Source organism: Prosopis cineraria, unplaced genomic scaffold (assembly GCF_029017545.1).
Source record: "Prosopis cineraria cultivar Desert tree isolate PC_DT_omini unplaced genomic scaffold, ASM2901754v1 PC5, whole genome shotgun sequence".
In the NCBI taxonomy this organism is placed as follows: domain Eukaryota; kingdom Viridiplantae; phylum Streptophyta; class Magnoliopsida; order Fabales; family Fabaceae; genus Prosopis; species Prosopis cineraria.
In genome coordinates this window covers 36,940,054-37,012,142 of record NW_026555336.1, presented here as the reverse complement: position 1 = coordinate 37,012,142, position 72,089 = coordinate 36,940,054, and the positions used below count along the sequence as shown (strand labels likewise).

The window sequence follows — 72,089 nt, the reverse complement described above, 5'->3', positions numbered from 1 at the left end:
TTAATATGTTGGGCTCTGCTCTCCTTTCCTTTTCACATACAGGACCCCAGAAGGAGGACCCGATGGAAGATTCGAGCCAACTTCTTAACATAAATATTCTCATTCAATCTGAGTTTTCCAGATCATGGATGCTATTTGAGAAGGATAAAAGAGCAAATTATATGATAAATCATAGGTTCACAAATATTTAAAATTCTAAACCCATTTTCAGTAAACTTTTTTTTCTTCAACTTTCTAAAAATTACAGTAAAGGAGTCAAAAAGTTTAAAATGGAAAGTTGAATGAAAAATTTACATAAAAAATCAGTTCAAAATTCAAACACTTTTAAATATGTAGTTTAAAAGTCAATTTGTTATTTAAGACGTTTCAAAACATTTTTTCTTTTAAAAGAGATGACATAGAAAGTTTTACACAAAATAAGACTCGCCTCGAAAAATTTACGAATAAAAATATTTTATATCAAGGAGCAACGAAAATAGTTAAAATATTTAATAAATCATCGCACATAAGCAATGTGCTTTTGTCATTTTATGATTGGACGTATTTTCCGCTGACTTGAGTAAAAGGAGGACTATTTTTTTCCACACGGAGAAGTAATATTTTAAAAGCTGGACCACGTATTGAATAAAAAAATCAACAATTTTCAGTTTTTATGATTTAACTAATCAGACTAGCAGTTGGTCTGATACTATAATAATTAAATAAAAATAATATTAAATATATATATAAAATTAATATAAAAAAAATTTATAATATTTTAATAAAATGATATAACTTGACTGTAAATTAATAATATTATAAATTATAATTTTATGATTTGTCAAATATAGGTAAACATTAGTTAAATTAGATATGATCAAACTCAAAAATATCTGCATTTATATTTATAACTGTCAACATCTTTATAAAAAAATAGTTTTAAATTATATTTTATGCATGTAAATTATTCAAAAATAATGTTTTCAGTAGGATTTAATTTTTGAACCTTTTTAGTTTTTTTTTTAATTTTTAAGTTTTTTAATATTATGTTTAAAATTATTTAGTTTTCTAAAAACAACTCTAGTCCTCAGTTCAACTTTAGTTTTCAACTTAGTAATGGCTCAACTCCAATCTAATTTGACTTAATCATGAAAATAATTTTTTAATCTAAACTAAGCCGTTACTGGTTCTAATTGATGGTCCAATTGTTTGGTTTAGTCTGGTTTTTAAGCCATTGCGAGGAAGGCATTGATTTCTTAATAACGTAAATAATGTGTTAAGATAAAGATTTTTATTTTCTCCATCTCATTATTGGAACTGGAATACTAGATGAAGATAAAATACTCCCAGTGAAATATTTATTATAAAATGAAAATATTTAAACATATGTGCGTGCATGTAAATCAGCCATTTAAACTAAGATCAGTGAATTTTACAGGCAACTATTTGATTTGGTCAAATTTGAATATTGTCAAATTCAGTTGGGATAGCTCTTCCTTTTCTGGAGACGTTTTCTGTATTCCAATGACTTGAATACATGGTGCCCAAGGGATCATAATCCATCTACTAGCCTGCTGGTTAAGAATAACGGATTGAATTGAATTATAGCATAACAAAATTGGGTTAAGACAGAGAGATGGGAGGAAAATTCAAGGCCCACTTGGGGAAGAAGGGGTGGGTCCCAGATTAGGTCGGTGCTCAATTTTGAGGTGGAGCTTTCATACATGCCATTGGAAGCCACTCCCCTCCTCGCAATACCCTTTTCGTCACTTCCTATACCTAAACCTGCTTTGTTTTATAAATAAGTGCTTTTTTATTTAGGAAAAAAAAAAAAAACTCTGCCTTGCTCTTCATCCCCAACCCTTTTCTTTTTTTAAAAAAAAACCAGTTATTTTTTGTCAATTTTTGTATAATACAAGAATGTCATGAAGAGCCATGTGTTCATAAGATTTTAAAGCAAAACTTTATTTTTTAAATGAAAAAATTTATAGTGGGAAAAGGATAAATTATTTTTGAACGACAAACTAAATTCATTCACGATTACATTGAAACATAAAGTATATACTTAAGAGACTATGCTAATTTTCCACTGAGATACACTCTCTCCATCTCTCTCTCTCTCTCTCTCTCTATATATATATATATGGTATTTTTAATTGAATTCAAGCATACCAATAAAAGTTTGTTACTTAATTGAAATTATATAAAATTGTAATAATTTTTTCAGTTTTATCCCTAATTAATATCATGGTAGTAATGGGTAAAACACATAATTCATATCTCATCCATTTATCAAGGCAATGACAAAATTGTCTAATTGTTAAAAAAAATCATGACACATCTTATATTAATTTTGAAACAAAATAAGTTTATAGAAAACACTTCACATATAAAGATGGAGGGAGTATAGCTTGAGAGTACAAGATTAAAGGTAAATCAGGTTACATATTTAGTCTGTGTGCTCTTTTTGTCAAATAAGTTGGCCGCTGATGTAATTTTGGTTACTGTCAAACAAACGCTCACCGCTTGGCTGGAGGCTACTTCCTTCCAAAACCATGCATACAAATCAAGCAATCACATGCATGAAGCTGAAATATAGCGGTCACATTGCAAATTATATTTTATTTTTTTAAATAGATCCTTAAGCTTATGCATTCACACACACACTGAAAGAATGACATAAAAAAATTTTGTGATTTTAAAATTAATAGAAAATTTGAAAACTAAAAGCGTGTCCATTTTACGTACGATCCTTCAATAGTTGTTCCTTACAGTTTTATGCTACCAAAAACAAAAGGACTATTATACTCTGTTTGGATGTGAATAAAATATGGGAGGAAATAAAATAAGAAAAAAAAAATAAGTTTTCCCTACACTAGTGCAAAATAGCAATTTAACGACATTTTTTTTACCACAATTGGCCAGTTTGGATGATGAAAGAAAAGTGGAGGACAAAATGAGGTATGGGACTCATTATATATATATTTTTTAAATTTTCTCTCCACAAATAAAGAGATTTTGAGAGTAAGATTTTTGTTCCATCCTCTGCCCCCCTTGTCTTCCTCTCTTATCCATCATTTTTGCCTCTCTATTGGAGACTCATCATCTTTGAACTAGGCAATGGTATCATATTCCGCCTAGGATTGTTCTTTCTCATCCCAAGCAGTTTCAATGGCATCATCATACACTCTTCTTCCTCAATTCTAATTTTTCTTTTTAAATTTCATGGTAACAATTGAGAAGAGCAACGTCAATAATTGATGCCATTTCCTTTTATAAGTCATTTTGCTATTGAATTTCACTTCAGTGAAATGGTTTACAATTCTTTTATTTTAATTTTAATAAATTATTCATGTTTAATTTTTTAAATAGAAAAATAATATGTTTTTAGTAAATTATTTGGTTTTTCAATGTGATAACATGAAAATATATTTTTATAAATAATTTGATTTTAAATTATTTTGGTGAAATTAATTTTAATACAATTTTTCCTTCAGTTTATTTGTGTAAAGAATTATTTTAAATATAATATATTTTGATATAAGGGCATTATAGTCTTTGTAATATTTGTTCATTTTCTTTCCTCCTTATTTTCTTCTATCTGTGCAAACACAGTGAGAGGTAATATTTTTTTTTAAATTTTCTCTTCTCTTCATTTTCTTTCCTTTCGATTTTTTCTTTTTATCCAAATGGAGGGTTAATGGTGACAAAAAGTTACCATCAAAAGTCCAAAAGTCATTGCTAAATGTTTTTGCAATGACTTTTAACTATTAAAGGTTTTTAGTAGTGACTTTTTGCTGTCATAACTTTCATTTCAAATGGTTTTTTGTTTGTTGCCACTAAAAGTTTATTTTTAGCCACAACTTTTTTTAAATAAATAATTTAAAAGCTTTTAGCCGCAGCACTTCACTTCTCCCTGTGTGCATCATGTGATGCCACCTGCCACATTACTCCACTATCTCATGCTACATCGCCCGCCACTTGTGTGCCTCTCAAGCTACATTTTTGTTAAAATATGTTAAAGTCAAAGTTTAAACTCTTGACCTCTTATCTCCAAGTTTTTAAGTCTTTATTTTTTGTCAATTAAACTGAAATGTACCTATAGTTATTATATGTAAAATTAAATATATGTTATTTAACTACATACACATGTGTCAAACAATATATTATTAAAAATATATACATATATTATATTTCATTTTCAAATATTAATATGACAAAATAATTTATATAGATATTTAAATTATATTTTTAATAAAATATTATTTTTTATCGGTAAATATTATTTTTGTTAGGAAAATGATGAAATAAGTAAATTTTAAATATTAAATAATTTTCTTATAAACATTGCAGCCAAAATTTTATTTTAGTTTTATTTTTAAATTTAAATTATTAAGTATACAATTTATTTATAAATATGTATTATGTTAGTTTAAGTTAAATATCTTTTTCTTTTTTTCTTCTCCATATGTTTCTCAAAATTTAATAAATTAAATGATTATATTTTTATCTTCTCTCAAAATGGTCAAATGTTTCCTCCTCTTTTATTAAAAATATATTTTGTCTATAATTTTTCAATATCTTAAAAAATAATTTTAATAATTTAACCACATAAATTTTGTGAATGATCATTTTAAATAATTTTGAATTTTAATAAATACTAATAACTTTTACAATACAAGATAATTACAAAGATCTCATATGTGATCAATCTAGCTAACCTCTAATTATTCTCTATCTCATGGTAAGGTGAATTTAAATAATTTTTCATATTCTTCTTGGTAATAATTCATTATAAAAATCTTATTAGTAACTTCTTTTTTTATATAACAATAGAAACCTAAAAAAAAATAGTTAAAATCATATGAATCCTTGTCCAAAATCTATTAGAGCTTAGCAAAAAAAGGTAGACACCATGTGTATACCAAATTAAGTATCAAGTGTGCAATATGCTAAATAATATATAATATTATTTATATCTTGCAACATTTATACAACTTTAACATTCCAATTCTATTTATGTATTTATATGTAAGTAATAATTTATATATAACTTACTTTGATTATAATTGAAAGTAATAACCTATCAAGATTTTAATTTATCATATTAAAGTACCATTTTAATAATATAATTCTTAAAAAAATATGAGCTATATATGTCTACAAAAAGATTATGAATAACACAAAATTAAAAAATGATTTAATAATTAAACTTAACACATCTTCATTATTATTCTTTTTGTTTCATGATCTTATATATAATTTATTTCTAATTATGTATATAAAATAAAAAATTTAATTTCAAAAATATCTTTTTGAATGATTTTATTTAATTTTATTTTTTAAAAATAATTCATAAGAAATTTTTTAATAATTTAAATGATAATTTTATAAATTATTTCATGTAATTTTAAAATTATATTTAATTTTTTAAAAATACCTTTAGTAAAGACAAATGTTATCACAAAAATAATTATACAAATTATTTTTAATTTTTAAATTATTTTTTATAAGTTGCTAAATGTTCACTTTTGATAGCAACTATCAATAGTCACCATCAAAATAAAGTTTTGGTGTTGATTTTTGGGGGCAACATTTAATTATCATTGTTAAAAGTCATTATTAGAAGTATTTTTTTTAGTACAAGATAAGTTTACTTTTAAGATTGGTCTAGCAATATCATACGGAACAGGTATTTGATAATTTGCAGAGCTGATGTGATCGGTACTCCAAAAATAATATAAGTATAGGAGGAAAACATACAAAAGAAAGTTACTATGTGATGCGTGTTCTTGTATGGTCGGCCCATCATCATGTAATTCCTTCAAGAATCAATTTTGAATTCTACATCATTCAAGCATATAAAACTCCTTTTAATCTCATATTATAATGTATCTGAACATGAGAGTTATATATTTTGGATAGGGAGGTGCAGCGAAAGGTAAAAAATTTTAAATCTCGATCTTAATGTGGACGGAATGAACTCATTTACGTCAAGATTGATAGAAGAATTATGTTTTAACTTCGAGCTCCTCATGTGTTGTTTGCAAGTAATTGAATCTCAGGAGTTGACAATGTATATCTTCTCCCTCTACCGATATTTACACGAATAACTCTCTAACTCGAACAGTGTGCTAGTGCTCTCAACGTTCATTCATATTTGAATGTTGATTTTCTTTTCTTTAGAATGTTTCGTGGCTCTTAAAGTGTTTGCCTTTCAAAACTTTTCTAAGTCTAAAAAATTTTCACATAGCACATCCCTATTTTATATCATATATAGATTAGGGTTTTTTTCTTCCTTTAATGAGCTAATAAAATATTAGATTAAATTTATTTCATAAATAAAATATAATATATCATATCTAATTTAAATTTATCTTATAAATTTAAACTATAGAACTGATATAATATTCTCTCATATCATGTTAGTTATTAAATTTAATTTATCATATGAAATTATATTTGAAACTAACACAATATAATGTAATATAATATATATCGGATATATACATACATACATACATACATACATACATACATACATACATACATATATATTTATATTATATTATATCATATTATATTTTAAATTTTATATATCATATCTGCGCACGCACACATATACGAATATACATATATATTTTAAAATATATATAATTATATTTTATATTTTATATTTCATATAAATATATATAAATATTTATCAAATAAATATTCATATATACATATAAAATCCGTTCACCCTATATTACAGTCATTGAATCTATACATATTTCAGATTTAAAGAACTTGAACATTATAACTTGAGTTAGACTATTCTTGTATGTGACCCTATAGGCCCATATAGAGTTGGCAGTAGGCTAATTACGCTATTAGCCCACAAGTCACAAGTAGCCTATAGTAAAACATCATAATTACCTAATTCATATGAGGATTGATGATTTGATATAATCTATCATATAACTGTATCACATCTCTTTTGTCACACGATATTTCAATCAAGTGTGAGACATGTAATTGTCATTCTGCTTTACCTGACCATTACTTTCTCGATCTTTGAATAGACTAACTATAATAATGGAAAACCCTTTTTCATTGTAGTCTGGCCACACATTTTTTCAATTTTACTTATTGAGGGGCCTAGGAATATCTCTCAAGTAACATGGTGGACGAATTCCATCATGAGCACTCTTATTCCTCTACATGAATATTACTAAACTCAATCATAGCCTTTATGATTACTCGGTCAAAGGTTACTTTCAACTAGGTTAAAGTTTAGTGATCATCATATAAGAATTCATAATGATTTCAAGTCAAAGGGCTTAATGATCTTATTATATATGAGATAAGCTTATGACTTGTATTACGTAGCTTTCTCATAGCAGGTCAGTCTAACACCTTGTATTCTTTTAAATGTCTACAACTTTAATTTATATCTCTATAATTAATCAAATTCATATTAGTCTTGTTTTATCTATGATCCCTCATAGATGATTGACCAAGAATATTTAGGATAATTACTATAATTTGTTCAAGAATACAGTTATCATAGTGAACATGTAATTGATATGATAACAAAAGAGAAATTCATTAAATAACAATGTGCATGGTACAATGGTTGGCCCAAAGTATAATTTCCAACAATATATATAAACATATATATGTTTCCTTTGGAGCTAGAAGTCTACGGATTATAACCACCAGTTGACTTGCTAAAATATAGTCATAATAAAATTTTCCCTTTGGACGTAGAGCCAAGAAATTCACAATCAATTAGACAAAATGGATGGGGTTCATATATATATATATATATATATATGCACATAGGATCGGACCACGGAAAAGTAATGAAAAAGATCCCGTATATGGGATTGGAGGAAGTAATTATTAATGTATATCCAGATCGCTATATATGATAATAAGACTAAATACTCTGAGCATGCCATCACAATAAAGTGCCCAGTAACTGAATCATAAGCTTTGAAGACGAAAGGAGTGCACATCTATAACTGATATGCGAGCGTGTGTGTGTGTATTCAAGTTTACATGTGGTGCACTGTATATTACAAGTTGAAGCTCAAAATTATCACTCTATGATTGGTGCAATTCCACCGTTGGTAGGATATGGAAAATTATAATTATATTTGCTACTAAAAGCACATTAGAATTTTGTTACATAATCAAGCTGATGATCGACCAAAATATTAATCATATACAACGAGCAGTATATTATATATACTATATCATGTGCTGGGTTAGTGGAATAATCTGAAACGGACAGCACATTCAACAGTTTCTTTTTTCTTTCCCGGCTCACCATTAAGTTCTATAGCACTCCTTTTGTTTGTATTATTGTCATCTATATTTTATCCTCCAACTACCTTAATTCGTTCCAAACAATTTGGCTTTCTCATTGCTACTTAATTATCAGGCTCATTCACGCGATCTATAACAAATATCTGTCCCTAATTTCGACATAGCTAGATAATAATACAAGTGAAGAAACATCAAGAAGGAAAAAACTTGAGAGATATAGATGCATCAAACCCAAAGTGGCCTTAAAGGATATATAGAGCAGAAATCAAGAGAGGCCAAGTGTGAACGGCCTCAATTGCTTTATCTGAGAGAGAGCAAATATATATGAAGCAGCTCTTCCGTAAACATGACGAGAAATAAGATCAAATCAAATCAACAATTGGGCGACAGCAAAAGATCACTAACTATAGTGCGTCGGTGTCCGCCGTAGACGCATGTACTTGTAGTGAAGATGTACTGTTCTAGGCCACTAATAGAGGATGTACGTACGCACGTATGGAACAAATATTTTGGGAGTTAGAGGGGAAATGGACAAGATTAGCTGGAGGACTCATATATTAATTCAAAATCTTAAAACTTAAATTCATAAGTTATTCCTCTTTATTTTAGATTAATTATTAAAATTAGATTTATAATTTTTCACTTCAATTGAAGTCTACAAAAGATTATAAAATTTTTATTAGAAAAATATATACTTGAAGTCTCCACCTAATCAATTATTTACCTCCAGCCCAGTGCGAATGAGAACGTAGTTTTAATTTTCTGTATGTCCTGTGGGATCGTCACATTTTTCCGCACAGTGCACGCTTCCCCGTTCCCTATATATACCCACCACTTCTTTGCTAAGACCATGGTTGTGGGAATTCAACATTTTCCTATGGCAACTTCTAAGCTTATCAGTGTTGCTTTCTTTTTGTTATTGGGTTTAGGCATTTGTGTTGCTGCCAGATCACTCCTTCATCTCGAGGGAGGTCCACACTTCGGTGATGATGTTGCGCATCATGGCAGTCTGTTAGTCGGAGGTTATGGTGGTGGCGGTGGAGGTTCTGGTGGAGGTGGGGGATATGGAGGCGTTGAAGTGCACGGTGCAGGTGGCTATGGAGGAGGAGCTGGAGGAGGTGAAGGTGGTGGTGCAGGATATGGACCTGGAGGAGGAGGTGGCGGTAGTGGAGGAGGAGGTGGAGGAGGAGGAGGTGGCGGTGCTGGAGCTGGTGGATATGGAGGAGGTTCTGGTAAAGGAGGCGGTGAAGGCTATGGAGGAGGAGGAGCTCCAGGGGGAGGGTATGGAGGAGGCGGTGGCGGCGGCAGTGGTGGAGGAGGTGGCGGCGGTGCTGCCGGTGGTGCTGGTGGCGGTTATGGAGGCGGGGAAGGACGTGGAGCTGGTGGGGGATATGGAGGAGAACATGGAGGAGGATATGGAGGAGGGGGAGGAAGTGGAGGTGGCGGAGGAGGTGGTGAGGCTGGTGGAGCTCATGGAGGTGGGTATGGCAGTGGAGGAGGATCGGGTGGAGGATATGGCGGAGGAGCTGCTGGGGGCGGTGGAGGCGGATCTGGAGGAGGAGGCGGCGGCGGCTATGGTGGTGGAGGTGCTCATGGAGGCGGATATGGAGCAGGTGGCGGAAGTGGCGAAGGAAGTGGCCACGGTGGATATCATCCCTGAGGTTGGATTACAGCAGCTCCTCTTACTCACATAATAAGAAAAGTTACTTTGTACCGTGAAAATTTATAATAAGAAAAATTATGCGTATGAGGATGCTTATAAAGTAATGAGTGTTGTTGTGTATGCTTCGCTTTCGTGTAATATGTATGTCAAAAACAGGCTGCCCAAATATTAACTGATGGCTACGTGCATCACCAGTTTCAGTAATTGTACTCTGGAACAAAGACAAATGACAGAATAATGGAATTTCACTTCTGGGGATGCAGCGGACAAATGTTGAACATTGGCGTTAGAATAAATGGATAAGAGGGGATTGTTACATTTATATATATTTTGAGACAAAATCATGAGACGTCCGGCATATCAGGAAATTCTTTTTGGAGGGCGTATCGGAAATATTAATTAATGTGATCGAATTTAAAGTTGAAACCTACAGCCCAACTAATTAGTCAGTTTAATTTACGGTACATGCAAGAAGATCAGCAAAAGTTAACACTTCAGCCATCTCACTCTAATCCTTACACCAAAACTATTCTCATCCTTGATTAAATGACGCTAGGCACGTCACCCTCCAATTATAACAAGTAAGGCTACCCTCACTTAATCACAATTAACACTAAGATCAAGGCAATCATGGGCTAAGCCATTTACATTACTAAGTTTGTAATTTAGAAAAATGAAATCCCAAATTTTCACATAATTCACGATACTTAAATAACATTTAAGAAATCTTATATTAAGTAAAATTTTGTTTTGAAAACATGAGATACTTTTTGGAAGTTAAAAAGACTTGAAATCAATTTGCAAAAACAAGGGAACATATTGTGACATGTGTACATGCACCGCGACTGTTTGTCTTTGTGCCATGCTCTGCAGTGCAAGCATGTTGCACATATTAAACAACACTTTGTTGTCAAATGATAGTAACTCGGGTAACTTTTCATGTGCCCCATTTCTCCATTTGACATCTGAATGGAGTAATCTAGATGTCTACAGAAAGTTTTTTTTCCTAAACTAGCTAGTAGCACAGGTTTTACTTTCCATTTATGTCACACAAGGAAGATAGACAGCCAAATATATTTTCAAACCTTTTCACCATTTTCGCAACTCAAGGGTGTCCAAAGCCTCATATATGTGCCAAAAGCTATTCTTAACACTTAGAACACTCTTAATGAACTTAGGACTATTTATACAACGCACCATACGCATGTAATTTCAATCATACCAAACTTTAACTCTTCAACTCCTTTAATACCAAAACAACAGGGGGAGGTTTTATTATTGCATAAATCAATTTCATTTTCAATTCCAACAATATGACAATACTTTCTACACTTGCATCGGTATTTTGACCCTATCAATACTTAATAATCTCATAAACAATATTTCAGAGACTAAAATACATTCTAAAATTATAAACAACAACATGGTCTAAGTGTATTCAAATACTTCTTAATTAGCAATATACTAACATTACACAAAATAAATGAAGATAAGAGGCTTTATAGTAGGAATCTAGATTCATAAGCCTTTGGAGCCTTTACCCTTTCCACTCTAGAGCTAGAGCCTGTAAAATATTGAAAGAAAGAGGTGAGTACAACCATTCAGTAACTAAAGTATATATATCCTATACAGTTGCATATCGATTGACAAAAACACATGATTGAGAGTTGAATACTCAAAGATATGTGATTATACATAACACAAGTACTCTCATAATTAAACTTTTTTTTTCATATTTTACATTTCAAATCATAAGGTATATTGTTACAGTACAAACAAATACGTGACAATGACTCAATTTATAAACTTAATGCACATTGCCACAATACATATAACCATGTGATAATGGCATAATAACTATCACAACTTGTCACAAATTTATCAACCATGTGACACATTAAATACACATATGCATGATTACTGCCTCCTCATACCATCCTTATTTTTGCTAACTGAAATCTCGGGCTATATTATTTATCAGAGCTCCATTTGTATGATTAGATTATTCAAACTCACTAATTGTGAGAAGTGACTTAGCCAACAATCATTGTACTTATTTTCGAACCACAGCTTCCCCCGCTCCTAAATCTCTGGGGTGTCTTATACTCTAGGCTAGTCTCCTCGAAAAATAGGTAGAGATAGCTAAGTTCTAGTCCTTTGATAATTTATAGGATAGGCTCTCGACAAACAGTGAGATAAGGCTAGCCTTCATGCATCAAAAGGCTACCATAAATATCATATGAATTTATCTACTCTTCTTCCTAGGCAAACTTTTGCCAAATGATCATACAATGTAGTATGCTTACTCATTTCATAATTTGACAAATAAATGACTCATGGGTTTCAATCACAATCAAACCCATGTGAGCATCTATAATACTTTCATAATTATTGTTTTTTTCAAAACTCACATGCATAATCTACATGTCATGCATCGATCTGATCAACTTATAGTACACATTTTTTACACAATAAAATAATCACATCAACTCACCAACTTTTCATTCCAATACAAAATCACAATGTGAAAACTTTTTAAGTTCACTTTCATTATTATAGCCAAATTAGGTTTAATAAAGCCTCATAGGGTTTTTGGCATAATCACAACTACAATATTCAACTATTCAAATCAATTCATCCATTTTTAACAACATAAATCAATTAACATATAACTATACAAGATAGGTTTCCCTATCATCGTACACCTTTTACCCCTCAATAACTTGCTTTTGAGCTTGCTTTCCAAGTTGGATATAGTGTCTGGATGATTAATCTATAATTAATTAAGTTCAAACTCATCAATATTACTAAATATACACTTCTAACTCTCATTTTTTACTTTTAAAATACCCAAAGCCCTTATTTCTTACATTTAGGCTTACCAATTAAGTGTACTAACTGTATTTAGCTCCATTAGCTTCATTAATGGGTCATTAATGTCTCAACGATCTTTATAAATTTGAATTGAATGCCCATTTTTAGATATTAATGGTCCAAACTGTCATTAATGTCTAAACCCATAATTTCTTAGTTTAAATACTCAATAGAACTCTTGTTAACTCCATTTGAATTCATGGGTTCAAACTTATTATTTATATGGACCGAAATTAATCTCCCATTATCAAACCTTAACTAAAAACTTAAGAAAATTAGGTGGGAAGGAAGAATAAGAGGCTAAAAAACTTACCCTTAAGGTTTAGTAGCTTAGTAACACCTTTAATGTTTTGTAAATTGAAACCCTAGCAGAGCTTTCTTCATCCTCTTTGGTTTCTATTTCTTTTTCTCTATTTTTCAAATTTGATTCACGACTTCTTTTTACAGAACTGTGTGCCGTGGCGCTTGACATGTGGTACAAAGAAGCTTTCCTCGCTTTAGGGTGGCTCATGCACCGTGGCATACCATGTATACACCTCAGCATGTGATATAGAGCTATTTCTCTTTGTTTTTCCTCCCTTTTGACATTCTGGTGGCCCGCCTTTACTCTGGATTCAATTTTAAGGCTGAAGTCAAAACCTAAAATATCTATTAGCTTTTTGTAACCACACATCACAGTAATATACTTAATTAACCTCACTTAATTCAGCTAATTAAGGTTAAATTTTTTAGGATGTTACACCACCAAAAAAATGACACCCCAAAAAATGAACTCAATGAAAACAGAAGGGAAAATGTAGTTCTTCAAATGTTGAATTACATACAATTTTCTTATTCAAATTTAAAATTAAAAACTAGATTTATGTGCTTCCATAGTTTAAAAAAAAGTACGTTCATCTAGAGTGTTGGCGCCTCTTTTGGAAATAAATAATTTTTATAAGTTTATAGTGGGTTCGAATCCCACCATTGAAAGTAAATGAAAATTTTTCGTGCCATATATCATACAACAAGATTTAATATATATGTGTGTGTGTGTGTGTGTGTGTGTGTGTGTGTGTGTGTGTGTGTGTGTGTGTGTGTGTGTGTGTGTGTGTGTGACGTTTGATATTCAATTTGATATGATTAAAAATTAAATAATTTTTTGCCATCTAATATTAATTCAGATAGTTGGCGTGGTTTACAAGAGACTTTGAGTAATGCGCATGTGTAGGAGTATGATTCATCAGACAACCCTCCTAATGTTAAAAAAATAAATTGTTTTTATCCTCCTTTTGGTTTCTGCTTACGATCGAACTTGCAATTCAAGACTTAAAGGCCAAATAAGATGTTTCTTATTTTGAAGTTTAAGTGACTTGCTTGATTGTTACAAAATACTTAATTAATAATGATATGTTATAAATGATACAAATACAGTGAAGAATTTTCATATTTTTCCCTAAAATTAGGCCCAACTTGTTGGAATTGGAGGTATAGCGGAAAAATAAAAATTTTAAAATTTTCAATTTTAATTGCAGATCGGACAACATTGTTTAGCTAGAGTAGATAAAACTTTACCTTTACACTTGCAATTTTAAGGATCTTTTTGTTTGGATCTAAGGAACTAAATCTCCATGACTAGCTCCCTCTATACCATATCCAGACGAACAACTTTCCTATTCACATGGCGTGCTAGTACTTCAAACTTCTAATGTCCATTTGTCCATCATCGAGATTGAAAAAGTCATGATTTCTTTCTTTTCTCATACAACGTCTCTCTCTTTTCTCTTAGGGTAAAGGTAGCAGATCTCTCTACTTTTCAATTAGCATATATTGAAAAATCCTAGCCTCAATCTTATATAAATGTTGGTTATCTAATTTCTAAAGAAATATTTGAATTGAATAAGGATTAATTTTGAATAGTTGATTTCTTCATTAATCCTTATCAATTTTAAAAGTAAATTAAATAAGTTAGTTTAAATTTAGATCTATTCAATAGATTAATTTAAACTATTTTATTTAATCCATTTAAGAGCTAACCAAAAACAATTTAATTTATTTCAATGAACTAAATTTAAGATATCATATCTTATAAAAAATTTTTGACTTGACTTTATCTCATAAATTCAAATTTCAAAACTTTTATGAAATATTTCTATATCTTATTAGTTAGTAAATTTATCCTATCTTATAAAAATAAATTTAATGCTAGTATAATATATTATAATATTATAATATACACATATATGCATGCACATATTTCAAATATATGTACATATATATTATATAATATTAAATTTCAATTTATATATATATATATATATAAATATTTATCACATAAAGACATGCACACACAAATATAAAAATCTATTCACCCAAAATTAAAATGTTGTATTTATTGAATCTAGATACAAATTAGATTAAATGAATCTAAACATTATAGCTCAAGTTTAGTCATTCTTATGTGTACCTTGTAGACTCATATTAAGTTACCAGTGGGCCAAAGTCAATAGTCCACAAGTTATAAGCAATTTCTAGTAAAACATTGCAACTATCCAAATTATATAAAGATCAATGATTTAATATAACATGTAACACAACTATATCACATTCCTTTTGTCATGTGATATTTTAGTTAAGTATGAAGTATGAAAATATCATCCTCCTTTACATGATGATTACTTTCTCAATCCTTGAGTAAATAGATAATAGAAATGAAAACTCATTTTCATCATAGCATGGCCGTGCATTTATTAGTCTCTCAAGGGGCTCAATAATATCTCTCTACAATATGAGGGATAAATTTCATCTCAACCATTCACATTTCTTTATATGGAATCCATGTTGATCATAACCTTTACGATCACTTGATTAAATGTGACTTTTGACTAAGTCAAAGCTAAAAAATCTTCATGTAGGAAATCCATGATAATTTCAGGTCAAAAGGCTTGGTGACATAATTATATATGAAATAAGCTTATAACTTGACCCATGCAACTTTCTCGTGGCAAGTCAATCTAGTATCTTGTACTGTTATAAGTGTATGATTTTGATTCGTATTTTCATACATTAATCAAAATCATACTGGTCTTACTTCATTTTTGTTTTCACAAAGATGATCAATTAGGAACATCTAGGACAATCATTTGCTTTATCCTAAAATACAATTACCATATTGAACATGTAAATAATATAATAATAAAAAAAATTCATTATAAATTGTAATGTTTATAATAAAATGATTGGCCTAGGATATAATTTTCAACACAACTTTGCCTTCAAATAGTTATCACGATACCCCAATTGTCCTAGTAATGCTTATAAAGATAATAAAGTGGTAATATTTTTTATGCATTTCCCTAGCAATTTTTCAAATAAAAAATGATTAAAATGCACTCTAGCTAGTTCATTAAATTTATTGGATTTTTTTATTTAACTATATGTTTTTAATTTTTGTTTAATCTTAACACAATTTCTTTATCTTAATATTTCACTTTAATTTCTTAAGTTCATATTTGATTTTACTTTATTCCTTACTTTCTCACTTTAATTTAATTTGATTTTACTCTAGCCCGTTAAATTTAATTTCTATTCCGATTTTATTGATTAATTTTATTTTTTTCCAATTAGACTATCATAATTTTCAATAAGAATAGGGCAACATTGAGAAATTATTCAAATCGAATGACGTAAAAAAATAAATATTAAAATTTAGATTGAAACTAAAAAAAATTATTATCCTCTTTAAGCTAAGATTAAGATAAATTAACACTACATTTACAGTTTGCCCTGACTTGTGTGATTGGCTTATTTTATTTTATTTTTTTAAATTCTCTCCGGGACTATAATTGATGAAAGAAGTCAGCGTAAAGCGAAAAATATTAGACAAAAAAAATTTGGTCTTGTAATACAAATGATATGCCAAACTCAAGAAAGGAGACGGATCAACAAGACACATGGTTAATTCAATAATTACTATTTAATAAGATAAAATATAAGCACAGTGAGAAAAATGGTGGAAGAGAGAGCACACAATGCACTCTCTCTCTCTCTCTCTCTCTCTCTCTCTCTCTCTATATATATATATATATATATAACGACAACTACATAACGTTAAATCTTTGAGATAAATTCAGGCCAAGAAAAAAAAAATTTCTATGACATAATAATGTAAATCATTGGGAGGTGGGGGGCGATAAATCCACAAATTATATAACAGCAGCATATTTTTGTTCACGTTAATAAGACGAAACAATATTAAATAAAAAAATAATAACAAAATTTTTTAAATTATATAAATAATAATTTAATCTTTTAAAATGTCATAATTTTATTAAAGTTTTAAAATTTTATCATTAATGAATTTATATAAATAATCAAAGTGCTCTCATAGCAATATCAAAAATTTGACATGTAAAGCTGTGATTTGTTGTTGCATTCTTGCAAATATAAAAAAAAAGTTATGATTATTTAAACAAAAATCATGACCATTTTATTTTCAATAAAAATAATTAATTATTTATAAAAATTTATTAATGACATAAAAGTTTTTAAAAATTTCAGTAAAATTATAACATTTTAAGAAATTAAATTCTTATTTATATAATTTAAACAGATTTAATTATCATTTTTCCTGTTAAATAGCACAGTTTTATTATGCAAAATAATTAAACTAATGAAGAATTGATGGAAGACTGCCCACGCTATGTGAAGTAGACACTAGAGAGCCGGTAGCAGGTAATGGGGAGGTAGCTAGAAATAGAATGATAGATGGAAAGGGAATAAGTTTGGGGTTCGTAGTCGTCGCTTTATTAAGAGTGCCGGGAAATGTCATCGAGTTTCATGCCATATTATCTTCAAAATACATAACATATATTATCTTCAATATATATATATATATATATGTAGTGCGCAATAACTATATCATAATTAAGCTGTGAAAAATGCAGAGTGCACAGTAGACACACAAATATGAAATATGCGTTTTCTTAGAGTGGTACACTACTACATACCGAAGCTCAAAAGCGCTCTGCTATCATTGGTGCAATTCATTCGAAGTTGGACGGCTGGTGCATTGTACTTGTACATCCACTGCAATATAAAGAAAGTGTGTAAGATATATTCCTCTATTAAAAAATATAACATATTTTTAAAAAGTTAAATATTTAAAAATAATATTTTTAAATATTTTGAGATGTAATTATTATCTTTTTTAAAAAAAATAGTACTATTGATAATAATTTTATATTTATCATAAGATATTTAATAGAAGTAAATATAAAAAAAAGTTAATTTAAAAATAAGTAACTACTTTATTGAGAGTAAAATTTAATTAAAATGTCTTATATTTTTAAATGAAAAAAGTATATATATATATATATATATATAAAATCAAATCATGTTCTGTAAACTGGACACCATATTATACTTAATCATGTGTGCTTGGTTAGTGGGTATGGTATATATAGGGTCCATCTCCAGTGACAGTCCTCATTAATGTGATGAAATTTGGATCATCTTAATTTTGATTTGAATGCATGGTTTAAATTTAAAGTATTATTTTATATTTATTAAAATAAAAATTATAATTAAATTTTAATAACTTTTTTACTATTAATATGGTTTACATTTAATTTGGAGTGTCCAATTTAATATTAATTTTTTTATAATTTTTATATATTGACTATCTAGATATATTCTGCACAATCCTAATTTAAAATTTTTAACTTGTATTCTTTTCAAAAAATATTTTTTAAAAAATATAGTTTTATATATTTTAATTTTAAATATTATATTTATCAAAATAAAAAATTATAAAAAATTTAATATTAAATATGAACTGCACAAGGTATAACTGGATAGTCAATATATACAAATTATAAAATTTTTAATATTAAATAGGACCATCAAATTAAATCTAGACTATGTTCATAATAAAAAAGTTTATTAAAATATTTATAAATTTTTATTTAATAAATATAAAACAATATTTTAAATATTGACCATCCAGATCCATCTATATCAAAATTTGAAAGATCCAAATCTCATTATACTAATGAGCGGTGGAGATTTTTCGGTATATATATCAGCAGTTTTCCTTTTCTTTTCTGGCTCAACACTACGTCAATTAAATTTTATATCACCTCCATTTGTTTTTGATATATATGCTGTATATATAGTATATATTATTACACTCGTTGGTCTCAAACGATTGTCCTTTCTCATGCCTACTTATCGATCGGGCTCATTCACACAATCTATAATAAAATCATGTTCATCATTCACTAACTTCAATAAGCATGCCAGTCAAGAAATTTATACGCAGTATTAGCAAAAGGAAAGGGCCTTGATATATATATATATATATATATATAGCTAAGTGGACCAAATGGACATATTACATACATATATACAGCCCAAATCGAGAGGGGCTCATAATGATAATGCAATTGGGTACTTCTCTACTAACTTTCACAACACCGGCACAAGTGGCGGTGCTAAGTGGAAACAGCTGAGATAAATTGACTGATAGATAGATATAAGCATTATGAGAAATAAGAGCAGATCAACTAAAACTAAACAAATGGGCGACAGCAAAAGCTTACTACTGTCCACCAACCCCCGTCCCACAACCAAAAAAAAGTGCTCAACATGAATAGGGTCCAACTGTGGATGATGTATTTGTACACATCGATGTGGATTGTGCAAAATCTTTAATTAGACTAGGTGATTCGGACTAAACACAATAGGCCAATTCAAATAAATTTTAAAAAAATTTAGGTCAAATTTGAGAGCCAAAAGATTTTTTACTTTAGGCCAAGGCTAAACTTGAATATCCAAATTCTTTTTTCATTATTAATAAAATAATATAAAATTAAAAAAAATAGAAAATATTAATTTTTTAAGATAAAAATTGAAATTAGATAAAGATTAAAAATAAAATAAAATAATATTTAATAATTCGAGTATTCAAGCCTATTTAAAAGTCGAAGGGGTTAAGGCCGGGCTTGCCTATATGAGGTAAACTTTTGACCTCTCAAAGATTTGAGATAACCAGTGAAACTTTACTTTGGGTAGTTATTTATTAATTATATTCTAATGAAAAAATGAGTTTATTTGCATCCATGATTGAACGTGTAGATGTGGAAGCATGCTATGAACCTTATGTTAAGTGTATAAATTTTGTTCTCGCATAAATGTGAAGTTGATTTCAAAAATAAATTTCCAAAACTATTAATATGCTTTGAACTGAGAAATTATGATGTGTGATATGTGATGTGATGATAATGTGGTTGTATTATTGTATGGATATGACATGTGGGCTAAATGCAAAATTAAACTAAGTATGAAATTGACCATAAAAGTGAATAATGTTATGAAAATCATATTTTTGCTCACTTGCATAGCATTATTGTAAGCCTACTATGTTGATATTGAAATAATGAAATTGTAAAATGAGTGAGTATCGTACATTATATGATCAGTTGGTGAGAGTTCACCTATGGAGAGAAATAGTTAAAATTCATATGGTATTTTTGATTATCTTTCGGTGCACGAGGATATAGCCTTATCTCACAGTTTGTCAAGAGACTATCCCATAGCTTGTGAAGGGACAAGAACCTAGCTATTTCCACCAATCTATTAAGGAGGTTAGTTTAGGGTATACGATACTCTAGAGATTTGAGAGTGGAGGAAACCATGGTTTGAGATTGAGTTTGTGATCTTTGACCGGGTCACACCTCAAGATTGATGAGTTTAGATGGTCTAGTTATACGAAAGGAGCCCTATTTTGATATCACAGCCCACAGTTTCAGTCAAAAAATACAAGGTAGTTTGATCATGTATATGTGTTTATCTGAAGTGTCACGTGGTTGTTTAAGTTGATGGCAAGCCATGATATTAAATTGGGCTGCTATCACATGTCTGTGTGTCTTAGGGTAATGTGCCGTCTGATTTGAGATGATTACTAAGAAGATGAATTTAATCAAGAAATGACAACTTGTGTTGCTTGCAATTATGCATTTTGAGTAATTAACTTCATTTATGTGTATTTATTTCAATTGATATGCAACCGTATAGGGTAGGAGTACCTTATTATTGAGTGATTAGACTCACCCCTTCATTTCACCATTTTATAAGATCTAGCTCCAATGTAAGACAAAAAAGCTTTCAAAGTATATCGTCTGGTTGTTAGGAATAGCTTATAGCACTTGTGTGCGTTTTTGGATACCCTTTTAATCGTGAAAGTGATAAATACTGTGTAATTAAAATGTTACTGTAGGGGAGAGTAAAGGATATTGATGAGGCTTTCTCTTAAGTTTGTTTGTTAGAAGCCTTGTTGGTTTTATATAGAGAATCATTAGACCGAGGGAGCGAATAATATAATGGCAGAAGCAGATGTGCACTAATTAAATTAAAGCGACATGACCTAGAAATTTTCGTGTTCTTCCCTGAAAAAACTGTACAAAATTCTTATGGTTGTTGTTGATGACCGCCTGTCCCAAGTCCTATGTTTACTCATTATTCTTTGGACCAAACTAAATACGGTTTCGTGAAAGCAACTTCAATGGAAGGACTTGAATCCCAACTTGATTCCATTTTTTTTAGTATATGAAATTTATTAGAAATTTGATTATTATGATACTAATAAAATCTTAAAGCAAACAGACTTCTTCTTCTTCTTTCTTTTTTTTTTAAGTTCCCGATCATAAGTAAACCGTAGCAATGGAAGTTTAAGCAGAGATAGTAGATGATGAGAGGATTTAATCTGTTGCATCGCCTTGTACGTGGTTTTCTTGAGTGGAATGCATTGATCACTCTTCATTAAATGGAAAAAAATTACGTAGGACTAGCTATCAAATGACGTGCCGGTGCTGCATGTCAGTATGTAGTCGTTGTTGGTTAGAGGTTAGAGGCTTTGACAGTTTTTAAAAGGAAAAATTACAATTAAAACCTTGTAAAGATTAGTATTAAGTCAGGATCTCATTATAATTTAGATTGCTAAGTTCAGTGCCCATATTTTTACATTTCAGTGGAAAATTTTGAAAAAAAAAATCCTAATTTAGTATTATCCTTTTTAAAAGGTTTTTAATTATCATTATTTCTTTTGATTAAAAATAGTGAACAGTGAGCACTGTTCTTCTTAGGCTTATGGCAATTGTATAGACTAGATTAACCTTAATTATTGGGTGATTAAGCTTACTCCTCATTCTTCAATATTACAAAGACTAGCCTATTGGATTTAGAGGAAAAACGACTTGAGGCAAAAGATTCCGAGCAATCTTGATTGTAGGCCTCTTGTAGTATTTGGTTATGTGCATTTTGATTTATAATTGCAAACTAGGATATTTTGTGATTTATTTTGACTGCTTGCATTAACTTTGAAATGATTTAAATGCGTATTTTGTGCCCTAGGTTACATGTGATGCGGTTGTAAAGTTTAAATAGGACTAAAATAGTAGTGCAAGTAAAAAATTGTGTAAATGAATGAATATGGTGATTTATATATTGATTTATGAGAAATTAGCTCCCCCTCATATTTTTGTTATCAAGGGGATGAGCATTAAAACAGTTGATATATATGTGTTTAGTCAGTTATGGTGTATTGCATGAGTCTTTTACAATTTATTAATTGTGATCTAAAGATTGGTATGAGCTTTTAGTACTTAAATTGTGATTTAGGCACTCAAGTTATGTGATAAGATTGAAAAGGAGTATGCTTTGAAATGGATGTCTTGTAAGGTTTCCCTTACTAATCCACAGTTAACCCCCAAAATCAAGGTAATCATGAGAATAATTCAAATAAATTAGTAAGTTTGTAAAATTTTTATAAATAGGATCCTAAGTTTTCAAAACTTGTAATGCTATAAAATAATATAAAATCATTTAAAGAAAATAAAATCAAAGAAAAACATGTATACAGAAGCATGGACATCATAAAAGATAAGACAACAACATCAAGTTATAGTAAAAAGAGCAAAAATAGAGATTCTGAAAAAATACACTACAGCCAAATCATTTGGTTTGTACTTGGCACAATGACAGATATAAACTAATGGAATTATTGTTATTTCTTTCATATTTTTGTTGTTCATAGTCCCCCTAAACATGTACTTTTTTTTCTATTGAAAATTCAATCTTCACGTAAAATTATTGAATCCTCACCTATCAATGTAATAATTATATATAATATCTTGTGGATTATATGTAAATCAAATATAGAGGGAGCTCCCATTGTTAATATCCCTGTAATTACATAAAAATCAAAACTAATTACATGTAAATCAACATGAAAAAAATTTTGCGAGCAGGTCTAAGCAATAATTTATACGTAATCTTTAACGGATTACATGTAAATCAATCACATAAAAAGGACATCCCTGTTAATGCCCATGATTTATATATAAACCATCATTGATTACATGTAAATCGACATAGGAAAAAATTTGTGAGCATAATTGAGGAATAATTTACATGTAATCTCTAGAAGATTATATGTAAATCAAACACATAAAAAGCATGCCCCCATAAGTGGCCCAAAATTACATAAAAATGGTTGTGGTTTACATGTAAATCTATAGGTGAAGAAAGTTGCAAGTATGATTGAGGAATAATTTACATGTAATCTATAGCATATTACATATAAATCAATCACACAGAGAACATATCCCTGTTAATGCCCCAAAATTACATGAAAACAATTATGAATTACATATAAATCTCATTGCTATACCATAAGCCATAATCTTTGCACACTAAGCATCTTTCTTGCACTCCAAGCTAAAACCTTTGCACCCCAAGTCAGAAGCTTTATACCTAAGCCATACCCTTTAATTTGCACCTCAAGCTAGAACCCTCACACTTAAGCCAAACCCCTTGCAACAAAGCCAAAAGCCTTTCATCCAAGTTATAACCCTTGTATCATAAGCTATAAGCCTTGCACCTAAGCCATACCCTTTGCATTTTAAGTTAGAAGCCTTGCACTCAAGTCATACCCTTTGCACCCAAGCCAAAACTCTTATACCCTAAGTCAAAATCTTTGCATCCTTTACTTGCTGAGTTTACATGTAATCATAAAGGATTACATGTAATCAAGGAATGTTGATTTTTTTCAGTGACCTTTCATTTGCCACCTAGAGCTTCAACAAGCACACCATCACTTGTCAGAGGAGGGGGCAAGGCTATGACGACTAGATTTTATGCCTTTTTGAAAAAAAATTAATTAACATATAGGGGTATTTTAATAATTTATTCAAATTATTTAATAAATAAAATATTAACCTTGGTAATTCAAGTACATTTAGTCTCTAGAACCAATTTTGTTTCTAACTAGGTCCTTTTCACCAATTTCCCAAAAAAAAAAAAAACTTTGACTAACACATACCCTATTTGATTTTTATGGTAAGAACTTTCAACCATTTCATACATCTTAATAAAAGTTAATTTTTTTTCTTGATATTATAAAAATATGAGATGCACTTTTATTTTTACCCTTGATTTTATAAAATATGGTTTTTGAATTAGTTGTGTGCAATGTGAATTATTGTTAATGCAAAACTATTTTAATTAAAATAATATGATTATAATTTATTTTTACTGCAAAAAAAAATTAGTGTCAAGTTTATTAAATAAGAAATCATTTAATTGGGGACATGAATATATTTTTCAAATTTAAAATTTTCTCACTAAATGTTAAAATATTAGACAAAAGCCCAATAAATGTTAAGCCCAATAGATAACTCTAGCCCAGTCCTCAATTGTTTGTACAGATTATTTATTCATTCTTTATTATTTGGGTTCTGTATGTTGTCATATATATCGTATTCTCTTGTATATGGGGCCTGAATCTTGTATCTTCAGCTATATAAGGAATAGTAAACCTAGAAGATTGCGAGCCTCGTTTATTGCCTTTTCCTTCTTTATATTATCTTTTCTCTAAAAGATATTTTTTGGTGAGAAATAAAGTATAATTTTATTAAATTTAATTAAACATATTTTCTTATAAAGTAATGCGTGTTGTTGTGTATGCTTTGTTTCCGTGTAATATGCATGTCAAGAACAGGCCGTCCAAGTATTAACTGATGGCGACGTCCATTACCAGTTTTAGTGATTGTGCTCTGGAACAGAGACAAATAACAGAATAATGGAATTTCACTTCTGGGTATAGATTGGACAAATGTTGAACGTTGGCGTTTGAATAAATGGATAAGAGGGGGTTGTTGTATTTTTAAATAAAAAAAACATATATTTTAATTCCTATACTCTACTCATATTTTATTATAGGTTCCTGCATTTTTTTTTAATATTTTGAGTTTCTATATTTTTATTTTTTAATATCTTAGATCTTTAAATGAATAAAATAAAAAAGGTGTAGGAACTTTAAATAAATATAAAATATCAAAAAATAAAAATAAACATAAAATACTAAAAAATAAAAGCTTCAATTTTTGATATTTTAGGTTCTTAAATTAACAAAATATAAAGACTTTAGATAAATATAAAATACCAAAAAATAAAAATCTAAAAATTTAAAACATATAAAAAATATAAAAATTTATAGTAAAATATAAATAAAGCATCGAGATTAAAAGGTAAGTTTTTTCTTTTAAATATGTTATCAAATCATGAGACGTACGGCATGCCAGGAAATTCTTTTTGTAGGGTGTACGGAAAATGTGATTGAATTTAAAGTTGAAATTTACCCCCTCTACTATCATTTAAGGCACATTTTAAAAAAAAATTATTTAATTTTATTTATAAATTAAAGTGCAGTTTTTTAAATAATATTTAAAAAATATTTTTAAAATTATTATTTATAAAAAACAATATAACATTAATTTTTAAATTTATTATATATGGACATATATTTGAAATTTTACACACTTGTATTGTTTTTATTTTTTGTATATTAATATTGATGAGATTAGTAAAAATAATTTATAAAAAATACAGGAGGAGTACAGCTCAACTAATTAGGCAGTTTAATTTATTATACATGCGTGAAGATCAACAAAAGTTAACCATAAACTGAATGCTAACAGTCTAATACTTCAGCCATCTCAGTCCAATCCTTATACTAAAAGTATTCTCATCCTTAATTAAATGACGCTAGGTACGTCACCCAGAAAAAATGACACCAGAAAATGACCTCAATGAAAACAGAAGGAAAAATGTTGTTTTTCTAATGTTAAATTACGTACAATTTTCTTATTCAAATTTAAAATTAAAAGGTAGATTTATCTGCTTTCATAGTCTTAAGAAACCGTTCGTTCATCTAGAGTCTTGGTGCCCCTTTTAGGAATAAATTATTGTTATAAGTTTATAGTGGATTCGAATCCCACCATTGAAAGTAAATGAATATGTGCCGTGCCATTTACATATCATGCAAAAAGATTACACACACACACATGACGTTGGATGTTGGATTTGATATGATTAAAAATTAAATAATTTTTTCGCCATCTAACATTAATTCAGATGGCATGGTTTGCCAGAGACTGAGTAATGTGCATGTGTAGAAGTATGATTCATCAGAGAACCATCCCAATGTCAAAAAATTAAATTGTTTTTTTCCTTCTTTTGGTTTCTGCCTACGATCGAACTTGCAATTCAAGTCTTGAAGGCAAAATAAGATGCTTTTTACTTTGAAGCTAAGTTTACGTGACTTGCTTGATTGTTACAAAATACTAAATCAATAACAATATATTCATAAATGATAAAAAATACAACGAAGATTTTTGGCATTTTTCCCTAAAAAATTAGGCCCCAACTTTGCCTTCAAATAGTGTTCACGATATCCCAATTGTCTTAATAATGCTTATAAAGATAATAAAGTGGTAATATTTTTTGATGCATTTCCCTACCAATTTTTCAAATAAAAAAAATGAGTAAAATGCACTCTAGCTAGTTCATTAAATTTATTGGATTTTTTTTATTTTACTGTATGTTTTTAATTTTGTTTAATCTTAACACAATTCTTTATCTTAATATTTCACTTTACTTTCTTAACTTTATATTTAATTTTAATTTATTCCTTATTTTTTCACTTTAATTTAATTTGATTTTATTCTATTCTGTTAAATTTAATTTATATTTCGACTTCATCGATTAATTTTATTTTGTTCCAATTAGACGATCGTAGTTTTCAATAAGAATAGGGTAACATTGAGAAATTATTGAAATTGAATGACGTAAAAAAATAAATATTAAAATTTAGATTGAAACTAAAAAAACATTATTATCCTCTTTAAGCTAAGATTAAAATAAATTAATACTACATTTATTGTTTTCCCTGAATTGCGTGATTAGCTTGTTTTTTTTTTTTAATGGTCTCTGGGATTATAAGTGATGAAAAAAGTTAGGGTAAAGCGAAAAATATTAGACAGAAAAAATTTGGCCTTGCAAATAATATGCCAAGCTCAAGAAAGGGGACAGATCAACAACACACAGTCAATTCAATAGGCACTATTTAATAATATAAATATAAGCACAGCGAGAAAAATGGTTGATGAGAGAGCATACAATTTACTCTATATATATGTATATATCTATCTATCTATCTATATCTTGGGAGGGCAATAAATCCACAGATTATAACAGCAACATATTTGTGTCCACGTCACTAAGACGAAGCAATATTAAGTATCACAGTTTCATTAAGCAAAATAATTAAAAAAAAAAGAAAGAATTGATGGAAGACAGCCCAAAGGCAACCAATATATCATGTGAAGTAGACGTTAGAGAGTCGGTAGTGGGTGGGTAGATAGAGATAGATCGATGGGAAGCGAATAAGTTTAGGGTTCATAGTTGTCGCTTTATTAAGAGTACTGCATAAGTGAAAGAGCCGTGAAATGCTATCGATCGAGTTTCATGCCATATTATCTTCAGAATATATATATATATATGTATATATATATATATGTATGTATGTATGTAATGCCCAACAACCATATCATAATTAATTAAGCTATGAAAAATGCAAAGTGCACAGCGCGCGCGCACAATTCATTCGAAGTTGGACGGCTGATGCATCGTATATCCACTACAATGTACAGAAGTGCGTGCAACATATACATCAAATCAAATCAAGTTGTATAGATTGGGCATCATATTATACTTAGTCATGTGTGCTCGATCAGTGGGTATAGTATATACAGGGTCCGTATTTAGTGAGCTATCTAGATTTTGATTTAAATGATTCAAATTTAAAATATTATTTTATATTTATTAAAACAAAAATTTATAAGAATTATAAAAAATTTTAATAACTGTTTTATTATCAATCTGGTTTACATTTAATTTGGAGTATTTAATTTAATACTAAAATTTTTATAATTTTTTTTATATTGACTATTTAAATATATTCTACACAATCTAAATTTAAAATTTTTAACTTGTAATTTTTTTAAAAAGATATTTTTGTAAAGATTCCAGTTTTATATATTTTAATTTTTAATATTATATTTATCAAAATAAAATTTTATAAAAATTATAACAAAAATTAATATTAAATTTGAACTGTCCAGAGTATAATTTGTCCAGAGTATATTAGATAATTAGCATACAAAAATTATAAAAATTTAAATATTAAATTAAACCCTTCAAATTAAATCTATACCATATTGATAATAAAAAAGTTTAGTAAATTTTTTTTTTGTAATTTTTATAAACTTTTATTTAACAAATATAAAATAATATTTTAAATTTGGGGCCATCCAAATCCATCCATATATCAAAATCTGAATGGCCAAATCTTATTACACTGATGAGCACAATGGCACTGAAGTTTGTTTAGTATATGTATATATATATATATCAATAGTTTTCCTCTTCCTTTCTGGCTCAACACAATGTCAATTAAATTTTATATCACCTCCATTTGTTTTTTTATATATATGCTGTATATATAGTATATATTATTACACTCTTTGGTCTCAAACGGTTGTCTTTTCTTATGTCTAGAGGTATTAATTAGGGCTAATTCTTTAAAAGCCAGAACGTAAATGGGCTAACCCTTTTAAGCTCGATTATACCTCAGGGCTCTATTTTTAGTAGCCCAACCCTAACCCTTAGGGTTTAAGAGCCAGCCTTTAGGGTCTTGGTCCTATTTATTTTTTTTAAATTTTTTAATTTAAGATTTTAAAAAAAAACATATTTAAAATCTTAATAAAGTTATTCACATCACATTAAGTCTAGAAAAATAAAATAAAATCAATTCATACAATAAAAATTTTAAGTTTGATAAAAAAATTAACATCTCAAAATCAATTTCGACATCAATTATACGTTGATAGCATTATCAGCTAAATCTTGATTGTTTTCATTATCATCAACATTAATATGATTTGATCATTCTCCTTGTGGATCCTCATCAATGGCAATGTTAAGCTTTTCATATATTCTTTTTTCATCCTCATTTTTGCAATAAATAATAAATCAAAATTATAATTTCAAGTTATTTAAAGAATGCAAAAATATTCAAAATAAGTAAATAATAATGTGTGTGTCTACTATCTGAACTAGAGAGTGAGTGCTGAGTTTGAGTGATCTGATATCTTCTTTTTTTATATATATTTTTATGTTGTTTTTTTTTAAATGTATTATGGCTTAAAAGGGCCAATCCTAACCCTAAAGTGTTGGCCTTTTTTTTTTTCGAGCTTAAAAGGGTCACCTTTTTTAAAGATTGAAATAGTGGCCTAATCTTTAATTTTTTCAAATTTAAAAGGATCGGTCCTACAAACTCAACTCTAATTAACATCTCTACTTATGCCTACTTATCGATCGGGCTCATTCACACAATCTATAATAAAATCATGTTCATCATTCACTAACTTCAATAAGCATGCCAGTCAAGAAATGTATACGCACTATTAGCAAAAGGAAAGGACTTGATAATATAGCTAAGTGGTCCAAATGGATATATTACATGCATAGATACAGCCCAAATCGAGAGGGGCTCATAATGATAATGCAATTGGGTGCTTCTCTACTAATTAACTTTCACAACACCGGCACAAGTGGCAGTGCCAAGTGTGAACCAGCCAGCGCGCACACACACACACACACACACACGAGCATTATGAGAAATACGAGCAGAGCAACCAAAACTAAACAAATCGGCGACAGCAAAAGCTCACTATTGTCTACCGCCCCTCGCCCCACAACCAAAAAAAGGGCTCAGTATAATAGTACGTCTAGCAGGGTCCAACTGTAGATGATGTACCTACATATATCCACATGCACTGTGGAAAATCTTAGTAATTTGAGTTAAATTCAACCGGTCAACCATAATAAATTTAAAAAGTTTTAAGAACAAATTTGAGAGTTAAAAGATTTTCTTTATTCTAGGTTGAGACTGAAACTGAATACCTGAATTATTTTTTTCACTATTAATAAAATAATATAAAAATAAGAAAAAATTAAAAATATTAATTTTTAAAATAAAAATTGAAATTAGATAAAAATAAAAATAAAATAATATTTAACTATTTGAATATTTCATGTAATCTGAAAGCCCGATGGATTGGGGCCAGACTTGACTGTATAAATTTTTTTAAAAAATATATTAGGATATTTTAAATTTGATTCAAATAAGTTCCACTAGAATTGAGCCTGGCCAAATAAACTCTGCCCACACAAATCACTGGCTCTACTTTTAGCATAGACACATGGATTTAACTACCAAGTTTTGAGTCTTGAAAATACAAGAGTACCAAAAACTCATTAGAAGGGCTCAATACAAACTAGTTTGGATTTTGTTTAGTGTCTTCAATTGGAGCCAGGCTGGCTAGAATACCGGGTGCAATATAAAAAATGATAAAGTGTTGGCTCATTGGTATAAAAAAATCTTGTACCGAAAAAATATAAATTAATTTTTTAAAAATTTAAAAGTATGATAGGTTCACATTAATATTCAAGAAATTTATCATTGTTTTGTGAAAAATTTAAAAATTTATAATGATTTTATCATTGATATATAACATATATCGTTGACAAATATAATAAATCAGCCATAATGTAAAATATAATAAATGTTGGGCTATTTATATATTTGATCCTATAACATTAGCTATAATTACAAAAGTTTCTATAAAAAATCTTTTTACGTTTTTTCCCAGAATGCGGCATAACTAAAAAATAATTTTTAACAAAAAAAATTAAAAAAAATAGAAGCCTAAAGTTTCTACAAAAAAATTTCTCCAGTGGACATCATTGGAAATTTTCTTTTCTGCAGGTGCTATTGTACCGTCATTTTTCTGAACAATACACGCTTTAGGACCCCCTTCAATTCCATTCCCATTCCCTATATATATCCACAATCTCTTCGCTAAAACCATAGTTGTGGGAATTCAGCATTTTCCCATGGCAACTTCTAAGCTTATCAGTGTTACTTTCTTTATGCTACTGGGTCTGAGCATTTGTGTTGCTGGGAGATCACTCCTTGATCTGGAGGGGGGACTCAGCTTTGGTGCTGATGTTGTGCATCATGGTGGTGTGGTAGTTGGAGGTTATGGTGGTGGTGGAGGCGTGGATATGGAGGCGCGGGAGAGCACGGTGCAGGTGGCTATGGAGGAGGTGCTGGAGGAGGTGAAGGTGGTGGTGCAGGATACGGACCTGGTGGAGGTGGCGGCAGTGGCGGAGGAAGTGGAGGAGGAGGAGGTGGCGGTGCTGGAGCTGGTGGATATGGAGGAGGTGCTGGTAAAGGAGGTAGTGAAGGCTATGGAGGAGGGGGAGCTCACGGGGGAGGTTATGGAGGAGGCGGCGGCGGCGGCAGTGGTGGAGGCAGAGGCGGTGGTGCTGCAGGGGGTGCTGGTGGTGGTTATGGAGGCGGGGAAGGAGGAGGAGCTGGTGGGGGATACGGAGGAGAACATGGAGGAGGATATGGAGGTGGCGGTGGAAGTGGAGGTGGCGGAGGAGGCAGGGCAGCTGGCGGAGCACACGGAGGTGGGTATGGCAGTGGAGGAGGAGCAGGTGGAGGAGGAGCTGCTGGCGGCAGCGGCGGAGGTGCTCATGGAGGCGGATACGGAGCAGGTGGCCACGGTGGATATTATCCTTGAGATTACATTACAAATACTGGGTCCAAATTATAAAGAGAAGCTCCTTTTACTCGTAATAATAACTAACTATGATAAAGAAGGGTGATCTATAAATGGAAATTAAATTTATAAATTATAATAAGAAAATGGTTATGAAGTTGAATGGTGCTTATAAAGCATTTCGGGTTGTAAGCTGTGTAATGTTATATATTATCCAAATATTGACAATTCCATTTTCTCTTTCAGTAGTGACTAGTGGTGCTATATACGGAAGTAGAACGGCCCATCAGAATTATTCCGGTCGAATCCTACGGCTCAACCAATCAGTCTATAATTATCCATGCACGTGAACTCGACTAATTAAACTATAAATTGGATGCTTACGCTTCACTCATCTAACTCTTATACTGCTCAAATTATTATCATCCTTAGCTAAACCCTTGCTCGTTTCAACCAGTTTGGCCTTCCTTGTGCCTACTTACTTGGTTCATTCACCATATCTATAACAATGTTCATTCCCTAATTTTCGGTTTGTTGTTTTATAAAGAAAAGCTTGAGATGGAGGCTAGATTGGTCCAAAAATGGATATAGCGCCTAAATCAAGAGGGACTTATAATTTGATAATGAAATCTGGCACGTGGTGCTAATTAAGAATCTATTTTAATTTCAATTGGATATAATTGATTATAAAAATAATTAATTAATATAATTAATTTTGATTATATTTGATTATGTTATAAGACAATTTGTTTGAATACTATTTTTCTGAAAGTGATTTTAACAGAATTAAAAATATTTAAATAATTAAGTTAAAATCAATTTTAATTGTTCAAATTATCATAAAGAACATTGCTTTTCAAAATTAAATTATTAATAAATTTGTATCTAATATTATTAAATTTTTTAAATTTTATTTAAGAAGTAAAATATATTATTTAAATTATATATCTGATTAATTATAAAAGTTTAAATTATATTAATACTGTAACAATGGAATTATATAAAAAAATCTATTTTTGATTCTGGGATGCTGCCTCTGGAAGATTATATCAAAAATTGATTTTTTGACTAATAATCAATTACTTAAAAGTATTACTGTTTGGACAACTTTTACTAGAAAATTAATTTTGGCTCAAAAAAGAAATTTTATGTCTTATTCAAAAAGGCAGCAAGTGTGAACGGCCTAAACTGCTTTATCTGAGACGGGAAATTTGAACCTACTCCTGTGGTAACCTTCATGAGAAATACGATCAAATCAAATAAACAAATGGCCCACATCAAAGCCTCACTTCGGTATGGCCCACAACACAAGCCCAATAGTGTCTTAGAGAGGTCACGTGTCATTATTACAAGAGAGCCTTTTACCCGCGAAGAGAGAGAGAGAGAGAGAGAGAGAGCCCCTAATTTTCTTATTCCAGCGATCTGACGTGGCGCAACATGAAAGATGTTATTAAGTGACCTCTTTTTTTTTAATTAAACTAGTGAAACATCCGTATAATGCACGAATCTTACACTACAATTTTTATAAATAAGTATTAATTTTATAAAAAAATTTAAAAAAATAATTTGTAGCAAATGCTTTCTTCATATCATTATATGCATAATAGGATTGTATAATTATTGTCTTTAATATTAAATATGCATATCAGTGTTAAGAAAATGGATGACAAAGATTAAATACATACGATGTAAATGGATACGATGAGAAATAGTTACTATCAAATTATCAAAAACTTTCATATAAACAATAATAAAAATTCTATCCATGGATCAATCACCTTTATCAAGAACTAATATTTTTAAACCCTCCCTTATTTAAACACAAGTAATAGTAAAGTATAACTGGTCATTGATGAAAATAGGACAAGGTGGGTACAAATTGACGTGGCATAGGCTCTAGCTCTGGCTCTTATTAATGATCATTTCAAAGGCCAACATAATGAGAAATTGCTTCCTCGTAGTAAATAGTAATCTAGAATCAGATAAACAAACACATCAATACATGATATACATACTTTTATCCTTATAGTTGACCTAGACACTCTTGGGCCTCAGTAACATATTTTTCAATTCGTAAAACTAAGACGTGTACATTTGTATAACCTTATAAGCTTATCATTGTTCTGCATTAAAATAATTGAGGCACCAACATTCAGCCTTATTTCATGATTTGGGAGGCTTGTTATCGTAATTGAATTTAAAAAATTTGTAGAGTGTAAGTCATTAAGTAAATTCATATCCTAATCATCTTTCACAACACTATAAGAACTCAAGTATACAACTTTTTCTTTAAGGAGCAATGATAACATGTACTTATTTATGTCTTCAATCACAACTAATGTCAGGGCTAAGATAGCCCTATCTTTAAAATATGGAGAATTTTAAATATGTTAAGGAAATTCAGGATATATGTTTATCACCATGGATTCTCTTAATAGTTAGATCATGCAAATAAATATAAAATACAGCTCTAACCCTATCATATCCTTTGGTCACACACTTGAAAATAGTCAAGAAAACATATCATGAAGAGCATTGATAGATGAATTTAAGAAGACATTCAATTGAAACACAACGTAAACAAACTCCACATCATGCATGTTTATTCTTTCGTCTTCACGTGTTTCGTTGTGTTTGATGTAACTTTATCGTCACCACTATCCAAAACAAATGTCATGCTACATAAATTCTTCACCTCAATTCAGTTGTCGGTTGCATGATCACTCATATTTTCACATTTGTGAAAAAGTCACCACCACTTGTTTAGTCTTGAACATATTTTTGAGCTATTGACCTTTAAAAGAGTGCCACCACCCGTATTACCAACCTCTAATTATATATGTGAAACCTTACATCCCAATGTATAAATAAAGGCTTATAGAAAGAAGGACGGATAAATGCAAAATAATACAAGCACCAGTTAAGGTGCATAGACAAAATAGACTCATTAATGTTATAAATGTTAAACAAATCTAAAAGTGTGAAATGAAATAAATAGACCTATACCATTTATTTATAATTGGTATAATATCTATGCGAGAGGACACTTTTTATTAATACTATCAACATTAAATAAATAAATAGTAAAATTTAAGTTATGAAAAATGATAACAAAATCCCTTTAAATTATATAAATAATATTTTAGTCTCTCAAAATGTCATGATTCCCTTGTAGTTTCGAAGGACTTTTTTATCATTAAGAAATTAACATAAATGACTAAATTTTTCTTAATTCAAACTTGCTTATTATTGTTGAATTCTTGCAATTTTAAGAAAAAAAATTATGAATCTTCAAACAAAATTTGTGAATGGCAATTAATATTTAAATTAAGGGCAATTTAATTATTTAGATTAATTTTTTAGTGACAGAAAAGTTCCTAAAAACTTCAGGAGATTCATGACATTTTGAGGAACTAAAATACCATTTATATAATTTAAAAGAATTTTATTATCATTTTCCTTTAAGTTATCGCGCTAAAAATTAGAATTTAAAATTAAAGCCTTTTTATTATTAATTACCTTATGTTGACCATTCAAAATGGTTGAATATATTGATTGATATTATTAACTTATCTTACTCAAATTATAGTATTTCAAAAATTTCAAATACATTTAAAAGATAGGATTAATTTTGAAAAAATTATTTTGCCAAAGATACACAAATTTGAGAATTTTTCACATATTTAATTGGCTATTTGTTCACTGCTAACTTATCTTAGATCAATATTTGAATTTCAAATCACAATATTTACTAATTAAATAAAATTATCAATTAACAAAAATTATCATTAAATAAATGAATATATTGTTTGATTAGCTAATATAAAAAAACACTATTTAAACATATAATATAAATAATATTATTTAATTGATACACTATGATTAGAATCATTGTTAAATTCTTGTTTCCACACCTAAAAACATATGTATTTATAGTTGCAGCTCTTCCTTCTGTGTTAATTTAGTGACAAACTCTAGAAGATTTTTTTTAAAAAATATAGTGAGTACAAGTAAAATTGCAAACTTATTGTACTATCATGAGTGTAATGACCTATTTATAGGTCTAACTGTTGTACGACGATGGATGATTTTTAATTATTTTTTTTTATCTTTCTCTCTTTACTACATGATATAATCCATATTGTATTTTATCAACCCCTATAGTCAATTTTTAAATAATTTTTTTTTTAACTTTTAACTATAAAATAAACTCTATATTCAGTCTCATCCATTCATGAAAGTAATAAAAATAAGGAAGAATTACATCCAAGTCTTACACAATAAAATTAATTATCATGAGATTTATTAACAATTAAGTTAAGGTTGTTGTATTGTCAATGGCCTAAGTTCACTTGTTAATAAATCTTATTTTTCTTATATATGACTTCAATGTAATTTTTTTAAAAATAATCCCTATTCAGTTACTTAATATTAGGGGAAAAACATGTAGTGATTTTCCTTCAAATTAATTTTGCTTATGGATAGCACAGGAGGTTATGAATTCAATTAGATAAATTATTATTGTTTTGATTTTTTATATATTGTAAATTGTCACAAGTTATTTTCTTTGATGTAGACCCATACATGTAAGTAGGAAATTTTAAATACTACTCTAATTCTTAATTCTTATATGAATTTGTGCAATTAATTTTAACATAGCTGATTTAAAAATATCATTTTTTTTCAACATACTTTAAAAATAAAATGCATGGAATTAGATTTAATACAAAAATACTTAATTTTAAATATTTTATTTATAATTATTTTTATTGACTATGTTATTCAGGATAACATATATATCACATATTTTATTTATTGACTATTAAAATTTTATTAACACGTCTCTCTCCTCACAAGTTTATGAAAATATCAGGTGATATACCATTTAATCATAATTAGGATAATATTTATGCAGAACGAAAATTCAAATTAAAATTAACAATTTTTTCTAATCATTATTTATTAACTACTCTAGCTTAAAATTTAAACATAAAGTCTTTTTATTATTAAATACATTATGTTGAAAATCTAAAATAACTGAATATGTTGACCAGTATGATTATTAACATATCCTACTCAAATTATCTCATAAAAAAATATCTTATTCAAATTACAGTTTTGTCTAAATTTTAAATACTTCTAGAAGATATGATTAATTTGGCAAAATCATTTTACCAATGATACATGACCGTAATAATGTTTTGCACCATTAACTTATCTCGTTTATATAATTAAATTTTTAAATCCAACATGAATAATAATTTTATTATACAATTATATTTTTTGAGATAATTAGAAACATAATTTTTAAAAATTAAAAAATTAATTATATTATATAATAATTAAATCGAAACCAACCCAACATATTAGATTATACTATTTAAAGATTTTTCAAAAAAATAATTAAATTTAAAAATAGTATATTATTAACGTTGAAACCACATAATTATATTATAGAAATAAAAAAAATCAAAATCTTAACAAAAATCTAAATTGATTCCCTAATATATTTAGATCTGAATCTTAATATCAATACTTGTAACATTTTAATCGGTTATAATTATGTAAAATAATGTTTTAGATTGATATAGGATGATATTATTATTTTAGGTAATTACAATAAAATCAAAACAAATTGCCTAGGGTAGTTTTTTTAATTAATCACATAATCCTCAATCCAATTTAAAAGCAATCACTAAAAAGGCACCTTAAAAAATAAAATTGAAAAAGAGAATCAAATCTAACCTTGCCTCATTTTATCTAATTAAAAATATTGCCATTTAAATAAAAAATTTTATTTACATTATTTACATATCTTTTAAAATTTAAAATTAGAAATTATAAACTATGTATCTTTTAGCTACTCTATTAATATATATATATATATATATATGTATGTATGTATGTATTAATATTTAAAATATTATCTTAAAAGTAGAAAATTACAAAAAAGACACCTAGAACATTGAAAAAGTTACTTTGGCTTGAACTTCACCTTTGCCTCATTTCATAAACAACTAAAAATACTATCATTCAACAATACATATGTTTTTATTAATACTTAAGAGGAGGTTAGGTGTGTATGACCTAGTTTGCCTTCAAATTAGTCATTGGATATGACCGGGATTAGCTTCATTTGTTATACAAATGACAACATTAATCCAATGACTTGACCTTCTATTTCTCAAGTGGTGACTTCAACATGCAATAAAACTGTCAACATTCTTGCCATTCTTATTGTAGCAAATGGTCAAAGTTTCCTCCAAAGTGATTATGTGCTGTTTCATATGCTTTTCACTTTCTCCTCGCTCCTTATGACACTTGGCTAATTACATGAGCACCCTTTTTTAATGGAGCCGTCTTTGACCTTCAAGTAGAGTTAATTTTGGGTGAGTCTTAATCTAAAGGTTAATTGTCATATAGTTATAACATGTTTTGGTAATAGAAAATTAGTAGCTATATATTAGCTTGTTGGGATTGAGATGCAAACCTATATTGTAATGGAATATTATTACCATTGTGTGAACTAAAATATCTCAATAAGCTTAGACATTACTCCAAAAAAAATATAGATAACAAGGAAAAATATAAAATTTGAGCCAAAAGATTTGATGCCAACCATAATAAAATTTAAAGACAAGGTTAGATTATTCACCTATTTTAAAATTCATTTTTAGGCTCCTTTCATGGATGTCAATTGAAGATAGTTACCAAAGAAAAGTTGCAGTAGGATCGAGACTAAATTTAGAGGCAAGGGAAAATGTTGTGTAATTAACAATTACAATGGCGTCAGCTTTATGATTACCAAGTAGTATGTGGATGTTGGAGTTAGATGCTTGTGGATAAGTGCGGTAGGTCAAAAAATTTACTTGAAAAATTGGAGAAGCTAAAAAAAATTTATAGAAATGAGGAATAACTAATGAACAAGTAGATAGTTTCATAACTCGCAAAAATTTGATTGCCCTATAAAAAAGAGCATGAATTATACATGAATTAGTTGAAGCTGGAAGTATGGAATGAAATCGTAGCCAAAGACACTTATTTATAATTGGTATAATATTTACATTAAAGGAAATTTGAATTTAAATTGCTAATATAATATAATTACTGGTTATCATAAATAATTATTGTGAGCAATTTTAAATTCAAAATTTAAACGGAATCAAGATTTGAAATTAAAGTTACTATTTGTTCATAAATTTGAATCATATTTAGCATAAATAATTATTTTGAGTAATTTTAAATTTTAATATTTAGTAATATTTCATCCTACAACTAAAGACTATATATTCGAATTTCAAATAGATATATATACACTTTATTACATGATTGAAATTTTGGAAAATCACCCAATATCTATCAATAATTTTTTATTTAAATTTATTATATGATTGATCGTATGAACCTTAATTTTTAACAAATATCTAGGGTGCTTTAAAATTTTTAAAAATCATAAGGACAGATAGGAAATTTTAAACACATATTCTTTTTTTTTAAATTTTAAATGTATAAATATTAATTTTAATTTAAATATGTTTGGATTTGAAATAGATAAAATTTATTTTTTAATATATGTAAAAAATAATAATTCATCTTACACCTAACTCCAAACTTAAATAATATATTTTATATATATTAAAAATAATAAATCATCCAAGCCTAACCATAAACCTAATTCCAAAACATAAATTGTAGGAAAGGCATTCCAAAGCACGGAATTAAAGCAAACCTAAAAATAGACACGTGACATTTTTTTGTAGTCTTTAACCCTACTTTTATATATAATAATTTATTTTTTAATACATCCAAAAAATAATAATTCATCCTGCACCTAACTTCAAACCTAAATAATATAATTTATATACATTTAAAAAATAATAACTTATCCTAAGCCTAGCCCCAAACCTGACTCCAAAGCATAAAATTGTAGGAAAAGCATTCTGAAGCACAGAATTACAAAAACCTAAAAATAAACATGTAGCATTTTCTCGTATCTCGTAGCTTTTAACCCTACTTTTATATATATAATGATAATGATTATAATGCATTCAACCTTTGACTTGAGGTAAAAAAAAAAACCTTTGATTAAAACATACTCCATTTAATTTTTTTTAAAAAATTAATCGTTTCAAGCATTTTATCTTTTATTATATAAAAAAATACAATACAATTTTTTTATTTACAAAGTATGTTTTTTGAACTGATTATGTACCAATGTGAATTATTGCAAACGCAAAACTATTTTACTTAAAATAATATGATTATAATTTATTTTTATTGCAAAAAAATTAGTGTCAAGTTTATTAAATAAGAAATCATTTAATTGGAGAGATGAATATATTTTTCAAATTTAAAATTTTCTTACTAAAAGATTTTTTTTGGTGAGAAATAAAGTATAATTTTCTTAAATTTAATTAAACATATTTTCTTATTCATTACAGGAAATTAAAAAATGATTTGTTAATAAATTATGGACATTGGCGTTTGATACAGATATTTTATATTAAAAATTGATATATGGTAAACAACCAAAGGATTGTTAATAAAAAAATTTAAAAGATCAAAACATTTTTTGAAAATAATAAAAGTAAATAAAACGTCAAAATTTATGAGCACCAAACAAAAATGAACAGAGATTCCCATTTTAGTTTATCTGATTAGAGGATCTTTTATCGAGGTGATTCTTTAATCTTAAGTTAACAAGTCCACAAAAAAGAATGGTAACAAATATTTTGGTCTCTGGAGTCAAGCCTGCCATTAGTCCATTAACCTCCGGGGCACTTTCGTCATTTCATCCAGCTATCGTTTCACAAATAAAGGATCCTTTTTCAGACGGAGATTGATCAGAAAGAAACACTCCGAGATCTTTCTTCGTTTCTCCGGTTTCGATTCCTTCTATTTCCTCCGCTTCTTGTATATATATCTTTGCTCAGGCGTCCCACCACTTTTCGAGATATTCTTCTCCCTCTCGAATGGCGTCCGAAAGCTTCACCGACAAGAACGTCGTCTTCAGAAAACTGAAGGCGAAGTCCGATAATAAGGTCCTTTCACGAAGAACCTCTCTGGTTTCCTGTCTTTTCGCCCTTTAATTTTATGTTTCTCAATGTATCCTTTTCTAAAAGCTTGTTGAACTCGGATTGTTTTTGGCTTTGCGAGATCGGATTCAGATCTGCGATACGAGTTTTAATTTTGCTTGGTTGTGTTACAGATGTGTTTCGATTGTAATGCAAAGAATTCAACTTGGGCGTCCGTCACTTATGGGATTTTTCTCTGCATCGATTGCTCGGCTGTTCATCGCAGTCTTGGTGTCCACATAAGTTTTGTGAGGCAAGTTGATTTTGTTGCTTTCTTATAATTTCTCTAGGAGGAGGAAGGGATACTTTTTTTTGTTAAATAAATTGTGGGTGGGAGACTGGGAGTTATTCGTTTGTTATAAGAAAAGAAGATGTCGAACGTTTTTGCGCCCAGATGTCAAATTTGGGATTCCATAGGGTTTCTGTGCTTCCTTTGCTGACTATCTATTGGGATTGGCACGTGGAGCAGTCTTAAGGAGTCAATGCCTTTTACGCTTGGATGAGCAGAATCCGCTGATGGGTTTAGGATAGCGCAATACATTGCTGAATGATCTCAAGTAACTTTTTGAAACTTGAATGATAAATTGAGTTGCATTCAGAAGCTGGCCATGAATTTTGAAGTGGGAGAACTATTTTTAATCCAGGAAGAATATAATTAAAATCTTGGCGGACGTTTTTGTTTCAAGGAACATTTATAGGTTGTCAGAAGGCAAATGACAGCAGTGTGCAAAACGTTGATTTTTGTGGCTAGTTGGCATAGCTATGAAGGGGTTTACAGGGAAATAATAATAAGATTTTGTTTGCCACTGGCTCTAGGCTGAATGGGATTTGTTGAAGATTATCTCTTTTGTTTTGATCTTCATAACAGGTGGCATTCATTTAAGGTTAGTTATTTTAAAACCTCTATATCATATTGCCTTCACTTGCATTATTGAATTAAGGAATCTTGATCTGTGATATGAAGCCATTCTTTGTTACGTTCTTCAGTTGTCCTATGTGAAAGGGATTTAGAGTCTCGCAGCTAATTAATTACTTCACTGAAAATAACGGAAGTCAGCCGGGAACATTCCAGATCTCTGTGTTTGCTATTCATTTGAGTCAGAAAATAAGGTATATTAATAAGATCATGGTATTACTTGGGTAATGAGTAATAGCTGACCTTTGCATGGCTAGATTGAAATGATTTGCATTTAGAACACTAAATTTATTTCCTTGTGATTCTGAGCCTTTGTAACTGTAAGTTTTCATTACCTAGCTATTCATGAAATTTTACTCCACGATCAAAGTAGAGGAAAACGGAGGAAGCATGAAAGAAGGAAGGGCTTAGTCCCCCTATAATCATATGCCTTTTTTTATTTTTATTTTTTTTTATGTAGATCTACGAATTTGGATTCATGGACCCCTGAGCAACTGAAAATGATGAGCTTTGGAGGAAATAATCGTGCACAGGTTTTCTTTAAGCAACATGGTTGGACAGACGGTGGTAAAATAGAGGCCAAGTATACATCTAGAGCTGCAGAGTTGTATAGACAGATTCTTTCAAAGGAAGTTGCTAAAAGCATGGCCGAGGAGGCTGGTTTGCCAACATCACCTCTTGCTTCTCAGCCTGCACAAATTTCTAAAGGACCTCCCGAGGTTAGAACGAAGGAAGAACCAAACGAGAACACTGTACGGAAGCCAGAAATGCCTGAAAGTTCTGCATCACCTAGAGCTTCGCATACAATCTTTTCTTCTTCTGTAAAGAAGACTATTGGTGCAAAAAAGCCAGGGAAGAGTGGGGGTCTTGGTGCCCGGAAACTTACTAAAAGGGTATGTAAACCATGGGCATTTTTTGAAGGGGAACGTTTAATGAATTCTTGGTTGATCATTATTTCATTCTTTAGTACGCACTGGAGATATAATTTCTTATTAAGGCTCCAACATAAAATGCAGCCAAGTGAGTCTCTCTATGAGCAGAAGCCGGAAGACCCACCTGCTCCAGTTTCTTCCTCAACAAATAGCAGTTTGCTTGCTGGGCCACCCCTGACATCTCGGTTTGAGTATGCTGATGATGTCCAGTCTTCTGATTCAAACTCTGGAGGGTCACATCTAATTAGTCATGTGGCTCCACCAAAGTCATCAAGCTTCTTTGCAGATTTTGGAATGGATAGTGGTTTTCCAAAGAATTACGGATCAAATTCCTCAAAAGTGCAAGTAAGCAATGTGCACTTGATTATTCTCCAACGGATTTTAATTTTTCTGTGTTTTATGTGATACACAAATAACCTCCTTTTTGGTGGGTAGGGGGTCTTGAGGTTGCGCACCTTGAGACAAGTGCTTATCACTCCTGTTTTATATTTTTCTCGGTCTTGTCAGGTTGAAGAATCTGATGAAGCGAGAAGGAAGTTCTCAAATGCTAAATCTATTTCTTCAGCCCAATTTTTTGGGGATCCGAGCAGAGGCACAGATGTGGATGCTCAAATTACTTTGTCGAAATTTTCAGTATGTGTATCTATTATTAATAAATTGCTGGTGCATTTTGTATTGTATATATTAAACATCTTGGCCAATGTTGGGTGGTTTCTTTGATAACAATTTCAATCTTTTGATTTCTTAAAGCCATGTTAACTGATTCGAAAACAAAAGCTATTCTAGAGAATAGTATCGTCTTCTAATGGGATCGCAGTTGTCTATTTTCCCTAGTTTCTTATTTTTTTGGGTAAAATCCATTTTCTGTAGTTGTGATTGTAGAAACTATTATATGATATAATCATGTTCTCCTCTCATTCACTCAAGTTCCCTTTTTTATTATTATTATTATTATTATCCAAAAAATTAGCTAACGCTAGTTTCTTTCTGATATGATGAGTGTAAAGCTTCAAAGTAACGTTGAACCTCGCTTGGTGTTGGCATTTTTATCCCCTCTTGAACCAAATTTACCATAGCATGGAAGAACTTAGCAAATAATTATCCTCGTTAGAAAGTGCTGTTACACGGTGATGCTGCCTAATTATCCTACTGTTGTTTCTAGGGTTCAGCTGCCATCTCCAGTGCTGATCTTTTTGGCCACTCGGATGACAAATCCTCCATTGATCTTACTGCTAATGACCTCTTAAATCGACTGTCCTTCCAGGTATGATTTAAAATTTTCTGCATCGATAAGCATCCTTCAAACCGGGTTTCCCCCCCACCCTTATTTTTGTGTTTGTCCAACAGGCTCAGCAGGATATATCTAACATTAAAAATATTGCTGGAGAGACTGGAAAGAAGCTCAGCTCCCTGGCCTCCAATTTGTTGACGGATCTTCAGGACAGAATTCTGTAATTCTGTATGTTCTGTATTCGACCAGAGAAAATCTTTGGAGTCTGTAAACAATACCAGCTAGTTATGTTTGAATGTAACAGAAGAGTTCAATCTTTAATTGTACATTTTTTTGGGTAACAAGAGTAAGATATAACTTTCAGGCTTGTGGAAGGTCTGCTTTTTATATGTAGCACAGGTATTTTTGAGTTGCCAATATGATTAGATTTTTTGTTAGGCAAATCTCACGCCAGTTTGCAACGGATTCAGAGATGTCATGCGTATCAATTAGAGAATGGGTTTAAATTTAATCCTTTACATTCTTCGCTTTTGATACCCTGCGTGTAGAAAAATCTAGTTTTCATCTCTGTAGAAAAATCTAGTTTTCATCTGATTTTGCAGTTCTCGCACTCTATAGGCACCATTTTTCATGGCGTATGAAATATTAATCATCCTACTATCACTATTATTATTCAGCAGTAATTATTCTTAGCTACGTATTTTAGTAACATAATGATATCTTGCATTCACCTGTCTCACTTTATTTTATTTTCTATTTGGTTCCATTCGCCAATCAAGTCCTACGGATTGAATAATCCGACTGCTTAAGTGCAATGGGAACCTGATGTCTACTGCAAAAATCAAAATCAATGACATACTCGGCATATATCTTTCTCTGCAATTCATCGCCATCATCTCTCACATTGGCCATGCAAAACCTTTGCCTCAAACAGCCTCCCAATTCCATACAGCAATCAGTCCACACCACCACCCTCATCATCAACGTAAACTTCACAGCCATGAAGAGGATGGATAGAAGCAGAGGCAAAGAAAATTAAAACTACGAATAATATTAAAGCCCCTCAAGATCGAACTTTGACAACCCTTATCTTATGCTTTGAATATTAGGGAGATATCTTACGAGTTCAATGATATAATATGGCAGAACTGAGAAAGCTACGTCTTACTGAAAAACTCAGTATTCATTCAAATCCTCTCAGGAGTTCAAGCACCACAAGAAAACAAAGTGAGCTCAAGTTAATGAATCATTCCGGATAATGTTAAGTCAACCCAACATGAATTCCCAGCCAAAATATGAAATATAACTCATTTACATAAAAAAATGCAATTAAAACAAAAATTAACATGGATTTCCGACCCATATAGGATTTAGCAATCCATTTACAATAACTCGTATTGTTAAGTCAGCTCATTTACTAATGCTTGCATTACTTCCTTGATTCTTTTATCACTAGCTCGTATTGTTGGGTAAGAACATTGCAAAGAATCCTTGAAAACTTGACCCTGATTTGCATCACCAACCTTTTAAATGCCAGTGAGTGGGAAAAGATGGCTAGGCCACTTGGGGTAGGCGCGTTTATATAAATTGATACATACAGTATCATTTTGTTGCAGGACCCCGTTGAAAAGGCACTTCATTGTCCCTGAGCGAAAAAGCCAGAAAATCGATGAATGTCACATATCTAATATATACTAGGAAAAAGAAAAGGGTACAAGCCTAACACGTATGAAATGCACAACATGAAATACTCTCCACCCTAAACAAGAAAAAAAGAAAACGCTAAAACCCTCGATTCACAGAATGATGGATTATTTTTTCAAGAATTTTCTTAATCATTCCAGTACCCCCAATAATTTGCACGAACCGCTCCTCAAAAGAATAATTTCAAACTAGTTATACCATTACAGCACATGTAAGCTCTTGCATAATCTTCCGAACACAAACTGCTGATATGCCAATGATACCAAAATACCAAAAACCGAAAGTAGATACAGAATGAGACAAGATAACAACGAAGGACACAAGGATGTCCTGATGAAAAGCATGGAATGCCTAAGTAAAATCCCTTGACCGAGTATCATCTGTGCTAACATCTGAGATGACTACATTCTAAATTCTCAAAATAATATTTATGAAAAAATCTCTAATTTAAGAAACATACCATGTGTACCAACAGGCTCTTTTATCCGCCCGCGAAGACCGCATTTGGTATAGAGTTCTACAGGCTGCAATCACCATCCATATTGAGGATGTCATGTTACAGTGAAAAGGCAAAATGTAATTTCTTGGGGTGCATGTGATAGACAAATGGAGATAAGGATATACGCGCACGCATATATACATATATATATATATATATATATAGAGAGAGAGAGAGAGAGAGACTCTTATCTACACTAGAATTCAAGCAAAATCCAAGTTTCCGTAAACTGGGCAAACATTTTCTTACCTTAAACCATCTAACGTCCTCAGGATTATAAAACATGTGTTTCACAGAAGCTTTACGTTTTGATACTCTTTGGGGGTAACTACACAACAATGTAACACTTCAAATATCAGAAACATACATTGGTCTGATCATTTCACAAACTACACAATAGATAATACGACCAACCATTATTATCACTTTTTCTTGCCAGAGCCAGTAATTTCAAGATATCAATCAGATGATCATAAAAGAATACAGAGAAAACATACCCTGTTAAAATAACTCTCTTGAGAATTATCCTATCTGGATCAATAGTTTTCAGTGAACCAACAGCAGCCACTGCAAGCTTTGCACCTTCATCAACTTTCTTCAGCATTATCACAGGACGAGGAGGAAATGAAATTGGAGCATAAATTGAAGCAACAGAAAAACGGCCTGGATGAAGAAACCGCTCCATCTTGTTCTTGTCTGTATTTATGAACTCAGAAGAGAAAACTGGCCTGCACAGAAATTATCAAGTATCAATTACCTCAATATCATTACCTTAGAGAAAAATACCACAATCTCTGAAATAAAATACAATACCGGCCAATAAATTGGCGAAATCCAACATGAAATATTAGTTCTTCCTTGGACTTGATGGGGGCGTCATATGTATCATGCTTCTTCACACTGCAAAACTCAAGTGACTTCAGTTCTTGGAAAATTTAGAAAGAATACAAGCACTAGTTTGGCTGAAAATAAAGAACATAAACCTATGACTTAAATATTTAATAGTGGAATTAAAAAAATTGAAAAGTGCAAGAATACCTGAAATGAAGAAGAGATAATTTTGACTCATGCTGCAACAAGCCACATGCTGTGATAGGGACTGATTGTGCTAGTTCGCAAAGCTTGGAAGCAACTTCACAGGGTACATCCATAATATGCAATCTAGCATATGAACCTACTGGAACATAATTTTCCCCGTTTTCTTGCTCCATTTCCAATGCTCTGGCAAGGACATGTTTTTGAGTCTTTTTCAAATTGTCAAATGCAAAAATTCTCCCATACTCTTGAGGCAGAGATTCCTAGTATAGTTAAAGAAAACATCAGGATTTCAGCTTTCAAAGGCTGGATAGAAAAGTATAAATAATCTAAAATGCAACATATATATATTATATACTTTTGGATCCCATGAAGAAGTCCTAAAGGACTTGAGTCCTCTATACTTGGCAAAACGCTTCCTAGCAGGAACATCCAATGGGGTATCTACTTCATCAGGAAATTCTGTAATAAGACATGCTCAATAAGAACCAGATCATCACATCTAAACAGAATAAGGTGGAGAATAAAAATAAAAAGCAAATACGAGTTTATGTAAATGCATCTCTTTCTGTCAAGTGGTGGCCAATGTGACCAATAATACCAAAGATAAAGGAAGGGAAAAGCAAATCACCCTCATCAGCAGCATGTGCTTCTTTCATTTCCTTAAGTTCATCTTTTATCTTCTCTCTAGTCATGCTATCTTCTTCCTGCAATATAGCAAAAAGAGACCATTTTTTGCTGATAAACAATAAGTATATCATTACAAAATGTCACTTGACAGGTTTACAAAAGTTAATGACACCGCCAGAGGTTAGGACTACGATACTAAAGCTCAACAAATTGAACTATACATAAAATCACAAACAAATTTGAAAGTCAAATAAATAATGCATGTAGATTACATGTGCAAGAATAACTGATGCAACAGAAATTTCAAAAGGGCTAAGGTTCCTCTGGTACACTCAATATAAGCCTGGCTAGTTAAAAGCTCACCATCATCACTGAATCACTATCCAACTCTTCCTCAGAATCTCCAAATTTCAGGGAAGTTTCATCACCATCAAAGTCCAGGTACTTATTTCTCTCCAGACCGGGAAACCCATTTTCCTCTTCATCCAACACCATGCCATCAACATCCTCATTGTCACTGTCTGATACCTCCTCATCACTATCATTCACAATCCATGCAGCCTGAAAATTTAAATAAAAAAATTGCATTTCAATCATTAAATAAGAGTTGTTTGGCAATCAGTAAATCACAAGAAAAAAAGGCATCATGAAAAATACTAGAGAGGAACGAAAGACACTCAAATAAGAGAAGCCATAAACTCCAGACCTGATAATCTGAAGTGCCTCGAGGGAGAGTCCTCATCCGTCTCTGTTTTTTATCTCTATCAGCTTCAGCCATTTCAGCCTCTGTTGGCCAAGTCTACTAATAAGGAAAAATGTTAGAAACAGATCACAGACCAAAACATCAGAACAGCTTCTAACTAAAACATAAACCTGGCTTGTTCTTAAGGCAAATAACGTGAGCAAATTTCCTTTCAAACAATGAGAAAACTTGCTCGGGGCCAAGAAGAGAAGACAAGAAGTAACTGATGGCCATTTTGGATACTTATCAAGGACAGGATGACTTTTTTAGGATTTCGCTTTCACCCCAATCTGAAGCTAACAAAATCATCAATAGGGAATTTTTACTAGGCTGACAAACTAAACTCAGAAGACTAAGGAGCAAGCAGGTTAAAGTCATATGGTTGAAGGCAAAAACTGATGAAAAATCTAACACTCTTCCAGAATAATTTTATTACGCCTTGAAGAAGTTGAGAAGCAATGAATTCTGGTTTCTAAAGCACTAAAATAATGTTACACCAAAAAACTAGTGTCAGTAAACTACCAAAAAAAATTGTATTATATTCTTTCAATTATTCAAAATCAAGGTCAAAAGTCAAAACTACCAAAAATAGAGTCCACTTAATAATGGCAGCGACAAAAAACAAGGACTATAACAATGGCCTCATGGCTTAGCAGCATGAGTTTCACCCTTAGTGGTGATAGGTTGTGGGTTCAACTCCGCTGGCCCCTCAAGCAATAGCTTGCCCCAACAGCATGGAAATTAAACAGATAATGATTAGCCATCACGGTAATAGTTAGAAGTGACACATGTAAGCAGATAATAAAACGTTAAAGAGACTTGAAATAATAGAAATGAGAGTCATATCCACCTGTTCTCCAGCAAGAGGGTCAGGAATATTCTCAACAAGTAAAGGCTCTTGTTTAAGGGGATCTGGAACCAAAGAACCAATGGCCTAACAAATTAAACAGAAAAAAGGGAAGAGATAAGCAAACAAATAAACTTCAAAGCATAGAAAGCTAATGGGAAAAAATTATATAAAGCCACAAGATTTAAAGAGAGGGAAAAAAAAAAAAAGATTGATTGAGGCATTGAGCAGCATGCTTATGATGCATATCGCTGCAACCAAAAACTCAGGGATGTAAATGATAATCAAATAAAGGTAGGCTTTCAAACTAAGCTTAAATTGATGGGTTTCCTGAAAATTCTATTGTTATATATTAAATAGAATAATCATTAAAGGCATAAAATAACTTATAACTATGTAATGGAGGATAAAAATAGACTAGGTAAAGGACTGCAAGTTATTTGCAGATATAAAAGATGGGATTAAACAAGTTGTAGTATCTTAATCAAGAATAAATTAGGATAAGAATTAGTTATATTTTATGCATATTATCATGTTTTAACAGCAATAATTTGTTTGGATTTTATAAGGGTCATCATTTGTTAAATTCATGATACTTTGTTAGGACTTTCCTATTATCTTGTATTTTGAAATGCATCTTTTGAGCTCCATAGAAGGCCCTTACTAGATAGGTTTAGGCTGTTCTGATTGATTGATTAATAAAATTCTATCAGCTCTTCCTTTTTTTCCTTTTGTTTTCTAGATCTCACTCCTTTCTTCTCCCCTTTCCCCTCGTTTTTCCTACTCCCAACCCCTTCATTTATGATTTCTACTGCTACAATACCACTTCACCATACTCAAGAGACCATCATAATGTTAAAGCTTCAATAAAAACATGACATACAGATCAACAAAACTAATTAACTAAAATTGCAAATCACCTTCAATATCCTGATGAATTTGTACCTAACTGAAATCATGTAAGCTTCACATACGTTTGACCTAATCAGCATCCTAACAATCTCTACCACATCTCTGTTAACCAAAATATTTTTTTTAATTAAATTAACTCCCCTCTACTCCATTTTTAAAGTCACAGATCTTGCTTTCAAACCACACCTTCAAATGTAAAAGATAAAAAGGTTATAGTTGCAGAGACTGTCTGGCTTCAGAAAAGTGATAAGCATAAAGCAAAAGAGGCCAGAAGATAAGCAGTAAACATAAAAGATGGAGGGTCAAAAGGTATGTTAGGAGTTCTCAAAATACAATTAATGCCATTATTTAAACCCCATCCATTATCTCTAAGAAGAGTCAATACCTCTGTATTATTCACTTCATCTGAATCCATTAGGTCCTGCTTTTTCCTTGAATTTAAAGGAAAGGGATCATTGAGAATTTCAATTTTACTCAATTGGAAATCTCCTGCACCTGAAACATGAACCTGAGCCCAAACATAAATAAGTCAAGGCATCTGATAAGTCAGTGAAATTAAAATAGCAAAGTCATGGACATGCTGATTACCAGTTGGTTCACTGAAAGGCTGTGACCTCGAAGATAACCGGTAAGAAGGAGGGTGCATTTCCCTGGATTTCCATTATCAGAAAACACATCTACCTATAATTCAAGATGGATAAATAAAATCAACATAAAGGACTGAAAAATGATAACTCCAATTAACATATGGATTGGGTTACACAATGAAAAATGTAATGATAACATAGCAAACATCTTCCAGCATCCTCCTAGTCTCAAAATAATGTCCCAGCATGATGAAAAAAATCAACATCAGTATCAGTACCACTATACAACGTAAAATCTCTGGCAAGGCCCACTCTCTACAAGTCAAAAGTGTGCCTTATATCTAAACTCCGCACAATACACAAAAGACCCACCTAGATGCACATATAAATAATTATCTCACCTAGCTTTATCACTTCCAATGACTTTTTCTTTTCTCAAATAAATTATATGGCTACTCTTTCTTTGTTAGTTCAGACTTCAGAGATCAATCAGAATCAGTTCAAACCTTATGAGCCATGAGGTAAGGCTGTTGAGTTCGCCAGTGAAGAACCTTAAGCCTCTGCTCTTTGAAGAGCCATAAGAACTGCAATTGTATCATTCAAGAGGGAAAAAACTTGGATTAGAACATCAAAATGGGCATATCATGTCATATGCTGTAAAATGTTCTTACAGGTAAAACTGATCTATTGCAGCCAAAACACTGGATGAAATAATTACCTTGTGCAGCTCATCCTTTGTATCAGCTGGATAAAATTTACACTCCTCTGGAAATTCTGAGGCAAGACTGGATATACAGCTCTTCTTTGCCTCATGTCTATGTTTGATTTCAGAAGGCAGATCCTAAAAGAATGTAAAGAAAATTTTCCGCACAAACATGCATAAGGACAACCCAGTTAAGTTCTCAAGGAAATGACAATAAAATCAAGTAAGTTGTTCTATAAAGTTTGGCAGATATCATCTACCCTAACTTACACGAATGAAGACAACAGTACTTGGCAAACCAAGAGACCTAAAGACAGAAAGGCATTGGTCTCCAAATGAATCAATGTAGTAGGAATCACTTTCTGCATATAAAGAGTTTGGAGATGCCACAAAAGCCATCAGATCAGCAACCTATGGAATAAATAGAGTCAGAAAATACTCAATGCTTCACACTTCAAGCACCATCAAACACATGAAACAAAGAAAAAAAAAAAGCAAAAATTAATACCTTTGCCATTTCAATGCACAATTGCAGATCACCGTGAGGTGCTTTTAGTACCTAGAGTATAGAATATTTGGTCAATATAAAATTATTCTCCATAACACATCTAAGAAAATGACTTTCATTCAAATAATCAAATTTCATTTACTAATTATATTCAGAAAATACACTTGTTTCCCATGCATAGGCTCATGTTTAAACATGTGAATGAATACCTTCATAACTCTGTGCTGTTCTATGTAGATTACTAGTTTACAACGAAGCAGAAAAATTGAGCATTTTCATGTGCAAATATGCAGCAAAAATGTAAGACTGAGTACATTAATACTAGAGGTATAATAAGATGGCATTATGACATACAGTTACTCTTGTCCTATATTCAGGACTTGCAACTGTTCCTGACGCCACTGCAACTGCTTCTTTAGATAGTAATGATAAAAGATCTTCAGCAATTGAATCTAAATCCACAGAAGCAGAAAGCCCAAACAGAACCTGTCATCCATAAAACAAAAGAACATTCTAGCAATGCACTCAATACAGTTATGTAGAAATAAATCAGAACAATAAACCAAATTAAGATTCAATATCTGATGTCAAATTCACTTCAACAAAAATACAGATTGACTCACTATTACTCTAGGAGGATTTCTTGATCCACTAAGTTCTCTTCTTTCTTTCATAAGGGCTGCCCTTTTCTGGTCACGTATCTGAATTTACAAACTATGTGAGGCAAATTTAACACGGAGAGAAAGAAATAAAGTGATAGAATAAGAGACTGAGAGACAGATAGAAAGAAAGGTTACCATTTTACTTCTCTGTAATCGAGCTGCACGAGCTCCTTTGACATTACTGCACTCTGTTTTTGCAATCAAGCTCTTTTCTAAAAAGATCCAATTTTGCAATGAAAAAAAATTAAAGATCTCTGTCAGTTACTTTAAGTGATAAAATGAAGACTAAAATACCACCATGATTTTACATCAAAAGTCAGAAACTTCAGATGCAGAATCTAAAGTAAACTTGATTGGCACGAAAAATAAAAAAAAAATCCTGATTTTTATAAAGATGTCAGATTAACCAAACACCTTCACAAAAGCTTCAACAAATGCCATATGGAAGAAAAAAAATGGCTACACTCAATAATAACATTTAATCGGGGAAACATGTAAAGCAAAAACTCCAAAGGGAGAGTAAGCACAGTATATAAACCTTTGACAGAGGTTCTGTGTTGCTGTCGAGAAGACTTAGAAGAGAAGCGGGACTTGTGGCGCTTATTGATTTGATCCCTGGACCCTCCCATGCTGAACACAGTTGTGAAATCCTAGTGACCCCGTTTGGAACCAGATTCAGAAGAAAATCAGCTAAATTTTTATTAATATATTGAATTTGAATCTATTTGTTAAGTTCTCCTGTTTGAAATTCGAAAAGTCCCAACATTCATGGAACTCAATTAAATCACATCGTTTGGATTGCATTTTAAACGCGTTTACTTCAAAATCTGTAATATTATCCAATGAGGAAAGAAAATTCTGCGACAATAACATAAACATAGTAAGAGGCATGTGCAGTAAAAGAGCCGCGAACTGATGGTTGGACATATAAACAATGAAAAGCACATATGAAAAGGTTTTAGTAACCACAACCATCACATTGTAACTTTTCAAAATCAAAGAAACCAGTAAAACACGATGGGGTTCAGGGTGGCAAAAAGCAATCCAGTAGATACTTAGAGCAGAAAGAGGAGTCCGAAAATGCTCAGAACCATCTGCGGAGCGACAAAGCTCATAGATGAAAGATTAAAACTAACTAACGATGAAAGAGGGAGGTAACCTTTCTCCGTTGGGGAGGAGAAAACAGTGGCTGACGGCAGATGGTGGCAGAGGGCGACAGCGTGAATAAGAGAGACGTGCAATGAAGCGGAGGAGCAAGGACAAGGGTTTTTCGTTAGCGCCAGCACGAGGAATGACCGAATGAGGGTCTATTTGCAAAATTAAAAATTATATTTTGGCAAAAAAAAATCTAAATTATTTACTGATACCGTTATATAAATGTCATTATTTGAATTTCAATTAACAAAAATTCATTATAACAAAATTAATTAACAAAACATGATGATATTTAAATAATATTTTTAAAATTAATTTTGATAATTAAAAATATTTAAATAATTTTCATAATCAAATGAAAAGATGGAAGAAATGAAAAATATTTAAATGTTAATAATTAATTTTTAAATAAAGAAAAAACAACTTCTCCAAAATGAAGTTTCGCAGGCCAAATGAAGATTTGCAAAACTAAAAATGTTTAAATAAACTTTTTACAAAATTATAATTTTGATCTTAAAATTAATTTCAAATGGGAATCTAAAGTTCTAAACAGACCGGTGTCATTGATTTTTTTTTTTTTACCTTGAGATTTTTTTTTTTTACGAGAATACTAGAATCTAAACTTGTTATTTTTTTCCTCTGATTTGTCCATTAGCCCTTAGAACATGGTGACATACTAAAAATAATAATCATAATAAACAGTAAACATTAAAATCTGATCCAAGTTTTGTCGTATTGTGATATAAGAAGATAACAGCATATTAGTTCATGCGATATACTTCTGACCCAAAAAAAAAGTTTATGCGATATACATTTTAATCAAATAACAAATAAGCACATCATATATCTTATTATTATATTAATAATAACTTATATAATAATTAGGTTTTATAATAAAGACTAACCGGATCCTAGAATGAGGTTTAAGAGATACTCCATTTATTTAGAAACGTAAGGTATTTTTTAAGATATTGAATATTTAGAATTTTTTAGTTGTAATCATCTAATTATTGCATTTTTCTTAAAAGTACTCTTAATAAATAAATTATCATATTTATTTTAAAATAAAATATTTTATTAAATAAAGATAAATATAAAAAGATTGTATTAATTTTAAAATAAGTGAGTATTTTATTGAAGAGTGAAATTTGATTAAAAATACTTTATATTTTTTAATAAAGGAGTAGTATATTTGAAATTGAATTTTTGAATCAAAAGAAGTTGGTCTCTCTCACAATATGATAAATAAAGTTCAAATTACTATAAGGAGAAGTATTAACAAGTTAAAGTAGCTCAAGTAAGATTTTCTTTGATAGAAGCACATGTATGCATAGCATACAATGGAATTAGCCAAAATATAAATTAAAAGATAAAGAGTCTAACTAACTGAGAATTAACTTAAAAACAAGGAATAAAAGAGTAAAATGTCTTAGGAATTCTTTCAGCTGAGCAATGAGCATCCTCACTTTCTTAGATGGAGTGTAACGTTTCTTTGAAAGTGTAAAAAATGGTGCAATGTGTACATTTCCAAGATTCTCTCATTTTAAGCTATCTTTTTCATTTTCTTTCCATTCCTTTGTAATTTAATGGATTTTTGAGTTATATAATCCTTTTCATACATACAAGGGCCAATTTGTAAAGTAATTATATAATTCTTTTTAATTCTAAAGTAACATAAATTGAAATTATTTTAAAAACGGCTGGAAAATTAAATGAAAATAGGAAAAGAGATGAAAAGAAAAGTTCCAAGAGCATGCTTGATACATAATAACAAAATAAAAACAAAGATGCTTGCTTTAGATCCCTCTTCCACGGCTGAAATTTATGTTGGGGTCATGAAGGGGCATGCATTGTGAGGTTAACGGAGAAGACTAAAATCTGTGTTAGGTGTCCCAGTGCAAATTCTTTTTCTTGTTTCTTTTGCCAAACAATTCTGATTCGTGAATCATCATTTTGCCCGCAAAGCTCTTTGACTATTATACTCTAGCACCATCACTATTCTTTGATCGTCGTCATCCCCTGTAGTTTATCTTTGTGATAGTCAGTATATGTCATCACTGACCTCAGAAACGTCCTAGCTAACATATTTAGTGACGATCACAATATTCCACATGGCTGACACGGGGAAACAGGATCTCTTCCTCACCTTCTATATGTACACATATATATTTGCCCCCAATTTGCATCCAGGCGGTGATACTGAAATACATCCTCACACTCTCCAATCACTAAAATGACCGCACCATCCATGCCTCGCGTTAAGCTTGGAACCCAAGGCTTTGAAGTAATTTTCTCTTACTGTGTCGGTATCATCAAATGTAATCTTATTCTTCATTCGCATAATCTTCCAATTGATAGGTTTCGAAGTTGGGATTTGGCTGCATGGGACTAACTGGTTACTACAATGAACCTCGTCCTGATGAGGCTGGCATCTCTGTTATCAAGCATGCGTTCAGTCAAGGAATCACGTTCTTTGATACTGCCGATGTTTATGGTGCCAATGCTAATGAAATTCTTGTTGGCAAGGTGAGCAAGGACGTCCTTCCTGATTTTTGGTTCTGGTTTATCAAAGAGACTCTGCGTCAAATTTTACTACTTTTGTTGAGCAGGTCCTGAAGGAGCTGCCTAGAGAAAAGATACAACTAGCAACCAAGTTTGGTGTTGCAGAAGCAAACTTCTCTAATTTCCAATTCCAGGTAAAAGGTACACCTGAGTGTGTGCGTTCATGCTGCGAAGCCAGCTTGAAACGCCTTGGCATGGAATACATTGATCTTTATTATCAGCACAGGGTGGACACATCAGTTCCTATAGAAGACACGGTTAGTCATTTCTGCCTCAAACATAATTTGTGAATGTATAGTTCTATTATAGCGTGTGTTGCAGTTTAATACACTATTAATAATGAGTTTGTTCTGTTACAGGTAGGTGAACTGAAGAAATTAGTGGAAGAGGGAAAAATCAAGTATATTGGGTTATCAAAAGCTAGTCCAAATACAATTAGGAGGGCACATGCCGTTCATCCCATCACAACTCTGCAAATAGAGTGGTCTCTCTGGACTCATGACAGTGAAGAGGAGATAATTCCTCTCTGTAGGTTGGTTCTACTTCCTTTCACGACTCTTTATTCATAGGAAGTATATAACATGAACGGTATCTTTAATTGCAATCCCGTTGAAGAGAGGGTTAATAAATAACCAATGCTATGCCACTGTTGTGTCCATGTTTATATATATTGAATCAGTGTCTCTGATAATGAGTTCACCTCTGTGATGTGGACTTTTGCTACAGAGAGCTTGGTATTGGAATTGTGCCCTACAGCCCTATTGGCCGTGGCTTCTTTGGTGGCAAGGAGTTTTCGAAACTTTGCATCCTGATAGCTGCCTGAGACATAAAATAACTGTGTCTTATTAATTTCCTTTTCAATTATTCGTTGAAAGATAGTTTAGTTTGTTTCTTTAAAAAAAAATCACAAATTCTGTCCTTATTGTACAACAATTTGGATTTCCTCACTTAAAGAACGATGGTTTTCTGATAGTTACTTTACATATCAGAACTCACATCCTCGCTTCCAAGCAGAGAACTTGGAGAAGAACAAGAAGATATATGAATGAATAGAAAGCCTGGCAAAGAAGCATCAATGCACTTCTGCTCAGTTAGCTTTGGCATGGCTACTCCATCAAGGCAATGATGTTGTGCCTATCCCTGGTTAATATATGGCTCCCAATACTCCTCTTTAAACTCACTATCTCTCAATTACTGTCAGAGGAATAATAAGTCTATGTTTTTCTTGTTTTGTCTGTCTAAACAAATCAATATGCAGCGCTGCTTATATCTTTATTGGGGTAATGGTACTCTAGTCAAATCATATATGTTGTTGGTTAATGAAGGATGAAAGGCAAACTTTATGGTTGACAAAACTGGAATGAGATTCTTCTAGAATAACCCATTATTCTGCATAATTGCACCTAAATCTCTCTACAAACTCAAAGCATGAAATAATGTGTGGTTTCAAATTCGGTGTTAAAGTAGCACGTCGAATATGAATATAGGTGTTGCAACATGAGGTATGTGCATTAATTTTGATTGTGTCAACTATTCATATATAGTAGAGTTATCGTCCATCTATTTTGTCCTAATCGTACATGTTTTTGTCATCTAACATGACTTTTATGGATCCTTGCAGGAACAACAAAGATTAACAACCTAGATCAAAATATCGATGCCTTAGCAGTGAAACTTTCAGATGAAGACGTTAAAGAAATTTCTGAGATAGTTCCCATTTATGAAGTGGCGGGCGATCGTTACATTAATAGACTAGACAAATTTGGCTGGAGGATTGCGAATACACCTCCAAAGGATTCCGGGGTCTCAACTTGAAATTGAAAGTTCTCTTCACTTGGGAAATGTTGTAGTTTGTGTACTGAATGCAATCATATCTGCAAGCATGAATGAGTTATTAATAGACGCTGCTATAATTCGTGTGTAAAACTTCAATGTATTGGAGTGATTAAAGATGAATAATAGCCTGGGTTGGCTGAGGGCGAACCTTAGTAACATACCAAAAGGTATCAATTATTATAATATGAATATTGGACTTGGCTTCGCATGTTCACATGATCTATATGTCACGACTTTCCTCAGCAGAAGCTACTTAGCAATATGTAGAATATAAAAATAAAATTACAAAAACTAATCAACTAAGGACGCTGTGTGTATAGTCAAAGTATCGATGATACCAACAATATCAGGTAGCATATGAACTTGAAGATTGTAAAGAGCTCTATAACTCTAGTCATCTATAGCTGGCATGATCTAAGTTCTAACACCTCTTGCCATAACTTTGCCTATAGAATCCCATAATGTGTAATCTCTCCGTAAATGACAGTAAATTGGCTATACGCTTGAGATATACGACAGCACTTGATCATAATCATTGAACTCAATAAGGATGTTCTTCGCTTTCTAGAGCCAAAATCAATAAATCTTAGCTTGAGTCTTGAGATCTCTACGTTTCTGTATGTGATACATGTTAATTGATAATAGGAAAAATTAATTCCCCAGTCCTTATAGTTTTACCTAGTTTTTAATCAAGTTTTTTTTTTCTTTTTATTGATCCTTATAGTTTTCCCCGTGAGCTCCATTTGTCCCTCTCCTTCAAAATCGTTCACCAAAGAACAACGCATACTTGACTGCCATTAGAGAAGACGGGGGTGGCAGACAGCTAGATTAATGTGGTGGAGACGCTGAAGATCAAATAAGTGATGATAAAAAACCTTATATGTTGATCACGTTGATGTTGGTACATCATCTTCTCAGTTTCATCGAGCGTCGCCATGGGCATTGATAAGCAGCTCAGGCGAGAGTGTCGTCGTTGAGTAAAGCTAGTTGGTCGATGGAGTACCCTCTATTCCCATCTTCTTTGCTTCTGTGGTTGCCATATTTCTGCTTGTTCACTCACTCACTCTCTCTCTCTACCTTGTGTATAGTATCTGGGTTCTCCCAGAAAAATCCCGATTGTGTCGTGCTCATGGGCTCCAAATCCATATTATATTCCACCCTATGAAGACCATCAAAACACAATTCAGGGGATGTGTTCAAAATATGCTTGAATGATGAATATAGTATTGGAGAGGAAAAGAAGTTGAAGCACAAACTTACCTTTAACGCCGGAATGGAAAATACTGAGGCCAAGCCAATAGGCAGAGCCATTAATGAGGGTGAGATCACAGACGTTACGGTGATGTTTTGGCCAAATGTTCTTTAGAGCAGTCTCCTGGGCTTCATCTTTCACCTTTACAAGTTTCTTGTTCTTTAATTTTTGGTAGTTAGTGTTGTTTTATTGTTTTCTCTATTTAAAAGAAAAATAGGAAACCCTCCTAGCGTCTTCTTTGGCGCCAATACCAATACTTTCCCCCCATAATCTCTTCCTCGGACCAGCGCAGAGAAGATCACGCACTCGCTTCTCCTGCTTTACCCTTGTATACTTGTTCCCAAATCCCAAGCACCAAAGCATGTGAGCACGAGTCACTCTAAAACATGCTGCTGCTGCTGAGCTCTCTCTCTCTTCATCACACAAACAAAAACTCAGTATGGAAGAGGGAGAGCGAACGGCAGCCAACATCTTAGGTCTGTTTGGATTTCAGTTGGGTATAATAGATTATGAAAATAATTGATTAAGTGGTAGATTTTAATCATAATTGATTATGTTATAACGTAATCTGTTTGGATACTGTTTTTTTAAAATTGATTTTAACAGAATTGAAGATATTTGGATAATTTAATCAAAATTAATTTTTAACTATATAATTTAATTTTTAAATATCAAATATTAATTTTTTAAATATATAAACTTTAAATTTTATTAAGGAAAAAAAAAGAAAAAGAAGAGAGTTTAATTTTATTTTTATTAAATTATGTGCTTTCTTTGTAATTTTTTCCTGGGCCTGTTTTTGTAATTTTCTCCAACGTTTTTGACAAACTTTTGGCAAAAAGCGGACGAAGGGAGCTTCGGGAAAAATGCGCGTTTTGGCCCACAATCGATTTTTGATCATTTTCGACTGTTTGGATAGATTGACAAAAAAAATCGATTTTGGATCTAAAACGCGCGTTTTCTCCTTATCCAAACGGGCACTTAGCAATGGCAATCAAGCGTGCATTAGTCCCTGATGAATGATTTTGAAAGAGAGGGACAAACGGAGCTGACGAGGAAAACTCTAAGGAGTCAATAAATAAATAAAAAAAAACCTTAAGGATCTAGTTAAAAATACGTAAAACTGTAAGGGCTGGGAAATTAATTTTCTCTTGATAATATATATATATATATATATATATTTTGTAGGATTCCTCTTGAAAATTTGATGTTTTTTTTTTTTTCAGGCAGGAATCAAGAAGTTTTCAAAGCCCATTTACCATTATTGGAGATACACGATCTAGACCTATAACCCATAAACGTTAGGACATGCGGGCCACTAACCAACTCCAAGGTCCAAGCTAAATACATCATGCTGGCTTTTTTAAATTTTGATTTTTTTTATAGCACAAGTAGTAAGTTCAACTGACAACAAGGATTATCCTTCCTAAGGATTTAGGACAAATGATAGACTTTTAAAAAAAAATTGATCTCAAATTTTACCCAAAATAAAAAATTCAACCCCAAATACTTTTTTTATCATGTATAAATATCCTTTAAGGGGAGACGGTCCTATTTAAGGTATTGTCAAGTATTAATTATATAGTTATTTTGTTGAAAATTTGAATTTTAATTTGTCATGTTATAAGATATAAACCCTTTTTTTACATCCAACTCTTGTTAATTTAAAATAAATAGGGCAAGGTAGTTGTGGTAAAGAAGGCAGCGATGAGATTCTTTGTTATAAATGGCCAATGATGTCTCTACTCCATCTCTATCAAGTCCATTGCTTTCAAGATATTAAAGATGCCATCTTTTGCTATCATTTCCTTCAGCCTCATTCACCCGAATAATTCCCTCCCAACACGACGCCACACGTCCTGTCGTCCGGTGATCAAATGCAATCCCTCCCCTTTCCCGCACGTTTTGATTTTAGCCATAAATATACTCTCGCCCTTATCACTTTTGAGAGCCTTTTGTTACCCACCATGCACAATCCTTATTTGGCCCCATCTCGTTTGTTCGTCGTCTAGCTACTACTACAAATCTTTTACATTTCTTCAAGCTAGCCCGAGCGATGCTTAGGAATGTATATTCACTATAGATCTGCATGGTGATATATGAATGCTTGTATAGTTTTATGAAAACTTTAACCTCTCGACATCAAGGGTGTTTTAATTTGTAGGGATATAGGGTTACGTTTAATTGAGCGAGAAAGGACAAAGTGAATAACGGACAAGCTCTCACTGGGTCCCGTCGGGCAATAATGTTACAAATAGAAATTCACACACATTGCCACAGCAGTGAGATCAATAATCCGGATTCTTTCATATCAAGTTGTATGTGATAAGAGTTGATAGTGATGGATCGATGAGATTCACATCCGCGCAAATCTTCCTTTGTTTTACATGAAAATTTTTCATGCATGGAAACAGGCAAAAGAAGAGAAAATAAACTCTAACGCAAATAATCTCGTTCATTAAGGGGACTATTCAATTGTTTGATTACAGTCCAGATTTCAATTTTTATTTTAATATTCTCTTGTGGGTTTTAAGAGACATGGTGCACAAAATATAAATATTTTTCTGATTGTGTTAGTAATTCAAATTCAAGAATTGAAATTGGAAGTATCCAGATTTAAATTATCTAAATTAATTAATCAAGTGATAAATAGAGATCCATGGAGGGAATGCATTCTGAAAAAGAAGGGCCTACTTGCGAGACGTCAGTGATCATCATTCAGAATTAAAAGACAAGGCATGAACAACGTGCTCTTTTTTCTCAATGGTCGGCTTCTTGTCCTCTTGCAAACCCGTCGATAATTCACTAACCGATCCATATAACAACTAAGCAATGTTATGTTCGTGACAACTGCATTTAATTTATTTTCAAACAATTATGATTTCAAGTTTCCAATTGTACAATCGGAGGCGTATATTTTGTTAGTTATTTATATAAAATTACACTTCCCACCCCAATCCAATGGATAATATGTCTGTTTACAACGTGTGTTCACGCGCGCCCATTTGCGGTGTTAATTATCAATAAAAAATTCTTTATATGATAAAATCATTTACATGTAAGTAATATGAATATAGATTTTTTATTGTCCAATTAATTTAGATAGTTTATACATGTCTGAAGTGGTTTTTATTATGAATTAAAAAAATAAAATTGTTCAAATTGATTGGATGGTTAATGTTAAATTTAGATGACATGTATTTTTTCGTGGGATCTCATGCCATATGCAAGGGGAAGTGGACGGTGGTGAGCGGAGCTGAGGAAATCGTACGGAGGGAGCAGATTGTATGAGGCTTACGCGGACGTTGATCTTCCACGTGCTTCTGATGGTGCGTGGAAGGAGCATCCTCCTAGTCCTGCGACACGGTGGATCTTCAAACACGGCTCCAGCATCAACAGGAGAATAATCAAAATTTAAAGTAAAAAACAGGACTGTTTATTGACTTATTCTAGTATTTTGCCGTTCATGTGTTTCCTCAATTTTCTTGGGTCTTCCTTTGAACTAGCTAGGTATTCAAATTTCACGCCTTGTCCCTTAGCTCTACACAACTTTTGTATTTCCTTTGAAGTTTCAGCAACATCACCGGCCACTCCAGGAATATTGCACTGTATAATAGTATTCCCACAAGTCGTGACATCTGTTAATAGAATTTTTTTCCGTGGTCCATGGTTTACCGTGTAAATTTAGTGAAGTTTTTATGATTATTCCCCAAAAAATTACCCTCCATGTAATTAGAGATACTTCTAGATAATCATGTGAGGATAATTCTTTAAAATTAAACAGGATTAAATGACATATTTGTCCAATAATTTTTTCTCCAAGGTCGCTTGACACTCTAAATTTTTTTTGAATCATTTTTTTCTAAACTTTTTAAAAAGAGAGTATTTTTGTCCTACTATTAAATATCAGAAACGTTAACTATTAAATTAAAATTTGACTAGAGTTAAATGGCATATTTCCTACGTTGGATATTTTGAATTTTTGTTTGGAGCTTCTATACTTTGGAAGTTTCAAAGAGAAAGCAATTTTACCTACCATTAATATTGACCGTTACTTTTACTTTAATTGCCACGTGTGGTCACAAAGCATTTAAAAAAATTAAAAAAAATTATCTAGATAACAAGAACAATTCCATGAATAGCAAGCATGAACAACAATAAGAAATTTCAAATCATCTGAACCTATACCTATACGTGAAAACAATCAACTATTTATTAAATCAATCCATATGAACTTTGCCACGTGGAAGCTCTCTTATTCTATATTCAAAAATTTCACTATCTCTCTCAACTATAACAACTTCATGAACTTCTACGCTTCTAAGAGCTTCATAGCATTAAACTTAGCTATTGTGACAATGACAAAAGCAAAGGCTTGGATGTTATGCCGGAACCATGTGGCAAGTTTAGAGAGGATGACGGCAATCTAGGAGAGGTTAAAAATGGTGGATTTACCTTTGATAGACAAAGTGGCACATTGTGGGCTTGAGCAACCATTTTTGGAGGGTGAAAATGTTGACCCAAATGTGAGATTTCTTACGACGCTCATGAATCTTGGACACCCACTCTTTCTAGCTTCGCATTTAGACTTCAATTCATGATAATGTGAGACCTTGATGATGGAAGAGAAAGAGGAGGAAGAAGAATAGGATAGTGAAGAAGAAAGAAGGGCAAAATTGCTTCATTTTTAAAAGTTCTAAGGCAAATAAGTTTAAACAAAAGTTCAAAATCTCCAATAAGTTTTAAGCAAATATGCCATTTAATCTTGGTCGAACTTCAATTGAAGATCAACATTTCTAATATTTTACAATAGGGCAAAAAAACTCTCTTTTTAAAAGGTTCAAGGCAAAAATGTTAAAAAAAAAGTTTATAGTGCTAAGAACCCATAAAAAAAATATTCTAGGATAAATATTTAATTTAATTTAATTTAATATTACCAAAACTTTTAAATGTTCTTTTTATATTGTGCAGTCTTATTGGAAGTGTCTTGCGTCAACTAATGATTTTGTAACCTAATAACATGTAAAGCACTATAAAAATACGAGGTTGTGTGTTCTATCCTTCTACTATTAGAAAAATTATAATTAATGATTAACAAAATTTATCACTAATTTTAAATTTAATGACAGATTATTCATCACTAATTTCTATCAAAAATACAGTGTCACTAATTCATAACTAATTTATTTTATGATTGAAAGTATATCTACGAGCCTAATCGCTACCATATAACAACCCATATCAGCTAACACCCATCACATCATTAGAATATTTTTGCGTGTCCAATCATTGTCATGTCACACTCAATCTTGCCCATCAATCCCTACGTCATTGCCACTTGGATATACATGCTATGTTAATAATTTATTTTTAATTCTCTTTGAATGTAATATTGCCTGAACCAAAACCCAAAATTTTTTCTTTTTTGTACGCACTTTTTACTAGTTGAGATGTGACGATCTTTTATTTTTAATATACAAAATTAATATGTATTATTTAATTAAACAAATATGTTTAACTTGATATATTTTTATATTTTTTGTATACTATCATCATACGTAAATATGTTGATAATATACATTATCAAACACAAACATTAATACATATAAATATATAAATCAATATACAATATTAATAAATAGATATATTATTTAATATCAATTAATATATATTATTAAAATAAAATATTTATGTAGATCATTTTACATTACCCATGCTATAATTAAAATATTTTCATATGATAAAAATTTATTTTCATATGTAAATTTAAACAAGAAAATAAAATTTGTATGTTGTTATTTTTCTATATGATTTTATATTATTTATTTTACTTATAATATAAAAAATTATTTGTATAATTATTTAGTTTGGTAATTTTAAATATTTTTATATGAATCCCTATGAATATTATATTTTTTAAATTTATAAAATATTTAAACTCATTTTTTAATTTTTGATTAAAAATATAGGTTACTAATGGTGACTTAAAATAGTGATAGGTTTAAACCTATCACTAAAAATGTAAAACCTAACAAAAATGTGATCACATTTTATATCCATCACTAATTTTATGTAATTAATGACAGATTTTAGCTGTCACAAATTTTTTTCATTAATGCTTGTGATAAGTTAAATTTTAATTTTTATAGTAGTAAATTTCATGTCATTAATGCACATACTTTAAATTTTTTTTTTAAAGAAGTGTCTTGCGTTATAAATTGGGGAGAGTATACATATGAATCTAGCAAGAGAAAAAGAGAGATACTAGTACACATTTTCTCATATGCTCCCTTAATTATAAATTATAAAATAATTTAAAATAAAATTATACATATCAATAAAGTTTAATAATGACACTTTACAAATTTACTTTTTTTACACAAAAGGTATAAATTTTTAAAAAATACTCTCCATTTAATATAACTTTAAATCTATAATCTTTTCAATTGTCTCTCCACCTTAAAAGTAATATTACAAAAATATCATTAATAAAATCTTATTTTTATCAAATTATCATGTATTTGGGACAACAACACGCCTTCAATGTTATCTTATAATTTGAGGTGGAGAAAATAGTTATTTGGCAACTAATATTTTTAGGCACAATCTGAGAATTTTTAAGTTCAATTAAAGGTAACTCCTCTAATGTAATTTTTTATTTACAAAAATTTAGACCTTTTTTTGTTGTTTAAGAGGATATCAAATTCCTTTAACAGTTTAATTCGACTGAATTCACATTTGACTGTTGACATTGGTGAGTGATGATCTGAGTTTTTAAAAATTTCAGTATATTTATAATTTAATCCACTGATACTTAATGCATTAAAACAGAGGCTTGATAGTTATACAAATGGCGGAAATCAATATTTTTTTGGCCGAAGAAATAGTGAAAATCAATATGGATGGAGATAGGTATATTCTTTAAAAAAAATTTGCCGTCACCATCAAAATTTTAAAAATAAGATCGAGAGAATGGGACGCAGTAGAGACCAGAGACTCGAGAGAGCACGCCAAGTTAGAAGTTTGAAGAATGAAAGTTTGGCCGTTTGGGTTGATGAGAGGCGACGGCTATAAAATGGTGAAAAAAAAAAAATAGAGAAGAGAATGTGGACACCTGGCAGCCTCAGACGAGTTGGTCGCTGCATCTAAACGTGGATCATGTGCAGCTGCCCCCACTATAATATATATATATATATATATATAAAGAAAAATAACGAACAGGGAAATAAATAAATAAAAACAATAAAACCACTGTGAAGGAAATAATTGGTGCTAATAAAATTAGTTTCTACGGTCCACAAAGTATACTACGACGTTCGAATGAATGAAGTGTGTACACAGTAGTATTAATTAAATAATAATATATGAGTAAAAGTAATTATCTCTTTTCCAATATAAAACATTTTTTTGAGAGATTTGATGTATTTTGATAAAAATAAAAATTTATTAATTATACTTTTTCAATAATGCCTCTCATATTATATTTTTTTTAATTTCTTTTATAAATGAGATACTAAATGGACGATATTTGTAAAAATTTATGTTTTTTATTTTTAAAAAATAAAATTATAAATTATATTCAATAAATATTATTGATATGTGTAATTTTATTTAAAAATATTTTATAATTTGAGAGTAGGCAAGCATTAATTTGTCAACTTTTGGTCCCCTTCTTTTTCGCTTGGAAGAAATGTGAGCTTTTGAACATATGAGGGTGTGAAAAGTTGGGAGTAAAATTAGAAAAAAAAAAGACTTATTTATTTTTTATATAATTATTCATTATTCATGAATCGAGTCAAGTGGGATCACATTAATATCAAGATTTTTTCAATAAATATTTAATAAGTTGGTAATTAAACTGCGACAACTCCTTATCGCCAGCTAGTTGAGTTGAGCTGCTCGTGGGTAAAGATTTATTCGTACTGACATGAATTTATTTTCCTGGCGTACAGTTTCCCGTGATCCCGCCAAAATCACAGCCCAAGGAAGGCATGCACAGAACGTAATTGAATGGAAAGCCAGATGATGGTGGTCTCGCTCCTTCACCAATCACGACTCTTGTCTCTTTACTTTTCACTGTGCCTTCCGCTCGCACGTGATTTTTCTGCTCTCTTCCTCCGGACCCGCCTCATTTCCTCTGTTTTCTCAACTTCTATTTTTCTCAACCCAATATTTAATTTAATTTGGATGACTCTAATTAACTAGCGAGAGTTCATCATAACTACCCAAAAAAGACTTCTTCCAAATACTTTTACGTTATTCATGAATTATAGTATTAATAGCAGCACTTTATCACTTAATAAATATAATCATATACTTGTACGTGAGATTTAAATCTTCTCCGTATTTTTTTATATACATCGGTTACGTTAGACATTCAATCATGTACCTTTTGATTAAATATCGTTGACATATTCATAAAAAAATTGAAAATAGATTAGGTCACGGCCACCATCAAATAAAATATTTATTTAAAAGATACCACACGAAGAATCCCAACACATCAAGTTAATTTCCGTAATAGCTAAGTCGATCGCAAATGAGTCATGCTTAGGGGTATTATGACTTCTAAATGCCGAGGAAATTAGTCAATCCCATCCATTATTGATTTTTCATTCTCTGTAATAGTTAGAATGACAACGTAACTTCCACATGTTTTGGGTTAATTGAAGTGGTGCCACATTAAGAGAAATGCGAAGTCCTAAATATATAGCCCTTGTGCATGCACCTAACCCGCCGTCAATTTTTATGGCCTTGAAATAATCATCCCATCAATTATTTCTTCCTCTACTTCTCGGGTCATTTGTTTCAAAGACGGGGTTAGGATTAGTTGCGAGATGAGTTGAAATTGAAAACACATGATATATCTCTATAAATCTTTAGGAGAACTAAAAATATATGTAACGCTACTTATATAATACTTATGAAAATAAAAAAATTTGAAAAGACAACTCTCCAGCCAGTCATCTGCCTTTAATATATTTTTTTCGTTATGGAACGAAAGAAGGCCACCACGCTAAAATACTACAAATCCTAGTGTTCCTAAATGCTGAGAGCATCTTCTTGCAACAAGCTACGTACTGTTGAAGGCCGTCAGGAGGTTGTTCCACAACATGAAACGTGTATTCAAGGTCAGAGCAAACAAAGCCATAAAATCTGCACTCTTGTTGCCTTCTCGAAAAATATGAGAGATCTCAACCCGTCAATCCCTCACAAGAAGATGGTTGATATGAGAGATGAGACTGTTGTTGGAATTTACCCCATTAGATTCCTGAGAGAGAAGTTGCACCGCTGAGAGACAATTGATGTCCTCTTTGATCTTCCTAAAACCATGATCCCAAGTCGTGTTCAAGCCGTCAATATAACAGTTGCGCAAAGTTTAGCATGTAGTGCAGTGCATTTCCCATTTCACAACAGCAGTCGATTTACTAATCTCTATCACAGTTATGTATGAGGCAACCAACCCTCACAATAGAGTTGAAAATAAGGGTTAAGTCTAAAAATTTTGTTTAAATAAGGATTTGAGTTTTAAAAATTAAATTTTTATTAAAGTAATTAAGTTTGAAGGCTTGACCCTGATAAGTCTTATAAAAAAGGACTCGAACGACTCTAATAAGTTCAGTTATCTTACAAATACACACATATTTGATCTATAATGATATAATTTAATTAATATTTATGGTAAGCGATGAGGAAGAAGTTGCAGAGAAAATCGACATTGAATCTATACCTTCATCTTCAACAAGTAAATCTACATTTGAGAAATTTAATATTTTATTTTTAGATGATGATGATGAGAATTTAAATTTACATTGATGAATATTTTATTCTTCATCTTAAATTTAAAATTTTAAACTCTTATTGAATTTTATGTAAGATTTTAATTTATTTTATATTAAATTTTAAAAATTATATTTAAATTAAAATGTTGAATTTTTTTGAGAAAGATAGCTTAAGGGCCTAACCCTAAACCCTTTAAATCTTTTGATTGATTTATCATAGGCGAGCTTCACCCAACCAACAAGCGGTCTATCCCAATGGATGTTTTGGGTAATCTTTAGTTTGCCATCTCTCAAAGCTGTAACGGAGAGACTCTCTTGATTATTGTTTAATTATTTAGAAACAATTTTTTAACATTAATTGCGTCCCCTTCAATATTTATTACATGTATGAAACAATGAAATATACTCTTTTTTTTTTTTACTTGGGTTTAGTGAGTAGGCAAATTTGACTTACTCAATGAGTGTTTCACATAGTATGATGACAATTGTTCCATCCAATTGAACAAGCATAAAAAATTTTATCATATAATGCACTTAGAATACACCAAATGTCAAATTATTGAAGTGACATTGCTCATAAAGAGCATTCTAATTGCGAGAGTTGTTTTAAATTTTTTTAAGAGAAATGCATCTTTATAATCTTTAAGTGTTGATTATATAAAAATTCAATAGACATGATTGAGACTTTAAGTTAGTTGATTTAAGCCTTTCATGCTGGATATTATAAAACATTTAATGGGCATTTCAAAAGGAAATATTATTAATTAATAGTATTCATTATTAAATAAGCTAAGCTTGTTTATTTTGTAACTTATTATTTAAACAATATTGTTTTCTGAAACTGTTTTTTAAAGTGTGATTAAGATGTTTTTACCTGGTATTTTAATTGCCCAACGTTCTTGTATTTTTGTCTATAAAAGCAATGCAATCTACATAGTTGAGTTAATTGTCCCGAGCTTTCGGGCACTCTGATCCTCTCTTCCTCTCCTCATGTTTCTGCAGAATTATCATGTGATTTCCTTTATCACTTGACCCTCTCGTTTAGTCTTGCAAAGCTGTTGCATTTAACTGTAAGTAGGTGGAATAACTTTGAAAGACACTGTTTTTAAACATAACTAGCTAGAAATATATTTTTCTATCGGATTTTCCAAGCATTCACCGGATCCATATGGGATTTGATGTGCAGTAGTGCGGATTAGTTTCTGGATGTTGGTGACTCCACGGTCAACACTGAACAGTGATCACGTTTTTCCTCTGCGCCCCCAACATTGATATTCTCACATCATAATGATATCATTACTATTTCATGACAAAAGTTTTTTTTTGGGGGGGTTATGTTGTACACATGAGATAATTAATTACTCAAAGTTATTGACAATATAATTATTTTAATTTAATTTAGTTATCAGTAGACCTTAAAAAAATTAATTCTTTCATGTAAAACTTGCATGTAATGCCTACCCGTCCTTACTCCAACTTGTTTTGATCTTTCGAAAAGCAGCATTAACCTTTTTTTTTTTTAAGTTACGTATGATTAAAAAGTTGAATTTGACAGAAATTACGATGCAAGATTTATACATTAAAAAGTACTGAAGGCTCTTGAAAATCAGTTGTTGATTTTTAAAAAGTTGCCATCGTCTATCCTGAGAAAGTCGCTCAAAGCTATAAGCTCTGTAACTTCCAAAAATTTTTATAATAATCCCCACACACACAAAATATATATATATATATATATATATTCGATGGTAACTTCTGATTTTTTGGAATTATCAATATCAATACTGTTAAGCATTTTAAATGACTTTTTTCTGGTCAAACTTTGGAGACCTAAACCCTAATAATGGGGCGAGATAGAAGAAATTAAATTTAGAGGCATGCGTATGTGTTTGTTATGTCTAGATTTAGCGTGATAAATGTCATGTTTCATTAATCTTAACAATCTGATTAACACACATATATCCACGTAATCCGTGACCTTTCTCAATGAGAGAGGGTTTCTGTGTTATAATGACTAGTGTTGATCGGCTTCCACAAGCTTAGAAATTAATTAATGATTAATCATAATAATCATGTTAGAAATTAAAATGTTTTGATTAAAATGCTATTATAGTCAATGTTCACTTTTCCCTCTAATTTAAAATGCTATCAATACATGGGACAATTTTGGAAAAATATAATTAATAATTTATTGAAATTTATAGTTTATGCTTATAATAAAATAAACATACTCCCTCCGTTAAAAAATATAAGACATTTTTTGAGAAGTTGGATGTTAAAAAATATAAGGTATTTTTAGTCTTTTGAAATGTAATCATTACCTTTTTAAAAAAAAATGCCTCTATTGATAATGACTTTATATTTATTATAGGGTGTTTAATAAGGATAAATATAAAAATATGAAATTAGTTAAAATGTAAGTAACTATTTTATTTAGGGATAAAATTTAATTAAAAATATTTTATATTTTTAAATGAAAAGAGTACAATAATTTTTTTATTTAAAAATGGAGTAGTAAGTAATAAACGAGTCATTAATCTATTTATTTTTTAAAATTACGTGGATCCCACATTAAATCAAATCAATATATAAAAATGATGCAGATAAGGAGGAGAAAAAAATCACAACACCAACCCAATACAGGCTAAATCTCTCAATTTAGAGTATAATATATTAGTGAT

At 30.8% G+C, this 72,089-nt stretch overlaps 3 protein-coding genes and 1 pseudogene across 6 annotated transcripts; 3 read left to right on the top strand and 1 right to left on the bottom strand.

The window, feature by feature from the left end:
• The first annotated feature begins 9,128 nt into the window (after positions 1 to 9,128).
• LOC129311648 (glycine-rich cell wall structural protein 1.0-like) lies at positions 9,129 to 10,210 on the top strand. The gene has a single exon (XM_054954035.1). The coding sequence runs from the start codon at positions 9,146 to 9,148 to the stop codon at positions 9,953 to 9,955; it is 810 nt and encodes a 269-aa protein (XP_054810010.1). The 5' UTR covers positions 9,129 to 9,145; the 3' UTR covers positions 9,956 to 10,210.
• A 30,465-nt stretch (positions 10,211 to 40,675) lies between these two features.
• Positions 40,676 to 44,432, top strand: LOC129310274 (probable ADP-ribosylation factor GTPase-activating protein AGD8). Of its 4 annotated transcripts, none has more exons than XM_054952083.1 (7): positions 40,676 to 40,883; positions 41,051 to 41,169; positions 42,293 to 42,725; positions 42,849 to 43,109; positions 43,272 to 43,397; positions 43,927 to 44,028; positions 44,112 to 44,432. In XM_054952083.1, the coding sequence occupies exons 1-7, from the start codon at positions 40,815 to 40,817 to the stop codon at positions 44,217 to 44,219; spliced, it is 1,218 nt and encodes a 405-aa protein (XP_054808058.1). In that variant the 5' UTR covers positions 40,676 to 40,814; the 3' UTR covers positions 44,220 to 44,432. The 4 variants fall into 4 exon arrangements, with proteins under 4 accessions (XP_054808058.1, XP_054808059.1, XP_054808060.1 ...); XM_054952084.1 differs by lacking the exons at positions 40,676 to 40,883; positions 41,051 to 41,169 and adding exons at positions 41,187 to 41,800; positions 41,904 to 42,026; XM_054952085.1 differs by lacking the exons at positions 40,676 to 40,883; positions 41,051 to 41,169 and adding an exon at positions 41,187 to 41,800.
• A 727-nt stretch (positions 44,433 to 45,159) lies between these two features.
• Positions 45,160 to 54,113, bottom strand: LOC129311900 (uncharacterized). The gene is made up of 22 exons (XM_054954385.1): positions 53,984 to 54,113; positions 53,363 to 53,474; positions 52,960 to 53,036; positions 52,786 to 52,863; positions 52,517 to 52,648; positions 52,163 to 52,213; positions 51,925 to 52,065; positions 51,670 to 51,792; positions 51,458 to 51,535; positions 50,953 to 51,045; positions 50,750 to 50,872; positions 49,456 to 49,539; positions 48,570 to 48,662; positions 48,227 to 48,424; positions 47,865 to 47,940; positions 47,592 to 47,695; positions 47,237 to 47,496; positions 47,012 to 47,098; positions 46,696 to 46,926; positions 46,448 to 46,526; positions 46,160 to 46,223; positions 45,160 to 45,640 (listed from the first exon to the last, which is right to left on the bottom strand). Exons 2-22 carry the CDS (start codon positions 53,451 to 53,453, stop codon positions 45,522 to 45,524), a joined length of 2,382 nt encoding a protein of 793 aa, XP_054810360.1. The 5' UTR covers positions 53,454 to 53,474; positions 53,984 to 54,113; the 3' UTR covers positions 45,160 to 45,521.
• Positions 54,114 to 56,199: 2,086 nt separating this feature from the next.
• LOC129312000 (probable aldo-keto reductase 1) lies at positions 56,200 to 58,573 on the top strand (annotated as a pseudogene).
• Positions 58,574 to 72,089: the final 13,516 nt, after the last annotated feature.

Coding starts and splice junctions, on each gene's coding strand:
- LOC129310274 (XM_054952083.1), top strand. CDS start 40,815: ATGGCGTCCGAAAGCTTCACCGACAAGAACGTCGTCTTCAGAAAACTG. Junction 40,884..41,050: donor AGGCGAAGTCCGATAATAAG/GTCCTTTCACGA, acceptor GTTGTGTTACAG/ATGTGTTTCGATTGTAATGC. Junction 43,110..43,271: donor CAAATTCCTCAAAAGTGCAA/GTAAGCAATGTG, acceptor CGGTCTTGTCAG/GTTGAAGAATCTGATGAAGC.
- LOC129311648 (XM_054954035.1), top strand. CDS start 9,146: ATGGTTGTGGGAATTCAACATTTTCCTATGGCAACTTCTAAGCTTATC.
- LOC129311900 (XM_054954385.1), bottom strand. CDS start 53,453: ATGGGAGGGTCCAGGGATCAAATCAATAAGCGCCACAAGTCCCGCTTC. Junction 52,864..52,959: donor GATTACAGAGAAGTAAAATG/GTAACCTTTCTT, acceptor TTGTAAATTCAG/ATACGTGACCAGAAAAGGGC. Junction 52,066..52,162: donor TGTGCATTGAAATGGCAAAG/GTATTAATTTTT, acceptor TTTATTCCATAG/GTTGCTGATCTGATGGCTTT.